The following is a 72,089-nucleotide window of genomic DNA, read 5'->3' as shown; positions in this document are numbered from 1 at the left end:
GCCTCAGCTTGCACTACCTTAAGGGTCAGTTGCTGCTATCCAGGTATTTGCTTACGCTTGGAATCGCCGAACTTTATATAATTTCTATATTCGGCATGAAACTCTTTTGAGTTTCTTATTCGGCTAAGAAACAATATGGGATGGAATATCCCTTAACTTAAACAAATATCATTTATAGTATTATTAATTACAAATGATACATATATTTATACATATATAAATGATATATATATATATATATATATATATATATATATATATATATATATATATATATATATATATATATATATATATATATGTGTAATGATTTTCACTTTGGACAACATGGGAAGAGGCCATTTGTGGAAGCCGAGAATGAATGCAGTCCAGAAATTAGTGTTTTCTCTTTTAGAGTGGGATGTGTTGACTCCAAAGATGATGGCTTGCCTTTGGAGGTTGCTCGTGAAAATAGCATGAATGAATTGAAGAGAAAGAATGGAGTACTTGTGAGTAATATGTGGCCTCCCTCAGATAAGCTCCTGATTCTTGGAGGTCTGCTATGAAATGAAGTATCGCAAATCTCAGTATGATTAAGAATATCCTTATGTTCGTGCAATTATTAAACGAAATCTTATGTAATTCTTGCATATTTTACGTTAAATTTGATATTCTTCTTGGAACATGTTTCTGTCCTTCGTAAACGTAACTGGTGAAAAATAAACAAGCATAAAATAGAGATTTACATAAAATCTAGACTGTTTTATAAACACTTGCGATGACCAACCCCCCCTAACAGCTTCAGTCTGTTTCATTTCTAGCAAGAGATTGATGAAATTGGATATGGAATGTTTCTTTAGAAATTGATGGCAAATATTCATTTAAAAATTAGTAAAGCAGTTGCAAGTATAGTAAATGACATTATGGGATGTGAAGTTTTTAATTAGGGATGAACAAGTTCAGTATCAGCTGCATATGTAATAAGTCAGCATACATCTAAACCTTTGAACCCATAATTCGCCCAACATTTACAAGAGTAACTGTAACTTCAGCGTTTCTTTGGATTTGTGATTTGCATTATAGAAAGAATTTAAATGTGCAATGTTTGAAATGTGAAGAGAGCAGGAAAGTTGTCTGTTTCTCAACATTACCAGTTCCTTTAAATTGATTTGCTGGCACAATTATCAGGGAATAAATCTGCTAGATTCATTAACCATAAATACTCATTGCATAAATCATTGAGTCAAATTTTGTGTGCTAATAAACAACACCGATTTATTTTTTTGAACTGTTACTACCTTTAACACTTACTAGAATCGAATGAGGGTGGATTTGTCTGACCGATTTGTTTGTTTTTTCAAGTTGAAAACCAATATTCCAAGAGGAAAAACCCTTCCACCTCCATGTGAGTCTGGCTAAATAACATTAGTCGAAAATGCTGAGTTAAGGTTCCTAGTACTCTAATATCAAGATTCAAACCCAGGTTTTTCCAGCTGATCATCGACACTTACTGCTACAGAACATAGTCTCTCTTAAACATTGTAGTGTATTGGGAAAATTGCATGAAAAAATGAAAATGTTATGCAATTGCAAAAACAGGACATTGCACTGGTGTGGTGAGCACAGAGACACGAACAGAACACTGCAAACAGTCTCTTAACTTGTAGACATAAAATAAAGAACGGCGTAAGATTGGTGAGTACCTGTTTTTCTGGATTAAAGGTCAGGTTGATAAGTGTTAATTTCTCATCACTTTCTGATCTAACAAGGTGTTGTTTTGGTCGCTTATGCATTTACGCTAGTGGGAGAGCTAGCTGCCATTTCATTTACTTTTTGCAATTTATTTCGAATTTCAGACATTTTGAGCTGATAATATAATGCAATTTCACCACTTCGTTCCTTATTTGATAAATGTTAATTAAATAAAATAATAAATTAACGCCTCCGTAACGCAATTGGAAGAACGAGCGTACGTCGCACCTTTCGATTGGAAAAGGTCTAAGTTCGATTCTCGTCGTGACGGGAGGAATCTTTAAATAGGAATTTTTTAATTGCAGGTGAGTTAGAAACTTGACATAAACTGGGTTGTACATTGGCCGAAGGATTGTAATAACTGATACTAAGTAAAAAAATACCTACAAGTTTCGCCAACTTAGCTGCTCGGCTTCTTAAGGGCGTATAAAAGTGACACAAAACAACTTAAACTGTTCATGAAGGAATGAACCGAACCAAGTGTAGTTTTTTACAAATACAGAAAAACGCGTACATCAAACGCATGGAGCGTGTATGATGTCAACTGTTGTTGTGCAGGAAGTTCTGTAATTGGCAGCCAAATTTAACTCTGGCGTGCTTAATGTTCTTATGAGGGGCTTCCAAATATCAGCTAGAATTAATCCTTGATTTCTATTGAGGTTGCGTTTAGAACGGTTGACTGTTAGAGCTTCTTTTATGTTTCGGGAGCGGAAATCTTCCTCTAAATAGGGTATTGAGCTTTTGTTCCATTCGATGGTATGGTTTGTCCTCGAGAAATGAAGAGCTGACCCAGAATTCTCTTCTCTGCTGTTGTTTACATCTCTTAGGTGTTCTCTTTTCCTTATTTCCAAACTTCTTGAGGTCAGACCAATTGTAATTTAATCCACACGAACATATGTCTATAACATCCCATGTTCATGTGGATTCAATTACATTGCTCAGACCTCAAGAAGTTTGGAAATAAGAGAAGACAGTTCTGGGTTAGCTCTTCATTTCTTGATGACAAACCATACCATCGAATGGAACAAAAGCTCAATACCCTATTTAGAGGAAGATTTCCTCCCACGAAACATAATAGAAGATATAACATTCAACCGTTCTAAGCATAACCTCAACAGAAATCAAGGATTAATACTAACTGACATTAGGAAGATCCTCATAAGATTCATTAAGCACGCCAGAGTTAAATCTCGCTGCTAATTACAGAACGTTCCTGCATAACAACAGTTAACATCATACACGCTCCATGCGTTTGGTGTACGCGTTCTTCTGTATTTGTAAAAAAACACAATTGGTTCGGTTCATTCCTTCATGAACAGTTTAAGTTGTTTTGTGTCACTTTTATACGCCCTGAAGAAGCCGAGCAGCTAAGTTGGCGAAACCTGTTGGTATTTTTTACTTAGCATCAATTATTACAATCCTTAGGCCAATATCCAACCCAGTTTATGTCAATTTTCTTGCATTAGATGGTCAAAAATAATATAGAATCGTTATGAAGGTGAGTTAGTCGATCTTATATATGAAGAAAGCAGCGTTTATCACTCGGAAACTCGAGTTTTTCATCCAGCTTACAGACAAATCGTCCTTGGTGTAAACGATGGTAGTGGTGGTTCGGTGTAGTTGGTGGATTCAGTGGTAGACACGGAAAGGTTTAGGGTTAGCTCATTCAGTGGTGTAGGCGTCCTTCCTCGATGAGTCCTGGAGCTCCTTCAATGTATCAAGAAATAATAATAAAATAAAGAGATTAACTTTAAAGAGATTCAACGATGACTTCTAAGGCATGATTTTGGCAAACAGGCCACTGTAGGCCTAAATCCTTGAAAACCATGATGGTGATGATGAACACTAAAATTAAAGACAAATAAACTAAAAACTAAAACGTGCTGTAACTGAAATCCCTACCTGTACTTCACACGCAGCACCGATGTGCTATAGGTTCTTGTACCTGTTTCGTGTGTATGATAAATAAATTTAAAAAAAAAAAAAAAGCTAGTAACGGCAAAACGCTGTCTCTTTAAATTGAGAGAAAATTACTTTTGGGATAAAATCGCTTACGTTCTTCATTCAATTTTAGTGCATCAAATCATTCTTAAATTTTTAAGATGACTTTAATAAATCCATGATAATAATATTTCAAGAGAAAGAATCAATATTATTCTCCCCTCCCGTTTTTAGTGTCATCAAAAGACTTTTAACTAGTAACATTATTATTATTATTACACCATTTAGTTCATATATATATATATATATAGAGAGAGAGAGAGAGAGAGAGAGCATGTGCAACTGCTGCTTACTATTTTAAACTGTTTCACTTTAATCCATATCTCTGCATAAAATGCACTGTTGACGTCAATTTGCATTTTGCACAATGCTGCATTTATAAATTCTGTCGACCAACTAATTGCATAATAGAGAAATGTTTGTGTTGTGAGTATCAATTATCATTTAATAATATTTATTATCAAACTTGCAATTCAAACAATTGGAATAGTAATAATGAAAACTATTTTTCGGTTCCAGAAAATTATCATTAACATAATTTTAATTTTTAATCCTTTGTGTAATATTACTAGATAAATTTAATTTACTTTTCCAATGCAGATTTACATATTCTGCAATCTTTTTGAATACAGTGTTTTAATACAATACAATTCAAGTTTCTTGCTAACTTTATAATAATGTCCCAAGTTCCAGAAATTAATTATGCAAATAATATTTTGAAACGTGTACTTCCAGGTGATGTTTTATGTAGTTGCATGATACACAGTCAACAGAAGTACTGAAATAAGACGAAGCACATGTGGAGAGCTACACAGATTACAAGGTCATTGGGATTTTCTGCAACCAGTAAACGAATTTCCTTGTCCCTCATGCAGCTTTGCCAATATGTCTGAAAAACATAACGAAATTTTTTGAACCCTCTCCACTGTATCAGAATCATAACGGAAATCAGGAGACCAGACCTGTGCAAGATAAGGAAGCCATTTTGCCTCTTTACTAGGCCTTGATAAAGACTGCACTTGGACTATTGTGCACAGGTCTGGTCTCCTGATTTCCGTTATGATTCTGATACAGTGGAGAGGGTTCAAAAAAGAGGGTTAAAATTATATCAGGATTGTGGAATACTGATTATGCAGACAGATTGAGACTTTGCAGACTGCAGACACTAGCAAATAGGGCTGGCCTGAGGTATTGGCAATCTTGGAAAGCGACGCACATACGTTTCCGGGAAGACACTACTCGAGATCAACGCGATGTGCCAAAAATCCCTGCGGATGAAAGAGTAGCTGACGGGAAAGGATTGCTGAAGGTAAGAGGGCGTTATCGCAGCTAGTAACAGGACGCTAAAAAAAGGGGGAGAATAAAAAGGGTTTTCACCCCTTTCTCAAGGCTTTTTTTCTTCGCCTATTTTGCTGGTTGATGGTTCGACTTCTCCCGTAGACCGGAAGTTCCTGATTGTGTTTCTTGGCGACAGTACAATATCGGACGGTGTGCCTTTCTCTTCGATGTCTGAATTTCTGGCCGGTGCTAAAGCGTCAGATGACGCTATGCTATCTTCGCTTCTTCGCTGAAAGTTCCGAGGAATAATGTCGCGGACGTATTCTATGAACCGGCAGTAGAAACGAGGATGACCACAAGCAGATCCAGAAGATACATGGGAACAACGCCAGGTGCAGAGCATAACGTAATCTGATGACCATAGTGACCTACCACGTGGATGCAGGCTTATGGAAGTATCAAGTATTAATCCAAACAAAGGATAGTGCAGATGGACCTGGAGATCCTGCCCCAAGAAATGGTAAGATAGAGATTTTGTTGTATAATTACACAGTCAGTAAAGGGGAAGATCATTGTACTGTAATAATCGAGTATGGACAGTATTTAAGAACTTTAAGTGATTATTTATCAGTGGCTAATGTCCATAAGGCAAATTGTCTGGAATGATTATACACGATTGTGACTCGTATAATGTGCGAGACTAACCTAGTATGTAGAATGTTGATTAGAAGTGCATAATGTGTATATTGCTGTGTTTAATCTCTAACTTAAAAGAAGGATTTATTGTTCATGCATTAGAGTATTAATCAGTTTGATACAGTTTGATTTAGCATGTCATTGAATTAATTGAATGCGGGATCGGTCTAAGTGTATATGTCTTTAGATTCCAATAAATATGTTTTTCTTCTATACCTGAGTTTTGCCTATGATAGGAATCAAAATTACCACTCGTTACTCTGAACCTTAGCAGCGGATTAAAAGAAATATGTAATATGTTGTCATAGAGGTTACGACTGCAAACTAGAATTTACCTTGCCACAGTAAAGTGTTTAATTTATGAGTTTAAGCACTAGATTTATTCATCTATGCGCACCAAAAATCTGGAGGAGGCTCCTGGAATAAGAGTCCCCCTCTATTCTAACATATTGGCTGCTGCCGCATTAAAAAACAAATTTGTCAATATCTGAAAAGGAGACGGCCCCAGAAAGAAATTAAAGGATTTGTTCTTAATTAAGGAGTAACCTTAATAGTTAGGGTAAACACGTGAGTATAACAGGAGTTGGCTACAGATATAGAATTTGCTTTCATAGAATGAACACGTAAGGAGTGATACAGTTATTAGAGTCAGAGAAATTTTGTAAGAGTCTTGTAGTTCTTGTAGAAAAGTAAATTCATAAGGAAAGTAAATTATTAAAGGAAAAGTAACGACATAACACCATGAGGTAGTCTCTCAGTCTTTTTCTGAATGCATATGCTGAGGTTATAGATTTCAATTCATTTGGGAGTTTATTGTAGCTGCTTGCAGCTAAGTATTCGATGGATTTATGAAAAATTTCTTTGTTTGCGTTAGGTACTACCAGCATGTTCTGGCCGTAATCCGTGGTCTTCTTCAGCGCTTCCCAAATTGTGGGCCGCGGCCCCCCTTGGGGCCGTTGAGGTTTTGTTGAGGGGGGCTGTGAAATAATGAAAACAAATTTAAAATGTTTTCAGAAGATTTTTTAGTAAAGTAGATTTTTTTTTTATTTTAAAAGAAACGTATTTAACTTTTATTATTTATTATTTCTTTTTTGTTATATTTTATATTTCAATGGAAAAATTCACACATTGGTGTTGGTTCACAAACTTTGCTTCCTTCGTATTTCGGCGCTTAATGAATATTACTAAATATTGCTTATTCATATGTTTCATTTCATAGCAGTGGTTAATTGTATTTACTTTGAATGCTCTCCAGGGAAGCTCCAAATCTTCCTGTCCCTTTCATCACGCGTTCGTAATCAGGGACTGTTGATATTGACTTTATATACATATCAAAACTCGTTTTATATTATCATTGTCATCCGAGCTAGTTTTCTGTTACCAATAAAAGTTTCGCATATACTTCGCACATGAAAAAAAGCTTAAACAGGTTCATGTTGGGAGATAGTAACTCGCTTGCAGTGGTAAACAACACAACCTCCCTAACAGCCACTATACTGCAGAGGTAATAAAAACAAGTACTTTTATTATGCCAGTGAATAAGGTATGGGGAGTCTGTGTAATATATTTCTCAACTAATAGTGCAATTAGAGACAACTGGGATAAAAAGACACTAATTAATGAATCACATGTCCCCTCATACAGAAACTATGCTGTATAGACTGAAACAAAACCATATGTTGCATGGGCAAACACAGTATCTAACTAAAAACTATTGTTATTAATTAGATGTGTGTGAGTTCGATTTCCCAAGGCAGCAATAAAATTCAACTGAACGTGAAAAAATTCGTAAAAGTGTTAAAACTAAGTAATATATATATATATATATATATATAATGGATGTTATGGCAGTTTCACAAATGGAATTCGGTTGAAGGGAGTTAGCATTTCAACTCAATTGTCAGCTATGCTTTTATCTTTCGGTTGCGCGATCTTTTGTTAATACCGCACCAATCATATGCATGTTTTAATAACCTGCCTTTGCTGTCTGTTTCGCGTTAGGCTTAATTACCTTAAAGGGAGAAAAGTCACAAAAGAGAAAAATGTTCCTGGTCCGGGGATTCCCTTATTCAGGGTAATTCACTAATTTCATGTTATTAGTCCGTGGTGTGCCAGTATCGGTAAGTGGTGATATTATTTGATCTATTCTATGTTAAAAAATTTAACCCTGAGATGGATAAGTGGCTGATAAAAAATATAAAAAAATTCCCGCGAACAATCAGAAGAAGGAGAAACAGACTCAAAAAAAGGACAGTATTTCATATTTTACCAGAACAGTCTGCATCGTCTTCAGAACCAAACGGTAAGAGGCAAAAAATGTAATATATGCATTTGATTTTTGCAATATTCGCTGTGTATGTTTTGTATTGAATATAAATACAATAAATATTATAATAATATATCTGTCTATTACGAGATTTTTTCGAGGGGGGCCGTGAAATTTTAATTTTTGCAAAGGGGGCCTTGAGACCTGAAGTTTGGGAAGCACTGGTCTACATTATATACCAAGAAACCTTCAGCGTTCCTTTTTACGTATCATAGCCAACCATAGAGATATAGTTTCTGTAGTGGTAGAACATTATGAATGAAAAACACATCGTTGGTCGAATGCGCGAAGGCAGTAGTGGTTATGGCTCTAATTATTCTGTTTTGTATTCGTATTAATGGAAACAGATTGTTGTAATACTCTCCTCCCCAAGTAATGCCATATTGCAGTGAGGAATTTCCCCAGGAATAGTATAGAATCTTAAGAATGCGGCATTTACAAATATTTTAACGTAATGTATTCTGTTAATTATGAACCTAAACTTGTTAAGAAAGTGGTGTGGGACTTCCACTTCATATTGCTATCGATATGGAGGTCCAAATATTGACTGATTTTTTTTTTTTTTTTGATTAAGCTACAGTTACAATTTAGGATTTCACTACATTTCCTTTCATGCCATTTTATGGTTATATTGATATATTGAGGATTGAGGTCCAGCTTATCTGTTAACGTGAAGTACACATATCTCGTTTTTTCAGTATTAATGTTGAGTCCATTACTGCTAAACCATTTGTTTAGTTTTAACATATCACTATTAATCCAATTTTATTGATCTTCATGAATCGTATCGGTGTATATTAATATCGTGTCGTCGGCGAAGGATATCATTTTGCCAAAAAGTGTGCATTTACATAAATCATTAACATATATTAAAAATAGGATGGATCCTAGATGGACCCTTGCGGGACCATCTAGGATCCAGCTACTGCACATATTTAAATGTGCCGTAGCTGGTTTTATTATTATTATTATTATTATTATTATTATTATTATTATTATTATTATTATTATTATTATTATTATTATTATTCAGAGAGGATCTGAACCAGTCATTAGTAATTCCTCTAATGCCGTATTCGGATATTTTCAGTAGCAATAAGTCATGATGAACACAGTCGAATGCCTTAGCGCTTTTTCGGTATTGCATCCAGATCCAAGCTCATATTGATTTGTTGCGTAAAAGGATATGGTATTTAAATAGCTATTTAAGCTTTTTCTTTTTAAATTAGAATTTTAATAACCTCTGAGGTTGTGGATAGTATAGATATTGGTCTGTAATTTTTGATTTCGTTGCTGTTAATTCCTTTAAATAGAGGTAGCACTGTGGCAATCTTTAAGTGTACCGTGTTCAAAGAATTTTTTAATGATATTTGTAAAGAACTGTAATTTGTGTTTATTGATAATGTTTACTTTTTTGACATTTATATTGTCACATCCCATTTTTTAACTCCGATTACTACACTCTTTTACCTCATTTTTACAAACTACCGTAGTTTGTAAAGTGGTCGTTCATTTTAAATACATCGGTGACGTCATTGCCATCTGGGAATTCGCGCGTTTCTGCCTTGCGTTACCAATTACCATATTAACCTGCCTCTATTCTTTACTTTTATCATTCATATAAGAAAGAAATTTCGATAATAGATAGTTCTTTTGCTTGCTTTATTTTTCCCTTTAGGTGTTGAGCGAAATTTTTGTAGTCGTGTTCAAATTAAATTGTAGGGATTTTTCCTATGCTAATGGTAGAGCTTCTCTATTGTCCTTATCATATTTTTTAGTTCATCTATTATGCAGTGTGTGTGTGTGTGTGAACATCCTTTTTTGTAGTAACTCTTTTGTGATATTGCGATTTGCTATCTGCATATTTATTCATTTTGATAAATTCCTCATATAGCTGATTTGTGACTAATATGTAGCTTTGAGGCAGTTGATAATGTTTTTATACTTCTCAAATTTATTATAATTGGTGCCAATTCGAATTCTTTATGACTACCTGAGTAGATCATGTCAACGCTATTGGGTAATATGGATTCAAAAGTATCGAATGGTGATCTGTTATTTTGCTAAAGTAGATTGCAGAGGATACCTCATAAGCCATTCTGTTTCTCATGAATATATGATCAATACAACTTGCCTAGTTGTTCGCTTCTCTCGTATACCCATCGATTTAAGCAAGAAACCCATCAGCAGATACGATATTTTTATATTCTTCACTTTCACCATTATTCTTATAAAGGTCCAAATTTATATCCCCCCCCCACTAGTATGACATTGTCGTGGTTTAAGGATTTTAGGACATTATTTAGCTGTGATAGAAAGATATCAACTGGGCTATCGTGTGCACGGTATATGGCAAATATTATTATATTTATTGCTGTGTCGAAAATCATTACAATTTCAGCGCTTTGCATTTTTGATTCCAGTCTATGAAATTTATAAATATTTTTCCTAGCGTATACCACTGAACCATTATAGTCGCGACAATCATAATACGTGTCGTAATTTGCGAGAGAAAATTTGAAAGTGGTTGACAAATGCATGCAGCATAGACTGCAGGAACGGAGTTTTTGCCATTAAGTGTGTCGTTCGAGTTGCCCTACACTAACTGTTTCTAAAATTATATTACAGAGGTTAAAAATCTGTTTACTGTATTTAATGATTAACAAAGCTAATCGTTTCTCTTGCTTGTGCAATATCGCAATCTGTTGAGGTTGGAAAGTTTTTTTTAGCGGTATGGAGACATTTCTATTCTAGTCTTCTGAAACAACAGACAATAAAAATTTAAATATTACGTAATAAAAATGAATACCTTTGTGTACTTTTTGTATTTATAAGACGTTGTTGACCTACAACAAAATACCAGCATATGTGAGATTGATAAGACAGAAGAGCCGCTTATACTAAAAAAATAAAAATAAATAAAACAAAAAATTAATGAATGCAGGAATCACGAAAGTGTGGATAATTCCAAAAATAATCGGATATTATGTACTGTGTTTGTATAAAATGTATACTGAGTCTCAGTAAACAAAAGAAAATTCTTAGAAAACGGAGCTTAATATACACAAACCAGAGAAATACACATAACTTGTGCAATAAAGTTTACGAGGTGATTTTCTGCTCCATCAAACCATATTTATTCCTGCCATACTCTCAATCTCCTCGTAAGATTTTTTTTTTTAATTATGCCATCATAAATTCACTTATTCATGTCCACACTTTATAGGATCGTGCCGTTCGCTATACCGAACAACTTATAGGACAAACATATCACAAATGTTAATTATTAATAATTTGTTTCTTAATCCTTTCCTTTCATTTCTCATTCTCACATGTCTTATAAATGATGATTCACATATTTTCACATTTGGAGACAGGGATTTCTGAGCCACTTAACTTGAAGAATTTTTAGTCTTAAATTAGTGTCTGAAGAATTAAAAGTTGTAGGTGTTTAAGTGCGATTGAATTCTCCTAATATTATATCAATCAGCAGATGAGGGTTGTGAAATTCCGAACAGTTCTACGTGGTAATAAATGCTAATTGAACTATGCTACTGCTGATTAAAACACTAGCAACTTGAAAAAAATGACGGAGAGAGGTGAAATGATTTAAAATTCATTATGAACAAGAACTTCATACAAAGGAAATAGTTGCATAAACAATTTCTCAACATTGCTTCATTTTTGTTCCATTATTTTTAACGAAGTTTCGTCGTCAGTGTCACAACGAATGGCGAAATGTGAACAAGACTTTCTTGTGCTGTCATCTGCTGTTTATTTGATGGAGTGACTAGCGCGGGCTGATTTAATCCTGAAGAGAGTAAAACTGAAAGTGCAACTATTTTCGCCATCAGTGTCTTACAGACCATCCACTTGAAATGTCAAGAATCTCCAAGATCGAGTATATTTAATAATTTCATTCATTCACTTGATCAGTGATTCTTGGTTCATTTGTGAAATGAATAGTTTAAGGAAAAGTAGAATGCGCAAAAACAAGCAGAACTAAAGAGAAAAACAAAGTAGCCCATGTATTGACATTGAACGAAACCGCACCATGTTTGAAAGCAGAGAACCTCTTTTATTTCATTTACGCGACAGGAATGGAGCATCATAACATACCTCAAGGCAAGAATAACAATCAGCGGAATATTTTAAAGGAATTCTATGAAAAATACGAATGTTTTAAATGATGCTATTTAAAATACTTCCCAATACCTTTTTGGGGAATATTTTACCTGTTCCCCTTAATGTTATAATCTTATTTTATTTATTTTTAATCAAACCCTTATATAAGTACCATCTATTTTTGCATTTTACAGTTAGGAAGGTTTATTGTACTCAATTTATTATTCAACAGTAACCGTTTTCTCATTCTAGTGATTTCAGTAATTAAAAATAGCCTTTCAACACTCTCTAAAAGGCCAAATGCTTTCTCAAACTGAATGGACACAGTTTCACAATGCTGACACTTCAAAGGCATATCACCTTACAATATAATCTGTTTTAATAAATACGAATACGCATTTAGATTTGAGCAAATCATTTTCCTATAAGTATTGAGAAAAAGCATCATATCACATGGTTTACACGTTGTGATCTGCACGGGCATGCCTGGTTGGCAAATGCTAAGAGTAACACGATTACTTTCTTCTAACAGATGGCAGATCAAAACGAAACTGACTAGAATATTATCGTTTGAATAAATTCATCTCTCTCTCGAAATCCTAGTTCAGGAAAGCCTCTGCAGCGAAGGTGGGAGTAGCGGTTCTCCAGCTCATGAGCAGAGTGCTGCATATCATCTGATTGGACCAGGCACACACACACACACGCGCACACACACACACACACACACACACACACACACACACACACACACACACACACACACACACACACACACACACACACACACACACACACACACACACACACATAATCCGGAAATCATTGTTTTTTCTTTAAATAATATCTTGATTTGATAAAAAAAAATTAAGTTCTCGAGGGATAAAAGATTAGACATTTTTATTTTAAATAAGAAATTGTTCTTCTGCTTATTATTATTGTACACGAATATCGAATAACAGCGCTAGCGTATTCAACAGAAATCAGTATGCGGATTATGTTCGTATTAAACAAAAACTTGAATATTTTCTTTGGATATATCAAATTGCTCTTTATAATTTGAAATAATCTATTCATTTCTAGGGAGATTTTTCTTGGAATGGGAGGATGGAGTGTTGACTTTAAATCGTTGCGTAAAACCTCCATTTTGTCTAAGGAATGTTTGTAGTTGGGTATACCAATCTAAGAGCGAAATTATTGGTGGCAGAGGGCACGCCGAAAGTGAAGGTGGGGAATATAGGTGTCAGGATGTCACCATCTGCATCAATAAATTTGTTAAATTATTTCCTTTTTTTTATTTTTTTATTATGAAGCTCTTCTATTAATGATTTGATCTGACTTTAGAAAATTTTGTCATATCTTTGGGTCTGAACGATATTGTCAGCGATTCCTATTTCTCTGAATACAGTTATGTCTTTGGTTTTATATTGTAAAATAGCATGGGAAAGTCACAGCTCATCAAAGCCGTAACCTTTATATATCATACTCAGATAAGTTAAACACGAACGTGTTCCTCAATACCAGACTAGAACAAGATAAACCACATCGATGTAAGCGATAATTGTCTAAGTATTGCTTTGGTTGTAGCATCAGTTCCATAATTCTGGCATCCCGACTACTGTCCCATGTACAGATGTTGAGTCGAGAAGATCTTAATTATTGTTTCTTTCAGGTTTTACTTTTAAGTTGGTCATTACTGATTATTTTGATATAAATATCTGACGATATATTAGACTAAAATTTCTTAATTAACTACTATTGAAATTGAATTAAACATAACATTAAAATAAAATAGATAGATAATCAAGTTAGAGAGATATTTACTAAACTTGGGATTTTCATTTCTGCGACTAATGTTACATACAGTTAATAAATAATTGCGGGCAAGAATGATTACCAACCTTGTTAGGAGTACAAAAGGTAAAATTAGCTGCACAGGGCAAAGAGAATCCCACATATTTTTCTCTTTCTTGTGGGTAAGAGGAAAAGTTATTATGGAACGATATCTTTAAGTAATACTGCTGGAACGAGAGTAATCCAACACAAAGAAATAATTCTTTGTGTTGGCTTACTCTCGTAACTTAATTCTTGTGTTGGGTTATAATGCAAAATATCCACTCCCATTCGGGAGTGGATATTTTGCGAGGGTTTTTCGTCAATTTCCACTAACTCAGTTCCCGATGTGAACATATTCATGTGAGCTTTTTGAGACGACGTGCTTGAAATATAGGAAATGGAGGCGCATGCCATATTGCAAAATCTCAACTGGAATTCTGCCATTTGAGGTTTGGCACCTGATGGCTTATCACCGCATGTTTCAGTTGACTAGGCTGTGCAGTTAACGTATTAAATCTGGTACAGTTCCAGCAGTGTGGATGGAAGGTAGGGTACTGCCATTACTTAAAGCCAAATCAACACCAGAGACTGAAAATTACAGATCTTTTAGTGAAGAGGTGATTAAAGTTTAAAAAAGTTAGTTAAAGCCCGAACTCAACAATTGTTATATGAGAATGTGGAATGTTATAGTGGGCATTATGTCTGTGTACATTGGATAAATTTGGAGTAAGGTAAAATGGATAGGAAGATGGTTGGCAGAGAAAAATCAAAGCACAATATATGATGGTGTGTCGCAAAAGCTCTAACTTTAATATTTCAGTGCCAACCCATCACTGTTTAATTTCTCCATTAAAGATACTGAAGGTAATTTAATGAGTGATGTTTAGTTGTTTGTTGATAATGCTAATTTGAGGACGACATGAGTATGTAAAATAAACATAGATCTTTCAAGATGACTTGAATAAGACGAAATCGTGTTAACATTACAATGGCTGATCTATCAATGTGGAGTTGTGAACTTCCCGTTCAAAAGGGTTCAACCTGTACATTATATTAATGAAATTTCATTTCTGGATATTGATCACACTGCAGTTACGTGGTTGGTTGCGGAGAGGACAATGAATTACAGAGACGCCTGTTACAAAAATTAGCAAAATAGCAGAGAAGATCATTTGGATGCTTTCAAAGATAGTGACCAGTAAGGAAAAAATAGTTCATTATTCTTCTTTAGAAAAGTTTGAAATGCCCGCATCTGGCAAAATGTTTGAACATTGGCCCACATATCAAAATAAGATGAAAAAAAAAAAAAAAAATCGCTGGACTTCGAAGTTGTGAGTAAAGTCTGCGTATTTATCAAATCACCATTGTCAGAAACGAGCGAAAACTTAGTACAGGATTTTCTCACTTTACGAATTTTTTGAAATGGGAATTTATATTCTAAATTGAGCGTGGCGAACGACGTAATGATCAGGAATATTCCTCAAACAAAGCCTAAATGTCACTTAATATAGATTTAGCCGGATACACATACGCGTCTCACGTCCTAACTGGCGAATGCATTCTGTATGTAAGAACGAAAGTCGGTAGTGTAAGGTTCCCCTGTCACGCGATTTCCTGGGTGAGCTCCCAAATCATCCATTGCTTCTGCTAACTCTGTACTACACATAAAGAAAAACTTGCAGTTTTTGCTAAATGTTATTGAAAGTCGCAGTATTTAATACGATCTATTTAGTGCATATCCATAATTAATGAACGCTAATGTTAAAACCTGTTTTTATATTATTTGTTTTACTCACTTCAGCGGCCCCTGAAGAAGGCGTCGCTATGCGATGCATCGCCTGCTTACCGTGTTATACAGAGATTGTACACAAAACATAATTTCATTGCATAAAGGTACCTTTTTTCCAGTCCTCTTGACACACAACAGTCTTTGCTTACACCATCGCACTCTCGCCACATTTTGCTTGGATGTTGAGCGGCTTTCCCTTAGGCACACGTAACTGAAACCTCAATTTCTAAAATTGTCTCAACATCGTAGATTTAGACATATTCGCACCTCGTTCTTTTAAGCATCTTATTGTGAAAATATATTATACATCGGAAGCGGTTTTTTCTCGATATTCTTCAATCTCCTCTAATCTCTTGATGTAGTTATTACCTTTCGATCGCTGCAAGAGCAGTCGAAAGGTAATAACTAACGTGCGAAATTGGAAATTTCGCTATTACTTTTAGTAATAACTAAAGGTAATAACGAAAGGTTTGAAAACTCCGGTGAATAGAATACTGTCTCAATATTCTACTGACGCTTGCTTGACAACATTGCAATTCCTTAGCTTAAAACTGTGGAGTTTGGCCTTTGCGTAGAGACACCGCACGAAACTTCTTAGCTTCCAATATGTCACTCGTTCCACCCATGTTTAGCGAATGATTAACTGAAATCCACTCGGAAACGATTCGTCAAACACGAGTCAGTCCTGCAACTACTGAAATATATGCTATTCCTACGCTCTCCTCCAAACCGATTGAAGAAATTTGGAATATTTTAATACTTTGAATCACAATAAAAATTATTAAAATTTTTTGAATGTTTTCAAATAAGATTCTTATAATTAAAATTACATTTTTGTGATTAAATGGTTATATAATCTACAATGTAAGTAGATTCGGACGATGCGAATTCATCTCATCTTCCTTTTTTATTATTTTTAAATATTCTAATATTCTAATTCATATTTTGTGATAATTATTCTTTGCAATAAATTAGAATTGCAAATAATTCAACACATTTTCTTTGATTATTCTAATTTTTTTATTAGAAAGTGTGGAATCTACGGGTGGCTTTCAAGAAGTGACTCTTATGTCGGTAACAATCACTACTTAACGTAGTTGAGAGAATGCAGTCCACTTATGTAACATGCTGATATGGCTATCTGAAATCCACATCCACACGCTACTGTGATGTGGTAAGCATTGAAGTATTATTTTAACATCCATGTGCAGTGGAACTGCAGTTTTACCTTTGGTAGTTTATGTTTTGTCTTTGTGGACGGTATGACAGTCTTGTTCACTTCCAGAGTCCCAAATGGACCGTTGAGTCACTCATGGCTGTAAGGTGATATTCTTTGTTAGCCTCCTCCAATCACCTCGGTCTCTTGTTCTTGATGTCAGTTGAGAAAAGGTAGAATTTGCCAATATTTCGATGTTATCAGCCAATTTTAATCGAGGTCGGAACCTAATCCTTAATCCTGGAACGATTCTTCAAGTGCTTGCTTTGGAATGCCATTAGCCCTCTACACATATCCGAACCATTTCATCTGTCTTCTTCTGATGACTGTCAGAAAACTTTCCCCCTTTTCCCCCCCGTCTGTTGGATCAATCAGTTTTCGGACACTTTCATTGGTTTCGTGAGCTGTATAGGGAATTTTCAAACGTCTTCTGTAAGTTTTCATTTCAAAAGACAGAAATCTTCTCTTAGAAAGTCCAGGCCTCCCAACTATACAACAGGATAGAATTCATCAAAGTGTCAATTAGTCTTAGTCTGGTTGCGATTGCTATTCTGTTATCTCTTCACGATGGTTTTAACTTCGGTAGGGCCACAGTTGCACAGCGGCCACAGTTGAGGCGACTATCTTGATTCATTGTGCTTCTTAGATAAGTGAACTTGTTTACATTCTCAATTTGTATCTTTAATGGTTCAATGACTGATTTTGAGGTTATCATTGTTTTTTGCAGGTTTATGTATAATCCATATTTTTTGAATGTTCCAAAAACGCGTTTGGTTATCTGTTGAATTCTTTTCCACTTTCTGCCAGAAGATCGATATCGTCTGCAAAACGTAAGTAGTTTATTCTTAGTCCGTCACCTACTATTCCATTGTCATATTCATGAATAGCTTCATCTGATATATTCTATTATTCTGATATATTCTAACAATTAAAAAAATAGGAGACAAGACGCATCCCTGTCTTATCCCCCTTTCTGCCTGAAACCTTTCACTGCTGTAATTTTTAATTTCAATTCTTATATCAGATTAAGAATAAAGAGCTTTATTACTGTTAATGATTTTATTGTCTATACCATTTAATGTTCTAAAATTTTCCATAAATCCTCGTGCCATATTGAGTCAAAAGTTTTCGGGAGGTCTAAAAAGCTGTGACAGATTATTTTGTTATGTTCTATGTATATTTCACCTAAAGGTGAAAATATTGTCAATTGTATTCTGGACATTCGGAAACCTGCTTCTTCTGATAGTCTGCTTTCTGTTTTCGCTTCGATTCTTCACAATAATATTTTTAACGGGATTTTGCTTGCATGGCTAATAAGTCATATTGTTCTATAGTTGATACGTTTGTTGCTGTTTCCCTTTTTAGGAATAGTTCCACACATCCTGAAATAAATTTAGCAAGGTGTCTATGATGATGTCATCTCCTTCGCGTATCAGTTCCATTGTAACACCATCAACTGGAGATGATTTTTCTATTTTTGAGTTAAAAGCTGCAATGTCTTATTTTAATATCGGGTAATCTCCTTCCTCCTAACCGCCTGGCAAAATTCCTTCCAAATATCATTAGTCAGTATGGGGTCCTTTCAAAAAAGCTTGGACGTGTAACATTTCCATCTATCAACTATTTTCTGGTTATCCATGATAAGAGTTCCGTCTTCTATACTCCATAAATTGCAGTAAAAGGTTTGGTTAATTTATTGATAATTTGAAAAGAACTTTTAGGATTATTTTTATTTAGGTCCTCTATGTTTTTGCATTCATCTAGTATCTGTAGGTTTCTAGCAGGCTTGACTTTTTTTCTTTTTTTTTTTTAATATTGGTAATATTTTTATACTGCTCTCTTTTGTCGCCTCTCTTAATATGAGATTTTAAATTTCTTTCATCACAAAGGGTACAAATATTTTTGGTTATCCATGGTTTATTGACTTTTCTTTTGTATCCAAGCATTAATTCAGCTGTTTCAGTTATCTTTTGTGTGAAGTATTTGGTTTTGATTCGATATTATATTTTGTGATGGTTGTGTTAAAAATTTGTGTTGAAATAATGTATTTATTTGGGGGTCTATTAATTTTTCTATATTATATAGGGTGTCCCAAAATTCATGAAAGAAGTAATTTTGATAGAAAACACAGGTTTTTAATTAAAAATTGTAATTCCTTATTGATTCATAAAGTATACAGTATAGGATTATCCATGGAATAGCATATCGGGTAAATGGCCTCCACAGCTTTGCTGGCACATACGCACTCTTTTGTCGAAATTTTCCATGATCGTTTTGCATAAATGTGGCTGAATTTCGTTGATACAGCGCTCAATTTCCTCCTTCAAGGCGTGGGCTTGTTGGCATGAACGTTAGACTTCAAAAAACCCCAAAGAAAAAAGTCCAACGGCGTTAAGTCACATGATCTGGGCGGCCAATTCTGATCACGAAAACGGGAAATTATACGACCAGGAAATGACTCATGCAGTAATTGAATTGTTTCTCGGGTGTATGGCATGTGGCACTGTCTTGTTGAAACCACATGTTGTCCACATCCATATCTTGCAATTTAGGCACAAAAAACTGGATTATCATGACGCGATAGCGAGCACCATTAACTGTTATTGCCTTACCAGCCGCATTTTCGAAGAATGGACTGATGATGCCTCCAGCCCAAAATCCGCACCAAACAGTGACACGTTGTGGATGCATTTGTTTCTCAACAATCACTCGTGGAATTTTCTGAACCCCAAATGCGACAATTTTGTCGATTAACAAAGCCATCAAGATGAAAATGAGCCTCATCGCTGAAGATGATTTTGTTCGAAAAATAAGCATCCACTTGTTGTTGTTCCATAATCCATTCAACGAACTCTCTTCACTGTGTGTGGTAGTAGGCTTCAGTTCTCGAGTCAATTGAACTTTGTAAACATAAAGAAGCAAATCTTTCGTGAGAATATGCTATAGAGAGCTTCTCGAAATGCAAAATTCAAGACCACGGTGCCGAATTGATGTTCCTGGACTCTCAGCAACACTCACGAACTGCTTCGATGTTTTCTGTTGAACTTGTTGAAGGACGGCCAGTGTAAAAGATCACTAATTGATCCAGTTTCCTTGAATTTTTTAATTAATCTTTTCAAGTTGGTGAAGTTAAATCGCTATTCCGACCATATTTTTTACGAAAATTGCGAACTGTAGCTGCCAAACCGTCATTATTTTTAAAATATTGCTCAACAACGAAAATGCGTTGTTTCGTGTAGCACTCCATTTTTTTATAACCGTGAACTATCAGCTGTCACGCTTTTTTTCCTCGTTGGCAACATTTTACCGCACAAATGGCGCAAAATTTAAATCTTGCGTGAATTTTGGGACACCCTGTATTATACCTTTTATGAGTTGATTTTGTAGGTAATATTTCCCATTCTTATTTGTGATGACCATATTGTGGTCATTGCCAATGTATGTCAGCTCCAGGATATGATCTGGTTTTTGTGAGGTTGGAGTTTTTTAATTTTGTACTTACAAAGATTAAGTCAATTTGGTTGTATGTTTTCCCATCAGTGGAAGTCCATGTCCATCTTCTGGAAAGTTTGTGGGAAAAAATTGTTAGCAATGGTGAGTTCATTTGGTAGGCAAAATTGATCAATTTAAAACCTCTTCCTTTCTCACCCCACATTTGTTTGAACCATAGGGTTCAAACAAATGGGAGAAAATCTTTAGCGATGTCTGTTCCAATCGCCCTGTACAATCAAGAGGACTTTTCAATTCGCTCTGGTGATTGTTGCATTGACCATAAAATTCCTCTACTTTGGAATCCTCGTGGCTTGTGGTTGGGGCATAGACCTACATGATGATGATATTGACAGCTTTTCCTCTTAGGCAGAATAAAGCAATTCTGGTATTGATAGGATTAAATTCCATGACAGAATTTCGTGGTTTTGTATCAAAAAACCAACACCTTCTTTTCCGATGCATTCACATCCAGATTAAAGAAGAGGAATATTTCATCTGTTGTTAGCTCTCTAGTTTTGGGCAATCGAATTTTACAGTCTACAGTCTCATAACAGTCAGTGCATATCTTTTTAGTTTGTGCTGTGGTAGTTTGAATTGACCTGATTGTAGTGGAGTCCTAATATACCAGGTTCTGATCTTTAAATGGTTGCAGTCTGAATCTGGATGGATGGTTTTTTATATTTTTTTTGTCAGTGGTAGCGGTAGTGCCAGTCGCTAATTTCTCATTGCCACCGCTAGAGCTGCTACCAAATAGCAACAGACCTTGTTGAACCGGGTGACTTCTGAGCCAGCATGATATGCTGTGTTAAATTCTTCAACAGGAATGCGCAATTGGCAGTAAATTAAGGCAGATGGCACCATCCCCTCTTCTGTCTTCACCCGCTAGCATTGAGCTGGGCATAGTGGGATGGCCTTCATGCCTTGGATAGCCCTACCATGAATAATAATACTCCCAATGTGCTTTGCCCATCCCACCCAAGGCATTTTCATTTAGTTTCCATAATAACACCTCTATTGTTTTATAATGCAGTGATAGTAATATGTTAATAAATGAAATATTGCCTGAAATTTCAATAATTGACTCTGAAACACTTGGCAATTACAGTCAACTGTAAATATTTCCAAAATAGAAAACAATATGAACTTTTTCAAACGTTCTCTTGAATCTGATCAGATACTTTTTCCTGATGTAAGTTTTAGTAATGGCCAAGACTTCTTCCAATGGTCTACTGCACTTCTAGAAATAAGTTGGATCAAGTACAAAATCTTATGGGTATGGTGTCATCTCAAATGAAACTAAACAATGGGAGGGGGAGAAGAAAAATTTGCATACCAATAGAGCATCATGAGAGAAATGAATGAGAAACAAAGTTTGAATTTAAAGTGATTATAAATTAGGAAAATTGCTGTCATAATTATAAGAGAATACTCAGTTGGTTCATTTAGGTGAAGTTTCCTCACTGAAGATGTCAGTTAAATTTCAATGAACAAAAAGTCGAGGAGAAAAGTATAACTTATTTTGAAGTAGAAGAACGAATATGTGCGTGCAACATTAGTTCGGTTTCAGTGCCTTCTAGCGACATAATGCCGAAACACCATATAATTTTTAATAAAGCTTATACATTAAATACATTAAAATGAGTATTTGTTAAACACAATTGTTATTAAAATATTCTCACAACTTTATGAAAAGAACTGCATTTTATTAAATTTCAGAAATTGAACAACTTCAGCAGAAATTGCTTAGCAATTACAGTTTGTAATTTACATTTCACATGTAATAAATTGTCTACAAAGCAGATGAATATAATTCTCATTTCACACTAAATTAAAAAAAGTGGAACATGATATGGTAGTGAAATTTAAAATAAAGCTAATTAACTGAATTTTTTTCATTCAAAAAGTCACTGAAAAGCTCTTTTTGGTATTTACGATGAAAAAAATCTGAAAGGCATACACTGTAGTTGCACATACTAGCTGCTGTTGTTTCCCGGCTGTCATTACTTTCTTGTTCCTTCCTACTCTGTTGGTTTTGAAAAAGGACGAGGGTAGTATGGCTACACTTCAAAAAGTTTTGGCAAAAACTTATCATAGTTACTAGATATTAGCATGTAAAAAATTCACCCGTGAGTTCTCACAGAAAAACCAAAAAATTCAGTGATCTGAAAATTTTTCATTTTCCTAGTGCCTTGTAAGAAAAAACTAAGCTCCTTCACACTTCTTTGGAACAGCTTTTTGTTCTCTTTTCATCGTCAAGTGCGAAGCCATTGATTTAATTTAACCATATGAGGAACCGACCAAATACCATAAAAAAAGAAAACCGCAGGTAGTTAATTAGGAACACAGTGTATCCATTCCTCCAAAAGAATTTTATTTTCAAATTAGCAGCAAAAATTAAGGAAAAAAATATTGAGTCATTCAAGTGACTGGAAAATCCCTGCTTGGTGTCAGCAGGTTCCCGATACCGCAATTTTCTTCAACACATAGCACTAAACAATGTCTACAAGATTTCAATTTTTGTGATATTAAAACCCATTCGTTCGCACTGTTTTTATAAAATTACGATGAATTTTCCTTCTGTCCACGTAATGAGACTTTTAAAACTCAAGTGACACTTGGAAAAGCAGTGCTACTCACTTGGATTAATTATTTTCGAAAAAAAATAATAAACCTCTTCACAATGAATACTTTTATGTTTTGCTTAAAAGGGCGACTTAGATAAATGCAAGCAATAATATAATTGTACATATCAAGGCAAAATGTTTACCCACCACTCATTAGTTGTGTTGAATTCTTCAGTGGGTCACCCAAGGTTCCTTTCGCGAAAATGTTTTCCTGCACGTTGTACAAGTGAAAGGGTTCTCATCAGTATGTATTCTTAGATGTCTTTTCAGACTCGAACTGTCAGAAAATCTCGTAAATTTCACACGAAAAAAGTTTCGCTCTGGTGTGAGAATTTTCGTCTCACTTTAAATGAAACGAGTCCAGAAATATTTTGTGTAAGATTTTCCACGTGAAGGAGTAATCTCTTCTTGCTATTTCATGTGATTTTTAAGATAGCTTTATTCAGAAAACCGTTTCCTACACTTTACACGAAACAAAAACTTCTTTAGTCAGATGGTAGCGATTTTGGTACTATTTAAGAGAGTGTATAGCCGAAAACATCTAAACACAGTACAAGTGAAAGATTTCTCGCACGTATGCACTCGTAGATGTCTTTCCAGACTCGAACTGTCTGAAAACCTCGTTACATATTTCGAATGGAAAGGGTTTCTCTCTGGTGAGAACTCTTTCATGTCTTTTCAGGTTAAACTAGTCGAGGAATTTTTCATGACAAATTTCGCATGCAAAGGAGCAATCTGTGGTTGCGTTTTATGAGTTTTTTAAGATAGCATGATTCAAATATTATTTGCAACATATTTTACTAGTAAAAACATTTCATCAATCGGATGATATGCTTTTTGATGCTTTTAGGAATTCTATAGCCGAAAACCTAGAGCTACACAAGGGAGAAGTAAAAGGATTCTCTACAGTATGAACTCTTAGATGATTTTTCAGACTCGAACTGTTTGAAAAACTTTTGTTGCAAATTTCGCATAGAAAGGGTTTCTCACCAGTATGCACTCTTAGATATCTTTTCAGACTAAAACTGACTGAAAATTTCAAGCTGCAAATTTCGCATAGAAAAGATCTCACCAGTATGCACTCTTAGATGACTTTTCAGGCTCGAACTGTCTAAAAACGTTTTGTTGCAAATTTTACAAGGAAAATGTTTCTCACCAGTGTGAACTCTTAGGTGACTTTTCAGACTCGAAGTTGCTGAAAACTGCTTGTTGCAAATTTCGCAAGGAAAAGGTTTCTCACCAGTGTGCACTCTTAGATGACATTTCAGACTCGAACTGTCTAAAATGTCAAGGAAAATGTTTTTCACCAGTGTGAACTCTTAGATGACTTTTCAGACCCCAACTGACTGAAAACTGCTTGTTGCAAATTTCGCATATAAAAGGTTTCTCACCTGTATGTACTCTTAGATGACTTTTCAGATTCGAACAGCAGGAAAATTTCTTGTTGCAAATTTCGCATAGAAAAGGTTTCTCACCAGTGTGCACTCTTAGATGTTTTTTCAGATCCCTTGTGTTTGAAAATTTCTTGTTGCAAATTTCACATAGAAAAGGTTTCTCACCAGTATGTACTCTTAGATGACTTTTCAGACTCGAACTGCATGAAAATTTCTTGTTGCAAATTTCACATAGAAAAGGTTTCTCACCAGTGTGCACTCTTAGATGTCTTTTCAGACTAGAACTGACTGAAAATTTCAAGCTGCAAATTTCGCATAGAAAAGATCTCTCACCAGTATGCAATCTTAGATGACTTTTCAGACTCGAACTGCATGAAAATTTCTTGTTGCAAATTTCACATAGGAAAGGTTTCTCACCGGTGTGCACTCTTAGATGTGTTTTCAGATGCCAAGTGTTTGAAAATTTCTTGTTGCAAATTTCACACAGAAAACTTTTCTCACCAGTATGCACTCTTTGATGACATTTCAGACTCGAACTGTCTAAGAACGTTTTGTTGCAGATTTTACAAGGAAAATGTTTCTCACTAGTGTGAACTCTTAGATGAATTTTCAGACTCGAAGGTGCTGAAAACTGCTTGTTGCAAATTTCGCATAGGAAAGGTTTCTCACCGGTATGCACTCTTAGATGACGTTTCAGATTCGAACTGCAGGAAAATTTCTTGTTGCAAATTTCGCATGGAAAAGGTTTCTCACCAGTATGCACTCTTAAATGACTTTTCAGACTCCATCTGTCTGAAAAATTCTTGTTGCAAATTTTGCATATAAACGTTTTCTCATTAGTAGCATGCACTCTTAGATAATTTTTCAGACTCATGTTAAAATGTGACAAGGAAACTTATTTTCTCATGTGACAAAATTTCTGATGGCACAAAAATTATTTGGCATGTTAGTTTCTCAGAGAGATTAAATGCCTAGTAATATATTTGGGATTGAAAAGGACTCTCATTCATGTGAATAACGGAACGTGCTTAAAGAAATGCCTTTGAGGAAAATGATTTGTCACTACCTTCGCAGGAACCACGCCTTTCTCCACTAGGAACTTTGCACATAGTTTTGTGGTCAATCGTATTTGTGTTCTCTATGCCTGGTAATTTAATCGGGAAATCTTTCTTGTGATGGACCTGAAAAAACTTAAATAGGAAACTTTTTTTACCTTCGGAAAAATGAAATTGTTTCCCAGTATTAGCCAGTTTTATGTGTCTTTGAAGACAGGACTGTAAGCGATGTTTTTTTGCATTTTTCAGACTTGAAACGGTGTTCTGATGCGTGAAGCACAAGTTTGTGTATCTTAAAATAATATCAACTGGAAAACTGTCTGTCGCATTTCACATGTCAACAGATTTTCATTGCAGTTCACTGTAGCCTTGTGCCTCTTCATGTGTGTAAATTAGGAAAAGGTCTTGCTGTAATTTTCACATGAAAATAGCTTCCCGACTGAGTGCGTTTTCAGATGCTCTCGAAGATTTCCTGAATCAAAGAAATTCTTCTGACATGTCATACAAAAGGAATATTTTCCCTTCTTCCTCCAGATGCATTTTCTGGTGCCTTTTTATGCTGTCACGAGGATGAAAGTTTTTCCCACATTTTTAGCATGGCTGTTTACCTCTGAAGTCTATTATTGTTCGATTGCTCTAATTTATCTCGTGTGCTTTAGGTTGATCTGATGCTTAAAAGATTTGTGGAATACTTTGCACATAGTTTTTTTTTTTACCCGTGTGATTATTATGCATTTTCTGATGTCGGTTCATTCTCGGATATACGAACTGCGTCTTCGATGATGCACAAACGAAATACTTTTCCCGATTTTCTTCTCAGTTAAGATATTTCAATAGGAAATGCGACTAAGTCGTTTTTGCAGGAGGAGATTTAGTCATTTTTTTAAATTTTTTTTTTGAATTTGGGTCGTTAATTCCATTCTCATTTGATGCTTTTCTGTTATGCCACTAGAAGAGCAACCTCTTCGGAAATATTTGATTTCTATTTCGCAAATCCAGCATGAAATGTTTACTACAACTTAATAGTCTTCATAGAATGCAGCTTATCAGCTTGGTTTTAATGCATTAGTAGGCAAAATGTCTCATGGCAGTAACCATATTCACAATCTGTAAAGAGAAATTATGTAATTAATGTTAAATTCTCAACATTTATGCCAAAAAATATACATTATTGCAATTAATGTATGAATTTTACTCTAGACATTTAATATTTTTAATGAATAGTGAAAACAAAAATAACGGTAAAACCTTCAATGGAAAATAACAGAGTATTATCGCTCTTAAAATGATGACTGTGTTAACAAACCTGATTTCGTTTGCCAAACGCATCATCACAAAATAATAAGTTAAGCAGAGAGCCATGGGGTCGTATTATATTCTGAAGTTGAATATATCGTCAGCAATAACTGAGGATGAAGATAGATATGAACGTATTTCTTGCACACATGGAAACTTTGAAATAATGGTCAAAGTTTAAAAATGGCTTTTCAATCCAGGAGTGAATTTCTTAACAATACCATTTTATTCAGTTGGTTGTGTGTCAATTATTATTAGACAAACAATTGTGATTTACAGCTGTAGATAGCATGAACAGCCATTCTTCTGTTGATATTATTCTCTGTTCTTATTTCTTTGGATTTCCTTCTATACATCATTCTAAGGGATAATTCCTGTGGAAATGCAGTGATTCCTCCTCCAGATCACCCTATTTCTGGCTTTTCTCTTAAGACTAATGTAAACACTTCCTCTAAGTATATTTCGGCAGTCCTCTTCTTTTCTCAGGTTTCACTCCTTCAAACACGTCTATAATCCATTCATTGTCTCCCCATGTGTTCCACAAGATGACTGTCTTCAATACTCGACTGTTTTTTGTAAAATTTTCTTGTAAAATTTATTCGTTAGTTTTCTTTTCCCCGTGTCTTTACTAATCTTACTTTTATGAAATGATTTTTTCTTTAATACTTATTTTGCCATAGTAATTCTTCGTATTTTCAGCGTACATCTTTGGTCATCTTGGATAATTCCTCCAACATATGAGTGATGTAACTTTCTCATTATTTTTCCTGTAATCACAATTATTTTATATTCCTTTTTATTTATTTATTGTTAACACGGTGACAATTATTTTAGTTTTTGTATTATTTTGTATAGTTAATGATCAGATGAAACCTCATCCACTCTCTTAAAACGACTATTTTAAATCCTGTTGATTCTCAGCTAATACAGCTACAACTTTCCTACAAATCGACTACTTACTAACCCTAATATATCAAGCGGGAATCTGGGAAGACGAAATCCTGCAGAAAACAATTCTTACAATTTCAGCAGAAATTTCATCTGTTGCACATCAGTGTTCCAGATTGGAAATTCATCGATCTCTCTTTAAATTTCTTCATGCGCTTCTCTGGTCCATGATTTCTTGTTCGGTAAGTTCACTATTCGTTATCTTCATGGTATAAGTTTTCAAGATATTCCTTCTTTCTCTCTGTTAACAGTAACTTTGCTTTTTTTTTTATCTCGTCTTTTTTTACTTTTTTTTTGTTTCGGGACGGACTGGAGGTGTGAGCAGCAATTATTCCATATTGCTTATCACCATTTTTCTCATTTTAGTTTATATTTAACTTTTCATGTTACTTTGTCCAATTCTCCTTTGCTGTTTTCTCGAAGCTTTCTTTCATTTTGCTTCGTAGTCTTCGATAGCGTTCCTAGCTTTTCACAATTTTCTTTTACTTGCATTTTTCTCGTTGTTCTGTTAACTGAAGTAACATATTTGTAGTAATGAAAGGGATTCCCAGTGGTAATTTTGTAAATCTTAACACTTTTTGTGCTGATCTTTTATTTATTTCTATAGGTTTTGAATAACCTGCAAGAGGAAACTAAATATAATTTATTACTTCTTTATATTTCGCTCAATATGTCAAAAACTTCGTTCAGGGAGAAGACAGAAAAACTGGTAAAAACATTTAAATTTTCAATACAAGAATGATTCATACATCATGTTTGATTTCGAATTAAGTTTCCCACCATCCTAATCTTAATTTCCAATTAAGATTAGCATGGTGGCATAGCGCTTCACTTGAATGAAAAAATTGACAATCAAATTTCAACCTACTGTAGTGTAGCATCTTTTTACGGTTCAAGTGAACTCTAGTGTCGATTGCATGCGAAGCAAGGCCTGAACCTTCAAAATCCAAACATCTTATATACACATGATGGCCTTCGATTCTAATAGTATTAAAACGGACAATCTATCCATAGCAGCAAATATGAGAAGAACAGGGTGTTTCATAAACACCACGCAAAGATAAGGCGATAATATATCTTGGATAGGTTGTACAAAAAATACAACTTCCTGGCTAGTTGTTTGAAGGTGATGCACAATTATATCTGTGAAAGTTCCTTGTTGTTTGTTCAGATGTTCCTTTAAGGAAGGGAATGGGGATCCTTTTAACATTAGATTGTAATCTGGAAAGGGGATGATAACTATTAAATAATTTCTCTATCAAGGGCTCGCTGTATCTATTAAGTAATAGTGCTTCCTCCTAGTGGATAGATGCGATCAACCCACGTGATATTATACGCATGCTGCACGACTCATACTTGTATTCAGAATTTAAATGTTACCAGCTTTTCTGTCTTCTCCCTGAATGAAAAAAAAAAAAAAAAAAAAAAATGTGCATAGAAATATTTAACACGTATGTCTCTATTAAACAATTCGCAAGTTAATTTTATTTATTTCCTTGTTGACGTCGTCTTGTCCACTGTTATTCGCACGCAATCTCTTTTTTAAATTCATTTTTTATATGTGGGTTGCAGAATTTCAATTTTCTATTTTATTCTCTGCTTATTCAATGTATTTTCTCATTTTCTTTATATTTTGCAATAACGAATGTTTAGTCACTCTATTTCATCTCCTGGGTGACTATAGTATGATTTGAGTTGGTTTTTGTATCAATTCTTGGCTAGTATGTAATCAATCTGTTTTCGTGGAACATCTCTTGGCGATTTTCATGTATAGCGTCTTCGTTTCGGTATTTCAAAAAGCGGATTGACTAAACTATAAGGACATATTATTTATAGAAATGTAGAAGTCGTTCTCCTCTTGCATTCTTACAAATCCTTCTTTTATTTCACATTCAGTGTCCTCTCCAAACACTGCATTAAAGCCATAACAACCAACAATTGCAGTCCATAACAACCAACAATTGCAGTGTACTGAGCTATAAATAAACATGTAGCGAGGACCACTTACATTGTGAAATGGTCAAGTATTCTGAGATTCGAAGTTCTAATACAAATCCACGCATGAATCATCGCACTATGACCGAAAAGTATATCTGTAAAAAAAGAGTTCCGTTAGAAACCTTTTTATGTTAAGGGAAATGAAATGCTTTTGAGCGAATCGTGGTTTACGTTTACTGGAATAAAATAAATTTTTCTCCAAAACAGGTTTTCGAGACTCACGCTGGTTTCGAATAACTGTTGATAAGGGTTATTAACGTTTAAAATATAAAAAAAAAAATTATCTTTAAAGCTAATCTGTGTTCATTATCAGTGGGCTGCATGTGGTGTTGCAATTATATTCCCCTTCCCCCATGCTGTTTATCATGTTGGTCCTACCTACGAAAAGCTGGAGAGACGATAATTTGAACTGAATCCAGAAATAAATGCTTGTATACAAATAAAAAGTATCCTAACGTTTGAATACAAGCAGAGACATGAGGTCAAAACAACATGAATATGGTCCATTTCGCATTACACGTGGATGAAGGTTTTTGTGAATGTTACTCAATGGGAGAAAAATCACAACTCGATTGTGGTTTGAAATACCGATTGGTTTTTTTCACTAGTAAACCTTCTTACTGAACTTTAATAGTTCAGTAAGAAGGTTTACTAGTGAGGAAGAGGACTGCCTGCTATTCGGAAATTCATGTGAACCACAGCAAGCATTGCAGAGCTATGGGAAAGGTATTTGCATTCAATGTGCAAGACCGCCCGAAGCGGGGAAAAGTTTGATTCCAGCCCCCGAAGAGAATTGATCGGTTGACGGTTGGTAGCGTCCACATATGCAATGCTCAGTATGATATTGTATCAGCTGTGATTGAACCGATTTAAGGCCGATGTTCTTTAAGAAGAATTATGTTCTCTGTTTACAGAATTAAGATAAACACAAGAACAACAAAAATTATAATAATAAGTGGGAAAATGTCAAAAGAACAAACAACGATAGAAAAAAGATGGATAAAGCACGATGGGATTTAGCTGAAGTCTGCAAATTTTTACCATCTAAAGATATTACAGGATTCAACAACTTAAATTATAAAGATAATAAGGAAGTGCATAATTTCGAACTAATCAAGGATTACTGTTAGTTGGACTTTTCATGAAATATTATTTCTGTGAAATACTAGTCATGTCTTGCACAAAATCAACTCCGAAAAGTATTGGACCCGAAGATACCTCGAACAGATGAGATTGAAGGAGGACACCAAGTGAGTATGTAGAAAGTCAACTGATTAGTAATGTTTGTTTTCTTTACTTAGGCACAATACTTTTATTATCAACTGTTTTATTATTTATTTGTATGAAGTAAAAAAAAAAAAAACACGAAAAATTTTTATTGTGAAGGAAAGAAAGAAAGAAAATTCTTCATGTTTAATTGCTCAGAAATAACTGTACAATTTATTAGCCATCTTAAATGGAAACGAACACAAAATTCCGTTTGACCATATCAGTTGGTACTGATTGGTGAATTCGCAATCTTTTCTGACGGTTTGGAATTCAGATCTTTACCATCGTATTTTCAGTTTTCGCATACGCTGGAATCTTTCATTAGATTATGGCAGTTATACGGTAAAGGAAAAGAGAAACAAGTTCGAATCTTGCAGAGAACATGGGTTTGAATCCCAACGTTTGGGAGATTAATTTCATTTGCCGATACAAGATCTCTGTAGAGCTAACTGGGGGGGGGGGGGGGGTAGCAGCTTAAAAAATTTCCATTTCCGCTATCTAGAACACTGTTTCTGGGTTACAAAATCAATCAGAACCCAACAGAATAATAATATTAATAAACAAAAGGAAAAGATAATTGGGTAATGCAAGGTAAGAAATTACTAGAAGTTTACAAAAACCTTTCACACAGAGGGAGCAAGATGAAAAAAAAAGTGAATACTTAAAAATCGTCGGATCATAAACTGGAAAGAGGAAATAGCAGGATAGAATAAATCAACAGCATTTCTCGAATTTTCGAGATAACACTGTTTCATGCAGTTAGTGATGGTGGTAATGGTGCGGAAAGGTCATAAATTCGGTAACCACGTTGGATAATGAGAGGGTAGACATTTTACACCTTTCAGACAGTTGCAGGAAATATGAGATTAAAGGATCTGTATCCACCCTTCAGACAGAAGGCTATAAAACACTTGAAAATCAACTTGAAGGTGTATTATGAGTAAAAAAAAAAAAAATTCAATGGAAGAAATCAAAAGATAGTGACTAATATTTGATTAAGACAGCAGAGAACTCACTATAAAACAGGTGTCGGTGTGAAGTGGATGAACTGAGAAAATACCCAAAGTAATAACACCATGAAGTAATATTTAGCATTCACCTTATTATTTCTACATAAGGATTCTGCTGGATTTGGAGAGGATACCCCATGGAATACTTGTACACAAATTAGAACAAATGGGGATGAATATTAAATTGGTGATATGGTAAGAGAATAGCTCATGGACAGATACCAAAAAGTCGTATATGAAGAAGCAGATGACCAGTGGTGTGTCTCCAGGCTCTGTGCTCGAACCATTATTGTTTAATTTGTACATAAAAGACACAGGAAATGTCTTGAAGAAAGATATTTAGTTGCTTGCTGATGATGCAAAGTTGGGTAGCGAAATAATTAACCAAGCTGATGTAGAGAACGTGAAAGGATGATTTAAAGAACCTGGCAAATGAACAAATGACAATGGATGTCAGTTCAATGTGGAAAACTGTAAAGTAATGCATTCTGGGATTAAAAAGTTACAAGCAGTGTAACTGACGGAATTGTACTCCGAGAGATTGACAAGGCTAGGAATTTGGGGGTGTTGGCAAACAGGGAGTTTAAGTTCAGAAATCATCGTAAACTACGGAAATAGTACGAGTTCTATGGTCAGAAAAAAAAATCCTACTTGCCTTTGCTGAAAGCTGACCATCTGGAGAACCACCTTAAAAAAAAAGCTAGAAAACCCTACTCAGCTCTTAGAATCAACCAGTGCATTCATTGTCAGCTCTAGGTGCTCTGTTGCGTGGATGTAATTTTAAGTTGTGTGGCGCTTGCCTTTTTTTTTTTTTTTTTTAATGTGCTTAACATTTAGTGGCTAACATACATTTTCAGTAAAATTGTGTACTTAGCAGATTATGTCGTGATCATAGCTGTCTGAGTGGCCTATAACAAGAAATGCAATTCCTTGTTCTATGCTTTGTAATTGGACTATTAGTTATATTGGATAGACTAGAAATATAGAAATAATTTTTTTTTTGTTTTCTCCTCTTATTGTACAATTTTTAATGCCAGAACAAAATCAGAGATCCTTGCATACTTTATTCACTTAAAAACCGCATCATTTTTGAGAATCACTGTCATTTTTAATAATTTCTTCTAATTTTTCCTAATCACTTAGTCGGCAATACGTTTTATTTGTTATTTAAGATTTTGTTATTTTTATTTTTGTTCAAAATCAAATTTCTTAGAATACTTCACAGATGGACTGGCTTTGACAACTTTGCTTTATTGATAATATGAAAATCTTTAATCATATCAAATGTAAAGTGCAATACTTTGACAAGGGTGAAATGTAAAATTAGAAGAAAGTAGACATTTACAATTCATGTATTATCAGTGGTTTTGGCAGCAGTGGTGGTGGGGGGTTGGAATACTTCTAAACAAACAAAAAAATTTAATCAATTCCGTATAGGACATGTCTGATAATTTCATCATATGTATAATTATGTACGCTGCTTCCATCCAAGGTTTAACAGTGTGGCATGCATATTCCCGTACATCGTAGTAGTTCAAGGTGAAATAAAAAGTATTGTTCAAACCTTATTTAATGCAATAAATTTTGCTTGATATAGCATTTTTTTCAAAATATTTTAAAACAACTGTTTTAAACAAGTGCGGAATAGGGCAGGTATATCCCCCCCCCCCCCCAAAGAAAAGCTGAAAGCTTCTGCAAACACAATATTTTTTATTTTAAATTTAAGTTTTTGATAATAAAATTGTAATTATGGTTATTACAAATTATGAAATTATTTTAAATAAATTTTATCAGACACTAAGAAAAATCAGAATTTCTATTCAGAATGTACTGTAATTGAAAACAAACCAAGACTGCTGATGTATTATGCACTACTGCTCGAAACCTTTTAGTATCACTTCTAAAGAAGTTGGCTAACTTTCGCAGCAGCTTTTAGCCTTTACTTACTGCAAAGAAGATTGTTAAGACAAAAGTTATTTCCATTTCCAAGCAGTAAAAGACGTCATATTTGGAATTTTTCAAGAAAAAAAAACTAACACTATTGAACTTTCTTGTTTTGTTGCATAGATGTAAATGGTTTTTAAATGGTGCAAATATAGAATTGACTGTAGAGTGCAAAATAAAAATTTGGAATTAGAAGTATCTGCTTCGTTGGGTACATCAATATTACTGTCTTACTTCTTTTATCAAAAATGGTAAAATGAAGTAACAGATATTGAATACTGTCTGAGAAAACTTTCAAACAACTAGAAAAGAAAATAGAGTAGTTATTTGATTACTAAATAACTTAAAGAATTCACAACGTGTACTAGAATTTAAATTAAGTTAAACTTTAATACCGTATATTATAATTCCAATCTTTCGGCAACATTATGCTACCATCTTCATGGGAACTTAAGAAAAGACACGTGCACACAATCACAACAAACAGCAAATGAGGACGAAGCGAGGAAGCTACTGCTTTTCCTAAAGTCCTGATGTTCTCCCTAGCAGGCTATTTTAGGTGTTCTTGGCAATTGGGCTGAAGTTCTCGTGATGTACGTCTCCCAAATTTGGGGTAGTCTCAAGCATCCAAATTTGTTGAGGTTGGCATGTTAGGGGCTGATTCCATTAATAGTCTTTCAAATTTGAACTTGCTGCCGGGTGTAATTGTGGCTTTCTTCCAACGTATTTTGCGGCATGGTCTGGTATCACCAGTACAGCCACTCATGGGCAAGCCCAGAGTGGCTGTACTGGTGAAACCAGATGTAGTCCTTGTGTTGTGAAATTCTGATATTCACTGTCTTGCCTGTTTGGCCAAAGTAGGACAGCATACTGCAAGGGACCTGGTAGGGAGGATGGGTTGGTCTTTAGTGGAGCAGATAAGGATGCCAATTTTCTATATGGTCTGTAACATGAGGTCAAGTCATGTTTTTTTTTGGATTTTGGTAATTTTTTCTGAGGTGCCCCAGATGTAGGGAATGGTGATGGATTTAGAGTAATCTTTGTTGTGAAGGGAGGGAGAGAGGGGGTTGTGGTTTACTGCTTTCAGTATTTTTTGGATTTTTTTTTTTTTGTCAGGTGACTACTGTGTCTAGGAAAGGGAGGCTATTGTTTTCCTCTCTTTCAAGGGTGAACTTGATTCTGGGGTGTTGGTTGATTAAGGGTGTTAAGGAGAGGAGTGTATCAGAGCCATGTGGCCAAACAGCGAACACATCATCAGCTTAGTGAAACCATATGGTAGGTTTTTGAGCGGCAGAGGTTAAGGCTTTCTCTTCAAGTCTCCATAAAGAAGTTGGCCAAGGGTAGGGAAAGTGCTGAAACCATGGCTGTCCCCTTTATCTGTTTGTAGAATTTTCCCTGCCAAACGAAATAGCCCGAGTTCATTGTGAACTGAAATAGGACTGAGATATCGGGAGGAAATTTAGCTTGAATTAGCTCTGAGGTTTACTTGAATGGGACATTTGTAAATAAGGAGGAGACTTCAAAGCTGACCATTATGTCAGTATGTTGGAGTCTAAAGTTTTCTACACTGGGTTAGAAGTGGACTGAGTTTTTTGTGTGTGATGGTGTGTTGTCAGTATAGTGTGTGAGCGCTTTGGCTAAATGTTTAGCTAAGTTTGCAGTGATACTGCTGGACTTGGCTAAGGCCTTTGACAGGATACCAAATGGAAGTCTAATCCGTAAACTGCAACATATGGGAATGGATATAAGGATGGTGAGATGGACAGGAGGGTGGTTGATGGAGAGTAGAGCTCAGGAGTCGAGTCCAAAAGATGGCATGTGACTAGTGGTGTGCCGCAGGGGTCTGTTATTGGACCACTGCTTTTCAATTTGTTCATTAATAATATAGGGAAGGATCTGAGAGGAACGGTTCATTTGTTTGTTGATGATACTAAGTTGGGTAGGGCAATAGTGAATGCAGAAGATGTCAAAATTTTGCAGGATGATTTGGATAGATTGGAGTTCTGGGCTAAGGAGAATGGATGTTAATTTAATGTGGCAAAATGTAGGGTTATGGATTTTGGGGTGAAAAGATTAGCAGCAGTATATGACATTGGAATAACTGTACTCCAGGAGATTGATCAGGCCAGGGACTTGGGAGTGTTGGTGGATAAGGAGTTGAAGTTTAGGAGGCACATCGTAAAAGTGGCTAAATCAGCTCATCAAATCACTTGGATGCTTAAGAATACTTTGAAGAGCAGAGACAAGCAAGTTATTGTTCCTCTGTACTGAGCCATGATAAGACCCCATCTTGACCTGTGCCCAGATTTGGTCACCTAAGTTTCTTCTTGATGGGGAGGAGGTTGAGAGGATCCAGAGGCAAGTGACCAAGATGATACGTCTATGGAATGAACCTTATGAAAACAGGTTGAAGATTTGTGGGTTACAGAAATTATTTGATAGGCAGAAAAGAGGAGATATGATTAAGACATTCAAATTGCTGACGGGTTTCTATAGGATTAATTCAGAGGATATTTTTGAGAACAGGACTAGTGGTGGGAGGACTAGGGGACATCCATAGAAGCTAGGAAAGTGTGTGGTTAGTAAGGGTTTTAGAGCTGGGTTTTTCACTTTTAGAGTGGTAAATGAGTGAAATAAGCTGCCAGAGTCTGTTGTGGGTGCTATGACAGTGAATGAGTTCAAGGCAAAGTATGATAGATACTGTGTGAATGTCGAATAGTTTTGATGGACATGATGTTTAGGACCTCCCTCGATGGGTCTAAGGACTCCTTGAAGTCGCCCGTAATAATAATAATTTGTATGTGGGGAATCAATGCCATCCATTATGGGACTTAATGGCACATATTGTTCATGTATTCTTGGGAGCCAGTTTAAAAAGGGGGGGGGTCTATAGTTAAAGGGTTTGTTAGTAAGTTCCACAGGCCAAGAAGAGACCTTCTTAAGGAGCCTATGGAGTTTTCTAATTTGTGAGTTGTTGGGGTTGTATTCAATAGGGAGTAGTTCGATCTAATAATAAAGCCTTAAGCTTACCTGTGTGGTCAGTTTGGTTGAGTATATTTTATATTTCATTTACATATATATTATGGATGTATCTGCCTGTATGGCAGATACATTCACCAACAATCCCCCCCCTTCCCCCTCACAACAATATGGAGTAATCAAGACACTATACAACAGGGCTAAACTAATCTGTTCAAATGATAATGCCCTAATCACTCAACTAAATAACATCCTTAACACTTTCTCAGCCAATGGCTAACCCCCCAAAAAATATTGATACAGTAAACCACAATCCCCCCCCCCCTTAACAACAAAGATTACTATCCATCACCATTGGTTACATCCAGGGCACCTCAGAAAAAATAACCAAAATCCTAAAAAAACATGTCTTGACCTCTTGTTACAGACATTACAGAAAATTGGCATCCCTTCCCTTAAGTGCTCCACTAAAGACCAACCATCACCAACCATCTAAATCCATCACCATTCCCTACATCCAGGGCACCTCAGAAAAAATTACCAAAATCCTAAAAAAAATGATTTGACCTCTTGCTACAGATCATACAGAAAATTGGCATCCTTAACCGCTCCACTAAAGACAAACCACTTCCACTAGACCTACCTGGTGCATACCAGGTCCATTGCAGCTGTAAGCTGTCCTACTCTGGCCACACAGGCAGGGCAGTGAATATCAGAATTTCAGAACACAAGGACTACATCCGTTTTCACCAGTACAGCCACTCTAGTCTTGCAGACCATGCTCTGGATACACGCCACAGAATACGGAAGAAAGCCACAATTATACGCCGCAGCAAGTTCAAATTTGAAAGACTATTAATGGAATCAGCCTCAGCCCTAAGAAACATGCCAAACCTCAACAAATTTGGATGCCTGACACCACACCCAAATTTGGGAGACGTACATCAGGAGAACTTCAGCCCAAGAACACCTAATATAGCCTGCTAGGGGCCACCATCAGGGACTTTAGGAAAAACAGTAGCTTCCTCGCTTCGTTCTCAATTGCTGTTTGTTGTGCCTGCATGCACGTGTCTTTATCTTAAGTTCCCATGAAGATTGCAGTGTGACGTTGCTGAAATATTGGAAATATATATTTAAGTTTAATTTAATTTAAATTCTAGTATATATCGTGAATTCCTTAAGTTATTTAGTAATCATGTATAACCAACATATAAGCTGTTGAAAGTTTATTTTTCATTTGGTTAGACTATAATAAATTTAGTTTAATCCTTTATCCAAGTGTGAGCAAACAAAGTTTGCACCTGAAAGTATTTTCAGAGCTGGGGTAAGGTGGTACAACGAGTTGCCTTGTGTTGTACCACCTTACCTCAGTCCTGAAGATACTTTTAGGCGCAAACTTTGTTTGCTCACACTTGGATAAAGGATTAAACTAAATTTATTATAGTTTAACTATGTGATAAATAAACTTTCAACATCTTTCTCTAAATCCAAAGTAATTTAATAAAAAGGTGGCACACCATTTGGCAACTCCTATAGGTGGAGATGACCATGCTAATGCTTCTGCCTGGTATCTCCACTTGGGCCTAGCTCCCACTGAAGAGACCTCAATAAAGGCCGAAACTAGTCTGGGTAGTGGCCCTTCCCTTAATGCATAACATTATACATATCCGCAAGGAGATGTGTTTTGCATTATGGGAGATACTGAGATAGGAGTGATGCTAGCTTGCTACACCTTTGCAACGAGTTGCCCAGTGTTGTACCACATTACCCAAGTCCTGAAGATACTTTCAGACATAAACTTTGTTTACTCACACTTGCATAAAGGAGTAAACTAAATTTACAACATATAAGCTTTTCTACAAGAGTAGTTATTTATAATTCAGTTCCAGGAGTAAGATTCTGAAATTAAAAAAATTTATTGAACAAAAAATTTGGTAAGACATGAAAGATAAATAAATAAAAACTTAAAGAAATGCAAATGAAGACATTCTTCTTTGATTTGTAAACTCATAGGTTAAATTTTGAATATACAGGGTGTTCGGGATAAATTTGACAGTTTCGTAAGGAAAAAGAAAATCTTCTTTGTATCTATTAAATTTAATGAATTGACAAAAAAACATTACAGGCAGAGTTAATTACAATACTATCAACAAGATTTACTCAAAATAACCACCATTAGCATCGATCACAGCTTCAATTCTGCTTCGGAACCTCGAACAAGCTGATGCTACAGTCTCCCTGGGAAGGGCCGCAAAAACTGTTTTAATTTTATCCATTAACTGGGCTTTTGTATTACTGGAAGTGCGATTGGTGTCTTTTTCAACTGTGCCCCATACAAAATAATCCATGGGGTTAAGGTCTGGGGAGTTTGGAGGCCAAACATTTGGACTGGTGAAGTCGTAGAAATTTTCAGACAACCATTTTTGACTTTTCCCAGAGGTGTGGCAAGGGGCCGAATCCTGCTGCCATACATACGGCCTACCATTGGCTACCCTTGTTATCCAGGGCTTGACTACAGTTAGCAACTCCACGAACAAAGCCCGAATTCCAATGCCAGGGTTCTTCAACACCTGTTCCTGCAGATTTGCGAGGAATTCTGCTGTACGAACGCAATCAGATCGTCTGCTAGGGATCTTTCTTCTTGCTACATCCTCGTAGTCACCATTGCAAGTCGCTAGTTCATGCCCGATTGTTTTTACTGTATTCAGGGAGCATTGGGCAGCAGTCGTAATATCCTTATTTTGATGGCGGGCACGAATCATCATGATACAAGTTATTCTCTTCCATGATTCAGGTGGGTTCCAGCTATCCATCCTTTCTGACATCTTGTATATGAATGAAGAAGGGTCCAAACTTTTAAATGAAGAGAAGTGTGTGTTAATACATATAACTTATGGAAAAATATAATTAATTATAAATATGTCAAATTTATCCCGAACACCCTGTACTTATCTCCATAAGAAAGCTACACATTCGTGGTGTGTTTAGCAGTCAACAATTCAATGATTTACAAATATAGAGCAGGATACACGTGCGCACCCGACATCATAACTGACGAATGCAAGCTGCAGGTATAGAAAGAAATTCAGTAATGTAGTTAGGGCACCCCCTCTACAATGATACCCTGGGCAAAAGCTTGGCTTCTCTAGTGTTTCCACCAGCTCTATACTACACAAACATGACAATCTGAAATATCCTGATGCTTAAAGAATTTGATGCAACCGCAATAAACCTTATTTTGGCCAGACGGAAGAATCCATCGAATTACGTCTTGAAGAACAAAAAAAGAGACGTCACATACGGCAGTAAAAGAGCTAGTGGTCTGTCAAACCATGCCTGTTGAATAAGTCCTGCATGTAAAAAAAACCAAACATCCATGGCCTAAACAGCAATATAAACCATGTGTAACAAATGTATGATCGTCTTAGCCAGAATTACTGTTCCTGTTAAAACCCCAACAGGACACTCCATTCCTCCTTTTCATTCGAAAAGTCTTTTAGTACTCAAGTATTACAATCCTCAATGTCTATCATGAGCAGTGACCTGAACTCTTAACTCATTGCTATATTCCAGTGGGCAAGATTGTAAGCTTTAATGCCACCAAAACTCAGTTCTGTCTGATCTCTCACAGGAAAGAGCTGGCATCATTCCCTCTTACCTTCAGTAATATTGAGATATCCATACATCATCAGATTTTTCTTCTTGGACTGAATTGTACATCCAGTCTTTCATGGCACAACCACATTTCAACTACAACTACAGCTTCAGCAGCCTCCAAAATACTTAGTGTTTTTTTTTTTTTTTTTTTTTGCACAAGTCAATACTCTACAACCACCCTCTCATAAATGTTCAGTTTCTGCCCTCTGCCTCTACTACAGATACTTTCATGCACAGGGTAATGCTGAATTGACATTATTATTCCTCAGTCTACTTCAAAATCACTAGAACAACAGCCACTGCTAACAGTCCATCTTGACACCCAACAAACCAACTTCACTGCCTCTTCTATCATATGGAACAATCTCGCTCACTATGACTTCCCCAAAGATTAAAACCCTCAGCCATTCACACAACACATGAACAGTTTCCTCCTTTCTTCTAATCCTCTTGCCGATACATGCTGCTAATATGCTGTGTCTTGTGGCCTTTCGATTCTGAATCAGATATAAAAAATTCCATTGGATTTAAATTTAATTGGCAACTAATTCACATATCTGATTCCACTCATTCGCCACTCGTGGCAAAACAATCTAAACCTTACATCTGTACTAACTATACTGTAACTCAACTTCCATCTGTGATCTCTTGCTTCTCTGCCTTAGGAATTTCTTCCACAAACCTGAAAGCATCTCCAGAGGAACTGCCATTGAATGCTCTCAACCACTCCTACAAACTGAAGCATTGATCAAATCTGAACACAAAATTCCATATTTGCATGCATCAAAGTTTCATAAAAAGGATAATAATTACTTATTTGTACTAGTCAAAATGCTTTTAAGCACCCATTTTATTTGATCTGTGGTTTCCCGATTTTTCTAAGATTATCTCTGAAAGTCGGAACTATATCAGACATGATCTCCATATTCTCATCGAATTGATGAAGATATCCATGCTCTCATTAATTCTAAGAATTGAAATTTCATCAGTGTAATATGCAAATTGAAACTTTTTCCATTCAAACATAACTCTATCTTTTCACACATTTAACAACCACTCTCCTTTGCCCACAATGTCAGCTTATTCAAGTAATCGTGAATGATTTTTATGCCTATTTTATTCGTCAGCATTACTATAACTGAATATCTATGACTGACTGTGGTATCTCCGCTATTATTAATGTAGTAAATAAACAACAGACTAATCAAGAAGAGCACTGGATATATCACTGTATCCAGTGCTTAATATTTGATGTACACTACTCTTTGATTTCAGCCACAAATTCATCTTCATTTGCATCAGTTTACTTAACATATTGACATTTGATATCCAAACGCTTGAGCAAAGAACCACAGTATTGTAGTTTATGATTTCTCCAACTTGGCTGTTACTCCGGTACAAGCCATGTTCATAATCCATAAAGTATCACATCATTACAGCCATTTCGACTTCCGATTTAACCAACTTATTCTAAAACTATAATCACTACAACAGTATTAGCACTCCCTTGCTTTAACTTTGTTAGGACTCTTCCAGAGCTGAATTTTAGGTAAACAATCTATTTCCAATCTAAATCCTATTCCCAGGTCCAATCTATTTCCATGAAATTTTCTATTGAGATTTTTCAACAACTCAAGCACCTCCATTTTATCTACATCATAGTGATGTCCATGCCTACCACATGAGGTACGGATTTACCTGCAGCCTGATGAAGAACATTGGAAAAACAATAACTCACTTTAATTCTTTCTTTAAGTGTTTTCAACCATCATACCAGTAGAATTTTTAACATCTATTTTTCATTAGCGACTTTCTTCTTACTCTGGCTTTATGGTGATAGAATGCTTTGGGGGTTTCATTCATCTATGAATCCGATTTCATCTTAGTTTGTTTTTACTTTCTTTGACAAGTATTAAAATATTTGTTTTCTTCAAATACCAACAGATTATTTCCTTTTTGTTGCCAGAATCTTTCTCTTGCAGGGAAATGAAGTAATTGCATATATAGTTAGAACTGATTGTGCTGCAGATCCAACAAGATAATATTTCCTTTTCAAATATCAGAGTTGGAAAGGCCTGTCCTTTTCATATCAGAATCGCATGTCGTCTTTCAGAGTGCTGACGAGAATCATCTGTTGTTGTTAAAATTACAATAATACAAATAACTTTTCTTGCTTAGTGAATAATGAATTTAATAGAACAAACTTTACTCATTTTTTGTAGATCAACCTTATCTATTTGAATAACAGTTTTTTTTCTTTCTTTAAAAAAAAAATAAAAAAATAAAAAATATGAGCATTTAAAATTAAGGGGTTGATTTCAAAAACCTCAAAATTAAAAAAAGATATTAGGAACCATTTTAAATACCATCATTAAAAATTATTTGTAATTTAGTGTGTTATACAATAGTAAAATACATAAAGTAAATAATATGGTGCATCTCTGTCCCACTCCCCCATTAGGGGGAGTGCGATGGGGGTTCGACAACATATTAATCAATTTTCAGTAGACTCATATGGGAAATATCATTCCGCAATTCATCATTAGTTTGGCAACGGATTAATGTCGAATTGCGAGGCACCATTGCAATCTGTAGGAAATGCCTTAAGAATCTACACTATGCCAAGTTCCTGCCTTTCTAAAATAACCTGGCAACTTAAATCCAATGCAAACCGCTATGAATGAAAGGGCCTATACTGCAGGAAGAAAACAAAGAAGAGCTGCCAAGCACGGCTCAGGCGATTATATCACAGGAAGAACCAAACCATAAAGTGAACAGGCAAAAAAATACAGGCGAATACTTTAAATATACTAATAGAAAATGGTTGAGAGCCTAAAAGCCAGCTTTAGATCGTGTCCGAGAACTCTGATAAGCAGAACGGACAACTAACAAAAAAAAAATTAAATAAATGAAACATAGTGAATATGAGGATTATTTTTTAAAAAAAAAAAATAGTTTAGCAGTTGAAGCAGTCTTGCAAATGGTAAAAGACATCAAAATTAGTGTTAATATAATAGGAGGCAACGCAATTTGATGAGCGACATCCGAACTCTGTCAAGAACTGTATTCCCTAAAACTACAATATGAACTTTTAAATCAGCAACAACATAAAGATCTCGTCATAGTCAGTGTTCCTGAAACAATCTCAAAAGCCAGCTGACTGGGGAAAAAAAAAAAAAAAAAAAACTAGCTGCCAAGAACGTGTCAGAAGACAATACACCAATCTTACTATCTCAGTATTTAACCAGAATCTGTTAGACCAGGCAAGAGAAGCAAAAACAGAAAAAAGTTGCCAATTTTTGTGAATTAGAAATAAGATATTCTTGAGGAAGTCACAAAGTTCAAAGTCGAAACAAATCAAAAGCTCGGAAGACATAGATAAGCTGCTACAGTGAAAACGAGACTCCTAATTTGATTAAAAAGAAGACCTGAACACAGCAAAAATGAATGCGAACAATCAGATAAATGTAATAACACCAGAATACTTCAGCGATTGTATTTTTAACTCGCTCGATGCATGAAAACAACACACACAACAAAAAAGAGGTCTCTCCATTCTGCATATCCGAAGCATTAAAAGACATTGGTGAATGCCTTATCCGAAGAATTACACCACTGTTATTGATATATTCGTCCTAACAGAAGAATTCGTTACTAATGATGAAGCAACAGCTTTCCAAATTTCAGGCTTCCAACAACATTGATCATGCCGCCAAACAAAAAGAGGGGTGGAATATTAATATTTATCCAACATAAATTAATAACAAAATAAACTGCTTATTAGTTTGAATATGCTGAAACCTTTTGCATTGAAATCATTAATGCTACCAATCCACACAATCCCATAATACTAAATGCTCTTTACAGGTCACCAAACTTAAATATGATAAAATTCTGGCAGAAACTCAATTGCTGGCTTTCATGCCAAAAATTATGCTGAACTGAATACCTAATAATAATCGATAATATTGTAAATATTGTAAACGACAACAATAACAAAATACGCTATCTATGTATAACCTAATACTAACCATAACATCATGCAAGAGAAGAAATAGTGGGAAATCAATCACTGCTTGCTTAGATCATAAAAACCATTCAGTTACTGCACAATAGTGCAGCAGTCATAATGTGAAAAGTAGCAGACCATTACTTCACCGCTCTAAAACCTTCACACGAAGACAACATCCATGCAATGCTGCACATATAAAATGCAACACAAAACAATAAGACGAAGAAATAGTCAACCACGGAATGACAAAAATCAAAATGAAACACATGGCATCACCAGATTCAATACACACCTCATACAGGTACTACAAACATAGCTTTCATGACACAGGCTAAATCTCTCCAACAACTAGCAAATGACTTTAACCAATACTTTGTAGACTCCAAGAACTACAGAGAAATATTCCTGCAATCACAAAATGTGATCCTCCACGTTTTCTGAGTAAATGTACGATAAGTTAAGTCAGCATTATCGTAAGTACTGGTCATTTCTGGCCACGTGATTGGTGAACCACAGGCAACTATCTGCTTTGGGAAGTTATTCATTGTTGTTCGTGATGGGCACACATTCATTTTGTAATAAATAAGAAATTTTTCTATGTTGGATGCTGCGCTGCTTGTGTTCGTTAGGTTTGAATGCGTGTTTGATCTGAATATTCCATTGTACGGAAACCGCTGGCTAATATACAACCCATGACATCCATAATAGTAAGATAGTGTGGTCAGCTGCATTTTCCTGCCAGCAACCATACGTTATCAGTTACCAGTACAAAATATAGAGGAACTTGAATTGCAGGCTTAATTACTGGTGGCAATACGAAACAGGAAGCCAGGACCAGCTCAACACAGTAAGCAGACAATGAGTCGCATCGGGACGTCTCCTTCAATGGATGCTAAAATGACTTGAAAAAATTAAATCAGCTAAGAAATTAGTTAACATCTTTTTATTCCTGTACAGGGAGCAGGGAGGATGTTTCTACCATATCTAACTTTAAAATAAAAAAAATGTTAATATTAGCCTTTATTAAATGTGGATATGCACTAAATATAGTGTAATAAATAGTGTGCCTGTTAATAATTTAGCAAACAATACAAGCTGTTTTTTCTACGAATAGTATAGAGATGGTGAAAGCCCTAGACGAGCAGGGCGCTCATCTGCGAGATCGATTCAGGGACCAACTTTTTTTTTTTTTTTTTTTACATGTAGGACGCATTCAACAGACATGGTTTGACAGAGCAGCAGCTCTTGTTCTGCCGCATGTGATGTGTCTTATGTACTTCAAGACATAATTCGATGTATTTTTCCATCTGGTTAAAATAAGGTTTTTATTGCATTGCAAAAAAATTCGGTAAATGCCAAGATATTTCAGGTTGCCATGTTTTTGCTTGGGCATACTAAGCAAGGAACGGAGTTTCTGAAGAGGAGTGAAAGAAGTTCTTCTGTTGTGCTTTTTAAGAACTTTGGCCATTTTCAGTGAAAGAGCTGATATACGGTAGGGATATGTAGCCTTTTGCACTATTTCTATTTTCAGTATGGCAAGGAGGTGGATTGAAAAGTAACTTATTAACTGTTTCTTTCGAATAAATATTTTAATGAAAGGTAGTAAGAAGAAACTGAAATTCTTTGTTAACATCTTCACACAGGAGTTAGCGAGAACATTTGCCTAGCATAGAGATAATATCAAGTTTTTGAGGTAGATATTGATGGGACTGTGCATGGAGATGTATGTTGGTGCGAATTGGTTTGCTGTAAATAAATTGAGATTATTAATTTCTCAGAAATACAAGTGAGTTTGACATCCAGGAATGGAAAAGAGTCATCACTCTCCAATTCAACAGTAAATCTGACTTTCGGGTGTTCACTGAGGTTGTCAAGGATCTGAGATTCAGGATCATGACTCCGGATTAAGATGGCATCAATTTCTTTTCCACAATTTTGGTTTCAAAGGAAAGGAGGAGATAGTTTTTCTTCCAAAGATTCCAAATATAGATTAGCTAGTATGGGTGATAACGGGTTACCATGGCTCAACCCGATTTTTGTTAAATTATATAAACAAAAACAAAACAAAATACAAGGAGCTTCAGTTTCTTCTTAATGCCTTTCAGCAAAATGGTTATTCGAAACAAACAGTTAATAAGTTACTTTTCAATCCAACTCCTCGCCATACTAAAGATAGAACTAGTGAAAAAGGCTACATGTCCCTGTCACATATCAGCTCCATTTCACCTAAATTGGCCAAATTCTTAAAAAATACACATTCCGGACTTCTTTCCTCACTCAGTAGGCCCAAACAAAACATGCCAACCTGAAATATTCTGGCATTTACCGAATTTGGTGCAACTTCTTTAATAAACCTTATTAAGGCCAGATGGAAAAATCCATCGAACTATGTCTAGAAAAACATAACAGACGTCACATAAGAGAGAACCAGAGCTAGTGCTCTGTCAAACTATGTCCTGAATTCTGCTGACACTAATGAGGGAAAACCTCATTCATCCAGTCTTATGGGACAAATCTGAAAATATCTTTCGTTTCTATGGTGAACTAGAAAAATTTGTGAAATCCAAAGAAATTGTCCTCAATAAAATACATCTTAACATCAACCTCAGAAATAATCTCTAAGACTGCCATTCAAATCGGTGTTCATGAGGTGTTGAATGCATCCACACCCCAACAAAGAGGAGGTACCCAGATCAGCTTCAAATGTCAATACTCTGATGTTTTAATGTATAGATTTTAATTCTTTCACGATTTTTTGCTGGTTGTTCTCCGATTTTAAAAGAAGTCTTCTATGAAGAAGAAATTAATTCCGGTTAATTAAACAGTATTTTCACTTCTTATGTCTCAGTTTTCAGTCATTTTAAAATCTTTTTTAAAATATGTCTCTCACCCAAGTAAACATTATGCCATATATATAATGCTTGCTGTGTGTATAAAAAGAAATTCAGCAGACATACACAGTCATCCCACCACTTATGTCTGTGATCCCATAATGGAATAAATAACATTTTCAACTATACTTTCGAACAAGATGCAAGCAAAAGTAAAGTAAAAAGGTTTCTAATTAGCAACAATGCATTATGCGAAGTGGTGACAGCACGTCTTCAACAGTTCCTCTTTTGATTTTGTGTTGAAGAAATATATTATTTGTGTATTTATCGTTAAATATTTTGTGCAACATGCCCCCTACACACCCAATTGAAAAACCTAGTGAAGAATCACAAAGAGGTGAGCAATTGATCTTGAAACGAAATTCCAAGTTCAACGATAGTGATGAAGCTACAACAAGGTCCTATCGCTGATTGGAAAAGCTACTTCCATCATGGGTAGAGGACCTGAACCAAAAGCGCATATCTCTTATCACTATGACCATAACCGCTAAGGCACTAAGTCTCTTCAACATGTTGAAGAAGAAAGCAGGACCCGATTACGACTATGAATTCAACGCTTCTTCCGGTTGGTTTATGAGATTCAAGCAGCAATTTGCACTGCATAATGTGAAAATGTATGGTGAATCTGCAAGTGCCGATGAGAAGACTGTGAAGACTTGTGGACAAATTGGATAAAATTATTATGGAGGAAAATTATTTGTCACAACAAATTTTTAATATGGATAAGCCCTCCTTGTTTCGTAAAAAAATGCTAGAGTGGACAATTCACCCACAAAAAGCTAAAATCTACTCCTGGTTTCAAAGCTCTTAAACATCTTGTCACGATTCTGTTAGGGGATAATATGGCTGTATATAAACTGAAAATATTTGTGATATGGCACTATGAGAATCCACGAGCCTTCAAAAACGTCAGGAATCATACGCTTCCAGTTGATTAGCAGAGATATAAGAAGTTGTGAATGACTCAAAAATTGTTTGCGGATACCTTAATCAACTGAAATGAGAGTAAAATGGAAAGCAATTGTGAGAAAGAAAATATAGAATTTAAAATTTTATTAATTCTAGATAATGTTCCTGGTCATCTCTCTTATAACGGTGATCTTCACCAAGTTCGAGGTAATGTTTCTCCCTCTAAACACTACTTCATTGATCCAACCGATGGATCAGGAAGTTTTTTTTTAGTGTTTGAAAGTTTTCACTGACTGTATTCAATATATGACTTCATTTTACCCTTTGATAAAAGAAGTAAGCCAGTATAATAAATTTAATTTAATCCTTTATCCAAGTGTAAGCAAACAAAGTTTGCGCCTGAAAGTATATTCAGGACTGGGCTAAGGTGGTACAAAAGTAAGCCAGTAATATTTTAGTACCCAACATAGCAGTTGCTTCTAATTCCTGACTTTTTATTTTCACTCTGCAATAATTTGTTCTGCTGTTTGTGGACATTATTCTAAGTTTTAGAAACTCTATTCTATATTTTCATCATTAGAAAACTATTTACATCTATGCAACAACAACAACAACAAAAAAAAAGTTTAGTAGTATTAGTTTTTTTTTTTTTTACTTAAAAAATTCCAAATTCCAAATATGATGACTTTTAATGCTGCTGGAAATAACTTGTCTTAACAATATTCTCCTCAGCTGCAGGTAAAGGCTAAAAGCTGCTGCGAAAGAAAGACTACTTTAGAAGTGACACTAAAGAACCTCATGTAGTGTAGCATAATATATCAGCAGTCTTGTTTTGTTTTCAATTCTTTCTTAAATAGGAAATACCAATATTTCTTTTACAGCCTGATGGAATATTTATTTCAAAATAATTTTTTAATTTGTAATAATCACAATTTCAATTTTATTATCAAAAACTTATAAATTATTTGATGCAGTTATTTAAGAAAGAAGAAAATATTTGAATTAAAAAAAAAAATTTCTGCATGTGTTGCAGAAGTGTTCAGCTTTTTTTTTGGGGGGGGAAGAGGAACTGCCCAATTCTGCACTTCTGTAGCACAATTGTTTTAAATTATTCTGGGAAAAAAAAAATGTTATCAAGCAAAAGTCACAATTGTTTTAAATTATTCTGGAAAAAAAAAAATGTTATCAAGCAAAAGTTACTGCAATAAATAAGTTCTGAACATTACTTTTTATTTCATCTTGCACTATTACGATGTATGAAGATATACGTCATGTTCTTATGCTTACAGATTGAGATCTACCACTGCTGATTGAAAACAACTCTTTCTGCTTTTATGAACAAGACATTAAACTGCATTACATTCTTATTTCAAGTCTAATTGTAATATATCGCAAATTGTATTCAGTAGTATTTCAAATGAACTTGTAAAACGAAACAAATTGTTATTATCGTTATTTTTAGTGCTCATTTCAATAACAAAAACGGCATTTCTTTACCATTGTCAAATAACATTTTGAGTGAAACAACAAAAATAAGTATATGAAGAATTTATGAGACATACGCATCCTATATGCAATTCATTAAAATTTTGTTTGTTTTGAAGTATTCCAACCCCCCCCCCACCCTGCCCTGCTCATTGTAAATGAATTATATCTAATTTTCTCTAATTTCATACCTACAATTCTGCTTCTAATGAAACAAATGTCATAAACAGTTGAAGCAACACTAAGGAAGGTTGCTGCAACAAAAGATACAACAGGTCTTGCCACTAGTTTCTTCTATTTTCGAAATGTTCGGTTTCTTTTTTGGACAGAGGGTGTAGGTAATAATACGAAAATCTTTAATCGTATCAAATGTGTCATATACTTTTCACAGAATGTTCACAAAATTTGAATTTTACAATGGATTCCTGCTCATGTAGGCATTGATTACAATGAAGCAGCTGATAAATTAGCAAAAGAGGCCAGAGAACTCAACCAAGAAACTCATATGATAACTCTTGGTGATACCAATGCAATAGCAAAAGCTAAACTAATTCCATTGAAATCAGTGATATAACATCAAATTCCTGAAATCAGTGCTGACAGATGATGTAATACTAATTGCAGAAAATTAAATCCAATTAGAAATATTACTACTTGCATTTAATAAAGCAGCAAAATTATATATGAAGATATCAAAAAACAAAATGTATGACAATATCACAAGAACCACAAAGATGTAAATTAGATTTGGAAGGTACTGAACTGGGAAGGAAGGCCACATCCAGAATTCGGAGAACAAGATGAAAAAGCTGCAATAATATCAGGATGCTTGAAAAAGAATTTATAAAGTAGTAAACAGGCCTATTATGACATATAATGCAGAAAGAAGACCAGACATTATGAAAACAAGCCAAATGTTAAACACAGGTGAAATGAATATATTAAGAAAAATAGTAAACAAAACTAAACTAGATAAAATAAAAAATACAGACATAAGAAAAGAATATCAAATACAAGCAATAAACAATTGGCTTTCAACCCAAAGAATAAAATGGATTGAACAAGTACAGTGAAGAAGTGAAGAAAGAATAATAAAGCATGTCTACATTTGGAAACCAAAGAATAAAAGAAAAAAGAAAAATCCTAGAAAAAGTTACCATAAAAGAAGATGAAATCTTGGTCACGAAAGACTTTATTCTGAATGCATGAAGAATAAGAAAATAATGTAATGAACACACCTAAGTAACTCACGAGCCATGGCAACATGAGTGTGTTATTCATAATTTTCTTCAATTATACCTAATTTTTTATTTTGTTTCTTCTTAACGCTTATAAATTATTCCACTTTTTTTTTTAATTGTTACAATACGTACAAATTCAATTTTGTTTTAAAGGAGAGAGCAGCTATGAAGACATGAATTTGATCAGTGCGGTATTAACAAAAGATCACGTGACCCAAAGACAAATGGAATCGACAATTTTTGAGTTGAAATGCTAATTCTCTTCAACTGAATTCCATAACATCTGCAACTGTCATAACAACATTCACTATATATTTCTTAATTTTAAGACATTCATGATGGGGTGTTATTTATCATTCCGACAGAACTTCTCATTACCAGCAGGCTCAACTCGGACAAAGTTTCAACCCTTGGTTGATTTTTATTGCCTTCTTTGGGTTTGAGCTGGAAGGAGGGCTCACACAAGCATTATATGGCAGAATTATGTGGTAGAATTTTATTTGAAGTTAGCTTTTGTGATCTGTCATAATGACATCAAGAATTTCAAAGGCAATCAAACAAACACTTATTGAAACACATGTAAATGAAAAATTGGACAATAATTTTAGTTAGATACTGTGTTTCCGGTGCAACATATGGTTTTGCTTGCCTATACAGGATAGTTTCTGTGACTGGGGTACATGTGATTCATTAATTAGCGCCATTTTTATTCCAGCTGTCTCTAATTGCACTATTTGCTGAGCAGTATAATACACAGACTGCAAAAGCCTCTGTACCTTATTCAAGGATACAATAAAACTTTTTTTTTTTCTTGCATCGTATATGGCTGTTGGGGAGGGCTTGTTTTTTGTGCGGGAGGTATATGTGCAAAACCTTTTAATGTCTTTTTTCGTAAAGTGAAATCAGGGGTGCCAGTTATATTTGATGATAAGTGTTCACTGACAAGTTGACATCCTTCTGCTGCTTCCCCTGCTCCGCTGACTTCTATGGTGAGTTACAATGCATAAATATTTTTCTCACTGCAGTTTTTTTTTTTTCCCCAAGCCAACATCATTAAATTCAATTTAATAATACAGTAATCAATTTTATACTGAATAATATAAAATTTTGGTGATCAGAATAGGATATGTCAATGAAACTTACCACAAGTTAATTTAATGATGTTAGCCTGAGGAAACTACAATATTGTAGCATTAGTCCTGTTATTAATAACTAATTTAAATGCATAGTTTTATATTTCTCAACATGCTACACGGTATACATAAGTGTATTAATACTCTTTGTGATTTAGTCATAGGCTTGAGTCAGAATTTTATTACAGACAGTTTAGTTGATATTGATTTGTATACGACAATGTGTATGTCAAATTATGAGTTCATTTTTATAAAATTCGATGTTAATTTTTAAACTTGTCTCAATAAATTTCTGCAATTTGTTTTGTATTAATTAATGTTAATTAATTAGCTGCTGATGTGCCCGGCACGTCAGCAACTCGATTTGTAAACTTTTGGCACGCGGACTTAAAAAGGTTCGCCACCACTGACCTAGTCCTTCAACGCGAAACTTCCATTTCGTCCCCTTATTACTGATGCGTCACATCCGGTTGCCATCGGAGACAACGTACTCGCTCACGCAGTTATGCGTCCGCTGCGATTTCCAGTAGACTCCCTTGTTAATGACCGTTTGGAAGGAAAGAGTCCGATTTTATAAATGGAGAAATTCAAAATGTGCTAATGACTCGTAATTTTCTCTGGTTGCGCTGCCATAACTAACAGTTAAGAAAGTGCATGATATGCAAATTTTGAATTTAATACGATTCCGTAGCTGCGATGGTGTCGCCGCTGTTCAGCAGAGGAATGCATACCGCTTTAGACAAAGGATTCGACACTTGTGAGCTTGGTTGATCGCTAAATTTTCATGTAATACATTGACAGGTCAGCTTTCTGTCTTTTGATAATTTTTTGTACTGACTTTCACGCAGTTTTGCGCAGTAAAAATGATATTTGTTACAATTACAATTAGAGCTTACCAACCTTATAAAGTCTTGTTCTCATCGGCTAGATCCTCGCATACTTTCGGGAGTATCGCCATTTCCTAAGATTAGCACCAGCCATATACGTACGTCGGAAGGTTATGGCCGTTCTCCGATTGTAGATCTTTTTCATTGACTGCTTGGATACTATAAAGGGCACAAAATTATCAGTTATATCATCTTGTAGTGATAAGGTACATGACAAACCAAAATTTTCTTACTAATTCGTAGTTAAGAACCTTAAAAATAAGTAAATTGGAAGGCTACTTACTGATACATTGCCACGCAGCGTTCAAATTGAAGACTTTTCTACACAACTGCAAGAAATGACATCTGCTTGTTCATTCACTGCTATGCGCGACACGGCACCTATCGGAGTTAATTCAATCGATTGAAGAACAGCAATGTAATATAAAATTACCTGACTTGTGACTTAAACTGGTGTGATGGAGAACCAAGCCCTTGGCTTTTACTCTCTTTGTCTTGTGTGTCTGTCTCTTGAGGGAGGGGGGGGTGTAGTTATTGAGCAAGTGCTCGCCCTATTCGGGCTGTGTGGTTTATAGTTAGCTTTGGAATAGCAGGATTGTTTTGGGGCGTTTGTGTTTCATCGTATCATGTTCATTATAATCTGTTGCTGTCCTTATTAGTTGGTTCGGGTGGGTGGCTGCTTGTGTGAAGTAACTTGTGGCCGTTTGTTGGAGGAATTTGAGGATTGTTGGTATATTTGCTTCTCGATGGAGTTATGTGTTTCGTATGAACCATGGGGCATCAAATGACATTCTTAGACATTTGTTTTGTATTGTTTGGAGTTTTTTGATGCTGTAAGGTGCTGTGTGACTCCAGGTGGGTGATCCGTATGTTATTATGGGTCTTATTATTGACTTGTAGATGAGTAGTTTATTGTCTATGCTTAAGCAGCTGCATCTGTTTGTAAGTGGGTATGTTTGGGCTATGACTGTGTTTGCTTTGGCGCATATGTGTGCAATGTGGGTATATTGAAGTGTAGTTTTTTTGTCAAGTTGTATTCCTAGGTATTTCGTTGTTGTTACCCATGGAATTGTTTTGTTGAATATGTTTACTGAGTTGTGGGGGGATTTTTTCTTCTTGTGAACAGTATTGCTGCGCTTTTGTCTCCGTTTACGTCAATCCTCCATTTCTTGAACCAGATTTCGAGTTCTTTTGCTGCGGTTTGTTGTCTGCAATAGTCGTTTTGTTATCAGTTTTGGGCATAGTGATCTGGTTAAAATGGCTGTGTCGTCTGTGTAGTAGGCAGAAAAAGTTATCTTGTTCTGTGGGATATCAGCCATGTAGATGACAAATAGTAGGGGGGGAAAGTAGTGAGCCTTGTGGGACTCCCGCTGTGATTTTGCGTTCAGTGGATATTATTCCTTTTATTTTTACTCGGAATTTTCTGTTTTTTAAGTATGAGCTGATCATCAGGATTACTTTTTCTGATATTTTTCCGAGGCAGGAGAGGAGACTGATGGGTCGATAATTTTGTGAGAATTTTGGGTCTTTTCCTGGTTTGGGGATCAGGATTACGTCTGCAGTCTTCCGACAGTTTGGGAAATAGCTGAGCCTGAGCATCGCGTTTGTGATGACAACTATGTGCATGAGTGCTTTGTGTGGTAGATGTATGATTATTTTGTTCGTGATTTTGTCTGGACCCAGCACTTTTTTATTTTTAAGGTGTTTAATTATTTCGCGTATTTCTTTTGAAGATGTTGGGCGGATATTCCGTTGCCGGTTGTGGTGCCTTAGTGCATGCCGCATCTGTCGGTGTATTTTTGTGATAAATGTTAGGTCTACATTCTTGTAGTTGGGGCTAAATTGTAGCTCTAGGCTGTCCGCGAAAGCTTCCGCTTTTTCGTCATCGCTGTAGACCGTACCGCGTTCCCCATGAATTGGTGGTACATAGCTTGACGTATTGCGAAGGCCTTTGAAGAGTTTCCATAGTGCTTGGTCATTTGGTTATATAGATCGGAGTGTGTTTTCCCAGTGTTGGTTGCGGATATCTTTGATTGCATAGCGGACTAGTTGAGTGGCTTTGTTGAGTTCTTGTTGGCTTGTGGCGCTAGTGTTTTGTGATATTGTCTGCGTATTTTGTTTTTGTGCCGAATGAGTTTTCGGATGTCTTCTGGGAGTTGGTTTGGTTTTGTGCTGGGTGTAATCGCGGTTACTGCTGCTAGGCTTAGCGTTATTTGTTTTTCTAGGTTGGAGACTGCAATTTCAATATCTTGTTTCGTAGAGATGATAGGTATGGGTCCTATAGTGTCCTTGATTTTTGTGGGTAGCTGTGTCCAGTTTGTGGTGGTAGAGTTTGTTGTTGTTTCATCTGGTGTAGCACCCAGCTGGAGTAGGACTGGGTGATGGTCTGAGCTTAGATCGTTTATTGTTATTAGCTGGTATTGATGGTACACGTTTTTCAGGATAACGATGTCTAATACGTCTGGTCGCCCGATCGTGCCGTAGTGTGTTGGTTCGATCGGTCCTGCCACTACAATGTTCCTGTTAGCGATGAAATTGTGTAGGATTTTGCCGCTTTTGTTTACAATCCTGCTATTCCATGCTGGGTGTTTAGCGTTTAAGTCACGAGCCATTATTATGGTTTCATTATTGTCTAGTAGCTGTGATAGGTCTGTGGTAAGTATGTGTTTGTTTGGTGAGTTGTATGTGGCATATATTTTGAGACTGTTTGTGTTGGCTAGGTGAACTTGTAGTCCTGTGACTTCTAGGGTTGTGAGCTGGAGGGATTTTATTTCGTTAAATCTGAGTTGTTTTCTGATGAAGATTCCTCCACCTCTGGAGGTGGAGGGATCTCCATCAGAAAACTCCACCACTGGCTGTTGTTCTGTCGGTTCTGAATAGGTGATAGTTTCTTAGTTTTGGGTTGTCTGATGGGCGTAGGTGAGTTTCGTTTATTAGTTTAATGTCTGTGTCTATGCGTTGTATGAATTCTCTTAGTTCGTGCATTTTGTTGAGTATGCCGTTTGTGTTCCAATATATTATCTGTAGTGAATTGTTGGTGTTGATTGTGTTATTCATGAATGAGCGTAGAGAAGATTACTTGTGCGTTTTTCATGAAATGTTTTGTTAAGTCTTGGGTGAGGTTTGTCTTACTGAATGCGAGTAGCATTTCGCCTAGGGCGGCTGTTATTTTGGCTGAGTTGGGTGGTTGGTTGTGGGGGGGTTCTTGGTTTGTTCTTACTATATAGGCATATGTTGTGTTTACGTGGGTAGTGGTGGGAGTTACTGGTTTTGATGTGGTTAGCATGTGTTTGTTTGTATCTGTTGTGGAGCTTGGATCTCTTGCTTTCCGTGTTATCACTTCGTTGGTTGGGTGTTTAGGACATCCCTTATAATTTGCAGGGTACGGGCCGTCACAGTTTGCACATTTTGTTGGAGTTGTACGGGGTTTAGTATAGGAAGCTGTGGGGTGTTTGTCTCCACACTTCAGGCATCTGAACTCTGCCTTGCATCGGCTCTGGGAGTGTCCGTACTTTTGCCATCGGTGGCACTGTCCGGTTGATGCCCTCCTTCGAAGTGGTTCCATTCGGATGATGAGGTCGCACACTGTTCTTAGATTGTATATGTCATGTTTGTCTTTTTCGATCTCTATTAGGATTAGCGGCATCGGGGTTTTGTCTCCCTTGTGCATTCTCGAGACTTTTATGGGTGCAAAGCCCTGTCTTCTTAGGTCTTCCTTAACTTCATCTGTTGTGATTGATTCTACTACTCCTCTTATTACAACTTTTAAGTTTTTCTCGCTTTTTAATGCGAACGTGTGGTAGGGGATCAGTGAGTCATCTAGTTTTTTAGTGAGGTTTCTGAAGTCTGTTACTGTTTCGGGTTGCATTCGTATTCCCTCTGCTGTATTTCTTGCTGTAGAGAACTTGATCTGGCTGTGTTTCATAAGATTTGCTGTCTGTGACCATTTTGCCTTCGATCGGAGGACAACTGGAGGGATGCGTTCTTTTTTTGTGTTGCTTGTTGCGTCCATTGGTGTTTCCTGTTCTACTGTGTCCGGGACCTTTCGTCGTTTGTTTCTGTTGATGACTTCGAAATCTTCCGTCTTGTCTTCTGAGTTAGAGTAGTGTTCTTGTGGGGAGGGTTCTGGTTGTTCAACTTCTAAGTCGGTGGGGCCATGAGTTCCTTCGTCGTTTGGTGCTGATTGCATGAGTGTTACAGTGCCCGGATATCTGGTTTCCAGTTCTGAACCTTTCTTCCTGAAGAGTGTTATTAGTTGGTCATAATTAAAGTTTGCTAATGTTAGTTCCATAAAATTACCTAGTTGATATTCAAGGATTTGTAGTGTGGCATAGTATATTAGTTCTGGTAAATGCAAAAGTGCCGCCTTGGGGCAAAAAGACCTGTGCATTGAGTAGTTTGCCTATGGGGTTCTCGTATGAAAAGTTCTTTTGATTTCCATGGAAGCAGGTGGCGCTGCACATCGTTTATATTGCTTTTTAGGCCATAGATATTTGGTGAAGCTAATGTGGAAAGAATTTTTTTTTTAATTACTTTTGGGTTATTTGCTTGCATTTTTATTTAATGTTTTTTTTTTATATTTGCATTTTTTGTTTTGCTTTTATGGGTTTTTGAAATATTTTTGTGGAAGAATTTTTGAGATCTATAGTAAAATCGCATTTCTTTCGGTTCTGGTCCATTGCATATATTTTGTGCAGAACAATGCAATAAACAAGCAGATGTGATTTCTCACGTTTCTCGAGAATTTCATCCCATGTCGAAAAATACTGTAATCGCAAATTATGTAAAGATTATTTATGTAAAGCATTTCCATAAACAACTAACAATTGTGTGCCCTTCTTTTGCTGAGTTTTGACAGTCTGTTTCACTATGGTTCGAGTAATGTGGAAAATGATTTCTTGTTCTGAATCCTACCCATGGGATATGCACTGGTAAATGATGAAGTTTCAGTCCATCCCAAAGATTACTTTGATTAAAAATCAAAGTCCAATTATTTACATCTCCAGCTTCTTCAAGACCTTCCATTTCAAATATCGATACTTCCAAGACCGCGAAATTAATCGCTTCACCACTATACATAAAATAAATACCATAATTGAACTTCAATGACTCAAAATTTCTGTACCAAACCAACCTGCCCTTTCCATATGCTATTTTATTGCTTTCCAAACTCCAGCTGACACTCTAACCTCTTCAGCTATTTCTATCTAAAACTGAACTTTCTGCAGTCGAAATACTGCAGTAGTAAGGTCATCCTTGTTGAGTAGTTCAAAATAGAAAATTCATATTGGTTGTGCTTTTTAAGTTTCATCGATCAATCAGGAAGGGATGTTGAGGTGTTTGTCATCAGCAATGACATATCTCAGATCGTTCTTCTTCCTACCATTGTACCTGACAACCCCATTCAGTTTGTAAACACACTTGACTTCTTCGTAACAAGATCCCTATCCTTGTATGTTGTGGTTATCGGTTCTCTTGCTTTTAACTAAGTAATACAAGGGTGCCATCTAGAAGGATCTCAGTGGATAATATTCCTCCGACGGATTGTCCATCTATTACTGCAGTTCTTCTCATCCAAACTCCTGCCCAGACTGAATAACAGAAATCATCTTAACAGGAATGAAGCCTTTTATCTCTTATTCCACTCATCATTCTCACCCACCATCAAAGCCGTGGTTCATAAAAATTGCATGAATGCCGCAAGAGAAAAATACCTTTGCATATAATTGATGGGTGAAGGCAAAATCTTCTGTTGCCCACTCTCCCTGTTCTAATCCTTGCTACAGTCATAAAAGATTCACCAGCAAATCAAAGTCAGAAATTGAAAATGCCAAATTCTCTAAATTCTCCTCATGCCAAAATATCAGTCGGTCTTTCTTCTCTGTTGCCAAGGGCATCGGGAAAAACTTCTTCCACTCAGGTTCTTATCACTCTCATATCCTGATAGTACAGAAATTATATCACATAAAGAGACAACTTACTGGATTCAGTCTTCTCTTCCAATTCTTGCATTAATGATCTGAAGAAAGGTCACTTACTTTCAATGATATAGACGCTCTTCATGGCTTCCAGAGTCTTCCAACACAATGAATTCCGAAGAATCCTTAATAACCTGAACACATACAAAGCATCTGGTCTTGATATTATCCTAAATATTGTGCTAAAAATTTTGTCCCAGAACTAACACCAATTCTGTGTTGCCACTTGAATCTATCATATGCAGCTCTCATCTACCTTGCAACGTGGAAACAGGTTCACATCCATCCTATCCCAATCAAAAATGATTAAAGACAACTAATGATATGCAATCCAATTAATCTCACTTCTATTGTCTCTGAAAAAATGGAGGTTATCAACAACCAACTCTTGAAGAATCTAGATACATATCAACTAATCATGGCCAATAGTATGAATTCCTCTACTCTCCATCTACAACTGAACTTCTTGCGTTCTCCAATCATCTGGACTCAGACCATAGTTAAATTTGCAGAAACTGATATATTTGCTCTCAACATTCCAAATGCATTTTCTCGGGTTTGGTGAAAGAGTCTATGTAACCGACATCCATCTTATGGGCTGCTTTACTCACTCTGCAACTGGATCATTAGCTTTCCTACTTTTTGCTCACTACATATCATAGTGGACGGTTTATGCTCATCGTGTTACCACACAATGTAGGATACCCCAGGGTTCTGTTCTTTCCCCTTTCTCTTCCTTTTTGTATATGAATGATCTGGTCTTTTCCAATCCTATCCATAGGATTGGAAAAAAATTGTAATAACCTTCGTAATAAAGTATTAGAATCCTCAATGTTATGACCTGTGACCTAAAGTCGGTTCTAATAGTTTTTATAATGTGGCAAGGACAACATTGTAAGTGTCAATGCCACCAAAACTCAGATCACAAGAAAGAACTTACATTCCTGACCTCTTGCCGTCAATAATATTGAGAAAACCTAACTTCACTGCTTCCTCTGTTATTCCATCTGTTTCTGTCCTTTAGAAAAACCTTGACCACTATGATTTCCTCAAAGAATGCAAACTTAGCTGTTCAAGCAACATGTAAACAGATTCCTCCTATCTTCTATTCCTCTTGCCCACACATGGCACTAATGTGCTGTATGTTTTCTGGCCATTCGTTTCTGGATCAGATATAAAATATTCTATCTGATGTAAATTTAATTGGCGGTTCTCATTAGCAACCACCTCAAGCATCCGATTTCACTCATTCGGCACTCTCATAGCAAACAATTTGAACCTTACATCCCTACTAACTACACTGTTACTGAATTTCCAAAGGTGGTCTCTTGTTCTTCTCTTAGGAATTTCTTCTACAAACCTGAAAGCACCTTGAGAGGAACTGCGATTGAATGCACCCAACCACTTTTACTTCCTGAAGAAACCCACTGAACAAAAAGTTCTAAAATTGGATGCATCAAATCTTTATAAAGGGGGATGGGAACTTCTTCGCTATTAGGTGGCAGGCTTTGAAGCATCCAATTTATCTGATATACGCTCTTTTTCCAATTTTTGTAAAAGGATCTATGAAATTCGGATCCATGTCAGCCATGATCTCATCCAATCGATGAGGAAATGGAGATTTTAACGAACAAATCTCTTTCTCTCTCGCTCGTAACTCCAGATATAGAAACAAAAAAGTTTAATTCTTGTTGCTAACAGTAGTAGTCTTCTAATGTCAAAGAGGATTTTCTCTTATAATTTACAACGCTATAGTTTCTCAAGGGAAGAAAGGTGAGTCATGAAGTGCAACAAGTGCATGAAAGATCTATCTTCCGATGGAAATCATATAACTTGTAGGAAATGTGTTAGGAATCTTCATTTTACCTGTTCCAATCTTTCAGAAACAACCTTACAATGTAAATCCATGCCATTTTAAATCCCCCCCCATACTCTTGAAAAATATACTATCCAATTCATCACCGTGCTTCCTGAATTATTTTCCTCCTTCACGGCGCTGAAGTGCTATCTAAGGTTGCAACCCAATGCGTGCGGAGTATCCACAATAAAAAAAATATTAATTAATTAATTAATGTGATTTATCTGCTTGACATTTCGTTTCATTCCGCATTTCTGGTTAAGTTTACCTAAAAAGCATTCAGTTTTAGAGAAATTTCTCTTTTGGTTACGGAAAACTTTATTTTCAAATTCAGTTTTGTTTTCCCATTGAACTTGTGTTTGATTCTGTTGTTTTACACTATTGTGCTGATCACGTGCGCCCAGAAGATGAATTCTTTCCCATGGAAATCAGATACTTCACTTAAATTGCACGAGAATTGTAAGTTAACTTAAATATGAAGTGGTATTTCAAATTAAAAACCCCATTGTCCTTATTTTAATAGTGCTCTTAAGTTTACGTTCAATTCCCCATCGGAGAGCGACCAGATCGATATTTGAAATTAATGGCTACTCTTACGAAGACAACACTTCGATTTTGTAGGTAGCAAACTTAAAATAAGCTAAATAAGAGTAGATTTGAATGAATTAGATAGACCTCTACCAATTTAACTCTTATTCGCAGTATAAGGCTGTTAAAGAAATAAACAATATGAAGTAATAAAGTGTTTCACTAAGTTACAATTTCAATGAAATACGAAATTTCTTTTTCGCAGTCGTCAACTGACTAATGAAGATTCTACTATTCCCAGAGCCTACATCCCTTTACCTTTCATTAGTTCCCTCTCCTCCAAACTGGCTAAAATTTTAAAAAAGTTCAACATCAAAACATGTTTCTCTACTTTTCCTAAACTCCGATCTATCTTTAGTCAACTTAAAGAAAAACATCACCATCTCCAGTTCCAAGGAGTTTACAAGATTATTTGTAATTGTGGAAAACCTTACTACGGACAGACTGATAAATCTATCCTTCTCCGTGTTGAAGAGCACAAAAGAGATATATTCCATAATAGAATCCGAGCCAGCGCTCTCGCCAGCCGCGTCCTGTTCTCTATAAACTCTGATGAAGGCCGCCAACATCAAATAGACTGGTCTCAAACTTCCAATATTCACAAATGTTATGATGAACTTGTAAGACGTATTCTTGAGTCTAAAAAAATTACCCTTGATTCAACACACATGAATAGCTATCTTAGCTAAACTTTACTTGATTCGCATAGTTCTGCTGTCCAGTGCTAGCGTTCTCACGATATCACAAGCACGAATAAATATACAGCTGGAACTGTAGTGCGGACTCCAATTTAAACCGTATTTCAGTTTCAAGTAGATCTGTCGTTATTATTATCTAATGTTTCTTTCGGATTATTGTGTATAATTCTTTGTACTTTCACACCTGAAGAAGTTGGTTTACCAACGAAACTAGAAGTGTCCACATTAAACTTTATTTTTCATTTTTTCTCGGTGTTTAAGACATTTAAATTAAATTTATATATATATTATATCTTCTTCTTCTTCTCTTCCGTCTAAGACGGGTTGAGTCTTCTCTTGAGCAGGATCTTCCAGCCTTCTCTATTCCTTGCTGTTCGAAAAAGTTCCTTATATGTTCTGCATCCAGAGATGTTCTTTATTAATTTCAGCCAGGTAATTCTTGGAAAAGTATTGATTAGGACGTTAGGAAGTCTGTCTGCATCCATGCATACAGTGTGTCCAAACCATCTCAGTTGTTGTTTTCTAATTTTTTCTATTATTGTCTTTTTATACAATAGTTCTTGTCTGACTGTGATGTTTGTTTTCTTTTCTATCCAACTTGTTCTATTTATTTTTCTTAAGCATTCCATTTCAAATTCCAGCAGTTTTTTTTCTCCTCTCTTTTTTTAACTGTCCACGCTTCTGCTCTATAGATGACTGTTGGTATAATTATTGCTTCATATAATTTGATTTTGGCTTGTTTAGATATCTTATTTGTTTTCCAGATTTTCTGTAATTTTCCCATGGTGGTCCATCCTATCGCTATTCTGTGTTTGATTGTTTTGAGTTCATCTATTGTTTCTGTTAGTTTTGATCCAAGGTATATGAAGTTGTCTACTTGTTCTATTTGTTCTCCGTTTAGGGTGGCTGAGATGGTAGTTTTGTTCCTCCCTATTTTCATCACTTTTGTCTTTTGTATATTTATTGTCATGTCATATGTTTTACAGGTTTCGTTTAGCTTGTTGATCAGCTTTTGTAGTTCATTTGGGGTTCTTGCAAGAAGGACGAGATCATCTGCATATTTGATATTATTTATGTTTAAACCAGTGACATTGATTCCAGGCGCATTGTCTATTGCTTTCTTTACAACTTCTAGATATACAGGGTGTTCGGGATAAATTTGACATATTTATAATTAATTATATTTTTCCGTAAGTTACATGTATTAACACACACTTCTCTTCATTTAAAAGTTTGGACCCTTCTTCATTCATATACAAGATGTCAGAAAGGATGGATAGCTGGAACCCACCTGAATCATGGAAGAGAATAACTTGTATCATGATGATTCGTGCCCGCCATCAAAATAAGGATATTACGACTGCTGCCCAATGCTCCCTGAATACAGTAAAAACAATCAGGCATGAACTAGAGACTTGCAATGGTGACTACGAGGATGTAGCAAGAAGAAAGATCCCTAGCAGACGATCTGATTGCGTTCGTACAGCAGAATTCCTCGCAAATCTGCAGGAACAGGTGTTGAAGAACCCTGGCATTGGAATTCGGGCTTTGTTCGTGGAGTTGCTAACTGTAGTCAAGCCCTGGATAACAAGGGTAGCCAATGGTAGGCCGTATGTATGGCAGCAGGATTCGGCCCCTTGCCACACCTCTGGGAAAAGTCAAAAATGGTTGTCTGAAAATTTCTACGACTTCACCAGTCCAAATGTTTGGCCTCCAAACTCCCCAGACCTTAACCCCATGGATTATTTTGTATGGGGCGCAGTTGAAAAAGACACCAATCGCACTTCCAGTAATACAAAAGCCCAGTTAATGGATAAAATTAAAACAGTTTTTGCGGCCCTTCCCAGGGAGACTGTAGCATCAGCTTGTTCGAGGTTCCGAAGCAGAATTGAAGCTGTGATCGATGCTAATGGTGGTTATTTTGAGTAAATCTTGTTGATAGTATTGTAATTAACTCTGCCTGTAATGTTTTTTTGTCAATTCATTAAATTTAATAGATACAAAGAAGATTTTCTTTTTCCTTGTCAAACTGTCAAATTTATCCCGAACACCCTGTATATTGAATAGGCATGGAGATAATGGGCATCCTTGCATTGCTCCTTTTTGGATCTCTATGGGTTCTGTTGTGAGTGTGTCATTTTTTAATTATTGCATTTGTCTTAGAGTAATATTTTATCAGAAACTGTATTATATATTTGTCTATTGCTTTTTCTAGTAGAATTTTAAGAAGGATTTCTCCGTTGATGTTATCGAAAGCTTGTTTAAAGTCCACAAAACAACAATATAGTTCTTTATGGTCTTCCCAGCTGAGCTCTGCTAGTTGGTGTAATGTGAAATTTGGTCTATTGTTAAATAGTTTCCTCGGAAACCAGCTTGTTCTATGCCTATCATTTCTTCGTAGGTGTTTTTTAATCTATTTTGTATAATTCTTATGAATATTTTATAGGTGTGAGGGAGTAAATTGATTGGTCTGAAATTTCTGCAGTCTCTTTTGTCTCCTTTCTTGTATATTGGGATGATCTTTCCAGTTCTCCAGTCATCTGGGATCTCTCCTGTTTGTAGTATTTTATTGAATAGGGTTGTTAAATATTCTATTGATATACTGCCTCCATATGACCACAGTTCAGTAGGGATTGTATCAATGCTTGGTACTTTATTGTTTTTCATCTATATATATATATATATATATATATATATATATATATATATATATATATATATATATATATATATATATATATATATATATATATATATATATGTAATTAGTAACTTCTACACGGTTGTTTTGATACATTTTTGAAAAAGATTTAATGACTTAAACCGAGATAACTTATAAAGTTTTATTGAGAATAATACAACTAGTTTCGGCTTATAACAGCTGTTATAATGTTATAAGCCGAAAGAATATGAGAATATTATATAACATATTACAATATAATGCAAAATGTAACCAGTTCGAATAATGTAGCCTTACCGCATAATCACCCTCTTCCATCAACCAGAACCATCCTTAACAGATTCCCTAATAGTCAACATCGTCCTACATTAATAGAGATAGGAACATCAATATCAGTCATCAGCGGAACACCAATCGTTAGATGGAATCTCCGCAGGTCCAACTGGTCTGCATTTCAGAAAAGAATCGAGCAAACCATTAAAGCAATTCCACCCACTCCTAATTGCTATCCTAGATTTGTTAAACTACTCAAACCTGCAGCAAAAGCCTCTATCCCGAGAGGCTACAGAAAACAATATATCCCATGTTAGAGAAGAGAAAGTGAGGAACTCCTAGCCAAATATGAGGAAACTGTAGATCCAACTATTGCTAAGGAGCTCATATCAACCCTGAATAAAAACAGACAGGAAAGATGGATCTCAACCATCAATGAACTCGATTTCGTCACATCTATTTGGAGAAGCTGGTCACTTTTGAGAAAATTAGGTGGAGCAGAGCCAAAGACACACAAAACAACAGAGATAACTCTTGATCAAATGGCAAACCATTTATTGAAAACCTCCAAGATCCACCCCAGCTCTACCAGGAAAATTGCTGTACAAGCTTCCGTCAGAGTAATCCTGAAGACGGAAACCGAGCTTCCTGAAATCGTACACCCAGTATCTCGGGAAGAGGTACAAATAGCCTTAAAACTTACCAAGAATGGCAAAGCTGCAGGAGTGGACGGTATTCTCCATGAATTCCTAAAACATCCTGGTCAACATGACCTAACATAGCTGACTGCTCTTTTCTCAGAAATCATCATGTTTGTTAAATTACCAAAGCTGTGGAGGGAAGCCAAAATAATTGCCGTGTCCAAATCAGGGAAAGATCCAAATAAAGTGAAAAACCTGCGACCTATATCCTTGCTTTGCACCACCTTTAAGCCCTTTGAAAGAATTCTCCTTAAAAGAATTTCATCACTCATCGAAAGAGCACTCCCGACTGAACAAGCTGGCTTCTGGCCAGGAAAAAATGCTGTGCCAGGTCCCTGGCCCTGACAACTCAAATTGAAGCAGGCTTCCAGAAGAAACTTAAATCTGGAGCCACTTTCATTGACCTATCATCTGCTTTTGACACTGTCTGGATCAGGAGCCTCCTCCTAAAACCAGGAAATATTATAAAGTGTAAAAAAACTCTACAACTTTTTGAATCTATTCTCTCTAACACAATACTGGTTCATATTGGCGGAAAAAAGAGCAGGCCCAGATTCCTTCAAAATGGACTTCGTCAGTGCTTTGTGTTATCCCCTATACTTTTTAACATCTATGTGTATGATCTACCTCATAACAGATCAAGCAAGTATATGTACGCCGATCACCTAGCGAACTTACATCAATCCACTTCCTTTACCAACCTAAATCAACCTTGAACATAGAACTGAACACCCTGGAAGAGTACCTCAAGCAGTGGTACTTGAAGCCAAATCCAACGAAAACAGTGTCCTCAGTATTTCACCTATACAATGCACAGGCGAATCGATAATTCAACCTTACTTTCTGTGGAAAAATAATAGAACATGAGCCTCACCCAAAATACCTTGGAGTGAGCCTGGACAGAAGCCTAACCTATAAAAGGCACATCATCAACCTCTCCAATAAAATTAAAATCAGAAATAACATAGTTTCAAGCCTTGCTGGAACAACCTGGGGTTGTGGTTGAGAAGTCCTAAGGTCGTCTGCACTAGCCCTCACATTCTCTGCTGCAGAATATTGTGCCCCTCTCTGGAAAAGAAGTACACCCACTAATATTATAGATACCCAGCTGAACTCTACCATGCGCACAATTAGTGGGACAATGAAAACACCCCCTCTCTCTCCTGGCTGCCTGTTCTATCTAACATTGCTCCACCACACATACGGAGAAGACAAGCCTCAATTAAGCAACCCACTCCTACCCCTATACCAGACACTCATAAACCCACCTAGTCTTCGCCTCAAATCTAGAAAGCCTCTCTGGTCCATGAACGAACTCTCTTCAGCTGCGCTGCCATCAATATCTGACATATGGAGGGAATACTTATCCAACAATCTCCCAACAAACGGCTTCCTGGTAGAAGTTCCCTGTGCTTCACAACCTGGTTTTGATCTTCCTAGGAAGATTTAGCATCCATAAACAGGATCAGGATCGGAACTAGTCAGGGCACATGTGACTATCTTCTACATAATTGGGGGCTGTCGATTACCCTTATTGTGATTGTTCTCGCATGGCTCAGACGATACGCATATTGTGTACGACTGCCCAAGGCGCGAATTTCATTTTGGTGGCCTACAAGACATCCACGAGGTGACGGATGAGGCCTTGAATATATTGCCTTTCCAGCCTGGACCTTAACCTGTAGTTGGTATAATGGTGGCGGCGGTTATGGAGGAGGAAACAGAAGATCATGGTCCCGTCTCACCAGGAAGACGTTATTCTCGTAGTTACTCTCATAGTCCTCATCATAATATCAGCAGAACACCTCCTCATGGTTAGAAGAAGAAGAAGATGATGATACAGTGCGAAATGGGCCTTCTCTAATGGATCAAGTTTTCTCACAAAAGACAAAACTGCTCTCTACTTAAACCTCGGACACATCTACTTTTATGTTGTGAAGTGTTGTGAGAACATGCAGCCTTATCGTACTTGGTGTAGCAGGACGATAATTGTCCCTTGCTTATTTATGACAAGTTACTTTTGCTTTATATTTTTTTTTAAAAGGAAAGACTTAGAAAGCAGGTTGTGCCTTTTATGTAATGAACTTTTATATGTTAAGATTTTCATCATTTGTTGCTGGAAATTATGATTGACTCTTCATTTACCAGTTTCATGTAGCCATAAGCATAAATAAATAAATAAATAAAACCGGATAGTAGAAATTCCTCAAAAAACGTCACAATTTTCAATGTTTTCCTATACTGTAGAGAAAGTCATAATTTCTAATGAATTGTGTTCGGAAGTAAGGCAAGAAAGTTTGCCATAAAGTCACTTAATCAAACTTGCTTACAAACTTGATTATAGCACTTCTCCAAACGATATTAAAATTTCTAATATTGCAAACTTCTTTAAGCTTCAGCAAGAAACGTGGAATGTTAATTACATAAGCGACATCTAGTGCAATTAGTTTTTCTACTGAGTTGGATATTAATGTAATAGCAGGCGAAAGATATTAGAAGTGCATGGGATTTAATCAATAGAGTCAGGCAGTTCCCTCCTTTACGAATTAATTGGTTCCTCCTGATGGCGACCGTTCGTAAAGCAGGAATTCCTAAAGCGGGAGGTCATTTGCCTTAGAAATAATGCTATAAGTGAAAGTTACAATCGTAAGAAGGAATACGTAAAATATAAAATGAATATTAAATGATTTCTGTATCACCGTATGAATATGCAGCGGCCATGGTAGGAGGAGCTATATTAGGAAGCCTTAGTTTTTTTTTTTTTTCAACGGCCTTGAGTTTCATCTACTTCATTGAATTTCGCTTCTTTTCGTTTAATATGAGTTTGAACTCTGGTATGGTCCCTAGGGAGTGAATAGAAAGCAAAAATAGTTCCTTTGCATAAATCAGGTGCCAAGACTGCGGTTGTAAATTGCAGACCAATCACCATTTCAGGAGTGGTGGTAAAAGTACTGGAAAATTTGGTGAATTACAGAATTCAGAATTTGGTGGATCAGAATATGATGTTCTATAAAGCCCAACAAGGTGTTTTTAGAGGTTCGTCCTGCCTTAGCAATTTATTAACTTTTATAATAGAGTAACATCCGAGTTGGACAAGGGGAATAGCTACACAGTGATAATTCTGGATTTTGAAAAGGTTTTAGACAGGATACCCCAATCGGATACTGTTGCGCAAATTAGAACACATGGGGATGGATACTAAACTGGTGTTATGGATAAAAGAATGGCTTATGGAGAGATACCAGAAAATAGTGTTTGGAGGAGCAGAGTCCAGGATGAAGCAGGTGACCCCTTGTTTGCAGTCATCCCCCTTTTTGCTGGTGTGCCTCAAGGCTCTGTGCTTGGCCATTATTGTTTAATTTGTACATACATGATATAGGAAATGACTTGCAGGAAGATGTTCAGTTGTTTGCTGACGATGGAAAGTTGGGAAGCGCAATAAGAAATCAAGCCGATGTTGAGAGTTTGCAGGATAACTTAAATAAGTTGGCAAAATGAGCAATGGTAATGGATGCCAGTTCAATGTAGAAAAGTGTAAGGTTATACATTTTGGGGTTAAACGATTACCTGCTATGTACGACATTGATCGAATGGTTCTCCAAGAGATTGATGAGGCTAAAGACTTGGGAGTATTAGTGGATATGAAGTTGAAGTGCAGAGGACACATTGCTAAGGCGTCCGAGATAGCACATAGGATTACCTGGATATTGAAGAACACACTAACATCGAGAGATAACGAAGTTATGGCCGGATGCCCTTCCTGATGCCAACCCTCCCCATTTATCCGGGCTTGGGACCGGCACTGAGAAGACCAATTTGTCCTCCCCAGTGGCTGGGTTTCTTCAAGAAAGACAAATGAAAATATAAGCACTGTGGGGAAAACAAAAATTCACACACAGTGATTTATTTATTTATTTGTTTATTGCTCAGTTATTCTGGCTAGAAAAATGTAGTTAACTTATTTTTAAAGTAAAATAGAGAAAAAAAATTACGAGTCTTAATAACAAATCTACTAGAATTCCAAAAACCGGAAGTCGCTAGTAGGCTCAACGCTGTGATGTCATTGGGGACAGATAGCTTGAGAAAAACATAGCATGAGAACCGAGCGAAGGAATTAAGGAACAGAACCAAATGGATGGAAATCTAAAGGATGTTTACTTAAATATAAAGAGCTAATAAGCTTCATTTCGGCGATATAAACATTATTTAAATTAAGGGGATATTAAATCCCACAATGTTTTAAAACCGAATAAGAAACTCAAAGATTGGAATCAGAGAGTTTCTTGCCGAATATAGTAAACTATAAAGTATCGGCGACCACTAGCGTGAGCTAATGCAAGTGACCCTAGTACGTAGTACAATACCGGACAACTCGTAGCAAAGGTGGTGAAGTTCTGATCGCTATTCTTAGGTATTTCCCATAATGTAAAAACACATTTCCTAGGAAATGTATGCTGTTATTACATTATGGTGGAAGGTCACTACCCAGATCGGTTTCAGCCATTTTTGATGTGGGATTTAATATCCCCTTAATTTAAATAATATCTAAAGGATGTAGTCAACTAGATTTTTTGGTTATTTACAGAAATACTGTTCTTTCAAATCATGTGTGAGTGTGTGTGTTGCATTGTTGATATAAAATTCAACTATTTTGGAATATCTTTTTAGGAATATTTAGACGAGCCATTCTGGAAAAACTGTAAGTAATTCAAATGACCATTAGAATTTCTAGACTACATACAAAAGGTGTTGTAGTTATCCAACTGTCCGTTTATTTTAATTTATTTTTTAAATGCCATTTAGTTTTTCTTTTGACTGTAAAGTAAAATATACCAATAGCCAAACAATTTGTAAAAAAGATAACGTTAATTAGAAAAGTAATGAAGTTTAAGATCGTAAATGTAGACAAATCAAAATATTCGGATGAATTATGCATATGAGGAAAAAAGTGTGTGTTTCGGGGACACCAGCATATAACTCAATTATTCTGAAAAACTCGAAACACTACCACCAGTTCAATTCTACTCTATTCTAAGAATTCCCATAGCCTTTAACAGGAAAGAAATACCCCAAACTATATTGGAAAATTAGTACTGCCATCAATAGATGACCAAAGACAAACTTAAAGACAATGATGGATGTTTGTCACCCTGGGAAACTCCAGGATATCTTATCTCAAAACATCGCCCACAAGTCCATAGGCAAACCAAAACACCACGTTATGTCACAGAGAAATATGTTCCCCAGAAATTTCCAAACATATAACGTCACGATTCCTTGTCTCAAAAATTACCCACATTGGCGAACCAAACACATCACATGATGTCCCTGACAGAAGAAGCCCTTCAGCGAAATTCCAAACATTCCAAACTTTAACTTATCATTATCCATCACTCATAATGCCTAATGCAAACCATTTACTTATCTACAACTCATAACAAGACGCATTGATGACACGGAAGTGGCTTTCCCCATTCACCCTACCCCTATTTTGTTCATAGTGTCCTACCAATCACACCACAAATCTTATCCACTAATAATCTTCCTTTCCCATTCAAAACAATAACGTCACTTATTTACAAATAACAAATTACATCACTTATTTACAATTAACAAATGATGTCACTTACCTTCATCTGACAACAACAAACATTCACGTCAGGATTCCTTATCTTATCTTGATCTTGATCTTCTTCAAAGTGCCCTAGCAATCACAACACTAATCTTTATCTCTAATCATCACCCATAATTCCATACGCGAACAAAACAAACGTGACGTCACACACAGATGGTCCCCAGAAAAATTCCAAACATTCCAAACTCATGACATCACACACACACAATGACATCATCATCTGAACAATCAATCACGTCACGATTCATTATCTTATATTGATCTTGTCAGAAGTGCCTCCCATACTACTTATGATATAAGCAAGAAGCAGTAATAGATTTCCGACTATTTCTTATCTAGTACTTGATGTTATGGTTCGGATTAAGTTATACATAAATAGCGTATCTAGGTATTGTACAGTGATGTTATGGTTTTCGTTTGTGATATTTATGTTTATATCACAATTTGCATGTAACCGAT

At 35.9% G+C, this 72,089-nt stretch overlaps 1 protein-coding gene across 1 annotated transcript; it reads right to left on the bottom strand.

Annotated features, from left to right (window-relative positions):
• Positions 1 to 22,169: 22,169 nt before the first annotated feature.
• Positions 22,170 to 53,353, bottom strand: LOC150093504 (uncharacterized). The gene is made up of 3 exons (XM_090413641.1): positions 53,233 to 53,353; positions 24,414 to 26,667; positions 22,170 to 24,382 (listed from the first exon to the last, which is right to left on the bottom strand). Exons 2-3 carry the CDS (start codon positions 25,377 to 25,379, stop codon positions 24,131 to 24,133), a joined length of 1,218 nt encoding a protein of 405 aa, XP_090269767.1. The 5' UTR covers positions 25,380 to 26,667; positions 53,233 to 53,353; the 3' UTR covers positions 22,170 to 24,130.
• Between the last annotated feature and the right edge of the window lie 18,736 nt (positions 53,354 to 72,089).

This window comes from Typopeltis vanoorti, chromosome 24 (genome assembly GCF_054136105.1).
Source record: "Typopeltis vanoorti isolate ZY-2024b chromosome 24, IOZ_Tvanoo_1.0, whole genome shotgun sequence".
Taxonomy (NCBI): Eukaryota; Metazoa; Arthropoda; class Arachnida; order Uropygi; family Thelyphonidae; genus Typopeltis; species Typopeltis vanoorti.
Note: the sequence above shows the minus strand (reverse complement) of the source record. Positions and strands in the feature narration are given on the sequence as shown.

Excerpts from the sequence above, each read along its gene's own strand:
- LOC150093504 (XM_090413641.1), bottom strand. The coding sequence starts at position 25,379 with ATGAGTCTGAAAAATTATCTAAGAGTGCATGCTACTAATGAGAAAACG. Across the intron at positions 24,383-24,413 it reads TAAGAGTTCACACTGGTGAA|AGTCTGAAATGTCATCTAAG; the intron begins AAACATTTTCCT and ends TTAGACAGTTCG.